The sequence below is a fragment of the Corvus hawaiiensis genome, chromosome 2 (genome assembly GCF_020740725.1).
Source record: "Corvus hawaiiensis isolate bCorHaw1 chromosome 2, bCorHaw1.pri.cur, whole genome shotgun sequence".
Classification (NCBI taxonomy): domain Eukaryota; kingdom Metazoa; phylum Chordata; class Aves; order Passeriformes; family Corvidae; genus Corvus; species Corvus hawaiiensis.
In genome coordinates this window covers 105,792,757-105,864,100 of record NC_063214.1, presented here as the reverse complement: position 1 = coordinate 105,864,100, position 71,344 = coordinate 105,792,757, and the positions used below count along the sequence as shown (strand labels likewise).

The 71,344-nt window shown below is 41.6% G+C and overlaps 3 protein-coding genes across 3 annotated transcripts in view; all 3 read left to right on the top strand.

Moving 5' to 3' along the window:
- Positions 1-28,568, top strand: part of VEGFD (vascular endothelial growth factor D) — a 29,606-nt gene extending 1,038 nt beyond the window's left edge. Inside the window, exons 2-7 of the mRNA XM_048286776.1 lie at positions 14,986-15,196; positions 19,180-19,370; positions 21,789-21,937; positions 23,716-23,813; positions 26,194-26,389; positions 27,902-28,568. Coding sequence (XP_048142733.1) covers positions 14,986-15,196; positions 19,180-19,370; positions 21,789-21,937; positions 23,716-23,813; positions 26,194-26,389; positions 27,902-28,028 — 972 coding nt within the window. The 3' untranslated portion in view covers positions 28,029-28,568. The remainder of the gene's footprint in view (positions 1-14,985; positions 15,197-19,179; positions 19,371-21,788; positions 21,938-23,715; positions 23,814-26,193; positions 26,390-27,901) is intronic.
- An 11,742-nt stretch (positions 28,569-40,310) lies between these two features.
- PIGA (phosphatidylinositol glycan anchor biosynthesis class A) lies at positions 40,311-48,569 on the top strand. The gene is made up of 6 exons (XM_048286764.1): positions 40,311-40,440; positions 40,664-41,322; positions 41,889-42,021; positions 43,080-43,212; positions 44,415-44,621; positions 46,245-48,569. The coding sequence occupies exons 1-6, from the start codon at positions 40,400-40,402 to the stop codon at positions 46,506-46,508; spliced, it is 1,437 nt and encodes a 478-aa protein (XP_048142721.1). The 5' UTR covers positions 40,311-40,399; the 3' UTR covers positions 46,509-48,569.
- A 4,603-nt stretch (positions 48,570-53,172) lies between these two features.
- Positions 53,173-65,819, top strand: ASB11 (ankyrin repeat and SOCS box containing 11). Its single transcript, XM_048294599.1, has 7 exons — positions 53,173-53,373; positions 56,383-56,462; positions 59,403-59,510; positions 60,998-61,148; positions 61,344-61,478; positions 62,407-62,598; positions 65,448-65,819. The coding sequence occupies exons 1-7, from the start codon at positions 53,196-53,198 to the stop codon at positions 65,570-65,572; spliced, it is 969 nt and encodes a 322-aa protein (XP_048150556.1). The 5' UTR covers positions 53,173-53,195; the 3' UTR covers positions 65,573-65,819.
- The last annotated feature ends 5,525 nt before the right edge of the window (positions 65,820-71,344 follow it).

The window sequence follows — 71,344 nt, the reverse complement described above, 5'->3', positions numbered from 1 at the left end:
TTTTTATTTCAGGTATTTATAATTGCAGGAATTAGTATGCTAGTATTGAAATTTTCCCTGTAAGAACATGTGTTCATCAGCTGTTCACTTGTTTGCCAGATATGAGAGAAACGTTTTTCTTTTGCTTCATTAGAAAAAGTTATATAGGAATTTAAAATAAACAGCAGCTAGTAATAATAAAGCACATTGCCTGGACATTAACTTTCCTTCTGAATATAATACATGAAACAAAATTTAAGCTGAAGCCTCACCGTGAGAGTAGGATCTTTCAGATCTGACTTTAAGTCAATGCGAGAATATCCAGGACAATCACTGCGAAAAATCAGAACAAAAACTGGAACAAGCTTCTACATGTGAAGTCTGTTCAAAAATGATTAATTCAGTGTGTGGTCCACGACAAATTATTTGTTTTTCACTAGCAGAGCAAAACAAGATAATATTTTTGTTTTCACTTCAGAAAACCTCCTGCTTGCAAGCAATGATCACACACTAGTCTGTGAGCGTGCTGCATGCTGACCTGTGCTTTAGAAAAGAATGCTAAGTTGTGTGCCTAATTGCAGATTGCTGCTGCCAGCCCAGTAAGTCAGCAGTGGTAAGCAATGTGTGCCTCAGGATGATTGATGCCTGCTGACTGTTCACAAGCTTTTAATTTACAACCTCAGCAATCAATTCTTTGAAGGCATTAGGACCAGAGTAATCAGCCGTGTTTAATGCATTAACTTTGTGCACTCCATGACAAATCACCAGTTTCGTACTTGTAGGAATCACTGCATTTAAACCAGAACGTGCTTTCTAATACAGAATAGTAACCATTTTAGAATTGGCAGGGATGATAATTCTGTCGTTGTGTGGGACACAAGTTTATTCAGCACAATAGTAAAACCACTGGAAGGTCCTTTAATTAAAAACTTTGAATCCATATCCACTTTGCCAAGAGTAAATGCAAGAGCTCTTCTTGCTAGCTTACACTGGCTTACAGTTTATTCACTGTGATAGGACTGTCCATCCAACATAGGTACAATTGTGATTCTTTTCACTGAAATTTGGCTACCACTGTCAAGCAGCCAGCTTAGCCACAGGCTACTGTTGTTGAAACAATTCACTGACAGTTTCCAATCCTATCCTAAAGGAATCTAATAGATCACACTCAAAAAGGTATCACACTCAAATGCTGTATTTCACTTGCATTGGCTGCTGATTGCCAAAAGGAAAAGACTGGCTTTCTGCTTGTTCTGGCTCTTTTGGTATAGACAGAGGTTTTTGGCTAAACTGTTTGTTTTTCTTTTAATGTTTTACATAGGATGTTAGCTTTCTGGGTTGTTTTCTCCTGTATGAGAGAACTGTGTGTGTACATATGTGGAAATACACCACAAAAAGTCCTTCATGTTACAGTGTTGGATGGTACACAGGGTTATGACTATTTTTACCATTTGCACCTCACACTGAGTTTGCAGTATGCAGAAATGATGTATTGCATTCACCTACCCTACCTTATTTTTGTAAAGTTCTTTAAGATCAACAGCAGTATTGCCTGGATAAAACCCATAAGGTCAGGATTCACGTAATACACAGCTAATGAGACCTAGGAAGGGTTAGGCACCAGCAACCTGCTCTATCCCCCATGGTATGAATCCAAGTTAGGTGAGCTCTGCCCAAGACACCTGAAATTTTAAACCTGTTTATGGTTTAAACCATCAGGTGGTATCAGTGTGGTATTATGTGATAGAGTTTTGGGGCACTAAGGATTTAAACATTCTCTTATTCCCCTTCAAATACCCTGATTAAAGGTATGAATGTTAAAAAGCTTATGTACAAGCTGCCATGATCCAGCAAGTATCTCCATGGCAGCTGGCTTTTCCTAACCCTTCAAAAACTTCATCCTCTTCTAGGCACAGGAATCCCATGTACATGTATTCCTTGCCTGTCAGAGCTCCTCCTTCCTTTCTTCATTCCTGACCTGTTCTATTCCTAGCATTTGACCTGTATTTCCTCACTTCCAGGACTCAGGGACTCAGTTTTCTCACTGGTCTCTTTGTGCTATCCAAGTGCCACCCTCTTTCCCACTTGCTTCCTTCTGGATAGGGATCTCCTTCTTCTCTCTCAGACCCTCAGGAGTTCTGTCCAAGCACCTCAGAGACAGCCCTAATGGACACTTTTGTTTTCCAGTCATATCTGACCATGGTTCCCCCTTCCCTTCTCCATCCATAGCTTCTTGCTTTGTCCCTGTGGTTTTAACTTACCCAGCTTTCCTTTTCCTGACCTGTTTCTAGTTCTGATCTCCAAAGATGATGTCAGCCTCTTTGGCCAGGTCTTGCCCTCTTCCATCAGTATTCATCTCCTTCCCCTCCTACAGGCAAATCCAGCAGGTTCTTATCCCTGGATGCCACAGCCCTGTGGCCTGAGGAGGAAGAAAGACAGATCCTGTGCTCTTGGCCCCATAGGCTGGACCTGGACCCATTGGTGGCCTGCACCCATGTCCTGCTCTACTCCTGAATGGACTGGAATCAGCACAGAACCTGACTGCTGCAAAGCCCTGGGAGATCTCTGCTGCTGCTCTTGGAGGCTTTTACATCTGGGTGGTTTTTTTTCAAAGATAGCAGTAGACACATCTGGACCAAAAAAGGTTCCTCAGGTGTCAAAAATTCACATCTGTGATTCACTGTAGGGAAACAGAAAAATTGTTTGCATGGATAAAAGAGGAGCTTCATCCTCCACTGCAGTCAAACCATTGTGACAGAGAAAGCAAAAAAAATTATTAAAATAATTTTGAGGCAGACATCTAGTATGGAAAGCTTCAGCCTGAACATCGAGTGTCTGGCGGTCTGAGGCACAACTGGAGCACAGGCTTATGGTGGGAAGCAGTGGGCAGCTGCAGACAGGGGCAGCACAGCCACACAGGTGTGCCACAGGGCTCGGCTCCAGACCTGAACTGATGTCAAGGCTGGCCCTTGTGCATCAGTGGCTTGGTTCAGGATGCCAACCTGAAGTCCTCATGGAAGAGTTAGATTTCCACACACATTTTCTGAAGACTGAGAATTATTTTTTAAAGTTTTTTTCATCAGGAAATGCTTTAAACATTCCTTATTGAAGTTTTTGTCCCGACAGTCTCTTACGTTTTGGAACCTCTCAGCTAGAGAACCGCAAATTTCTTTCTGTCTCTCCCCCTCAAATTTTTCCTCTCCTAGAGCAGCAACAGACATAAACTACTTTTTCCAAAATTTTAAAATTAGATGTGAAGAGCTATGTCCTATATTCATCAGAGCCGAGGCAAATTTTTTGCCAAGAAAAGCCAACGATCCATCAGAGCTGCTTCTGCCTTCCAACACTAAAACCGCCTCTCTAATGAGGCTGCAAGTCTTGATCTCTGAGAATTTAAGTCTCATTGCTCCCTGCTCTATTCTGCAGCTTCACATTATTAATAAAGTGTTGGGGACAGGCAAGAGAAAGGGACAACTGCTCGGTACCAAGTTAAACAGAGTCACAACCTTTTCCTTTTGCAGAGGTGTTCTCCACGTGTTGAACCCTCCTTTGGTTTTGTTAAAGAGAAACCTGCAGTGGATAGGCCTGAGGAGTGTCCCTGGACTATAAAGCTGCCTTCTGATCAAAAGAATGAGGGGTTAGATGGGCTTAGCTGGGAGGTAAACATGGCTGCTCTCTGTTACATGCACTCATTTCCACAGCTAAATCTTTTTTACTTCTGCACTAAACACAGTTAAAGCCTCAAGTGGTCGCTCTTGCTCAAAAAGATCTTCTTAATCTCCTGTCACTGTGAACTCAACAGAGGGGGAAGCCATTTTCCAAACACAGCTGGTACATAGCCCTTGTCCACTGGTGAGAGTGAAGCAGCACTTCCCCATCATCCTGAGGCCCTGGACCACCTAAGTGGAGAATGCCTTGCCCTTGGGAAGGCATGGAAATATTGGAGAGCCATCAGACCATGGGCAGAAGAAATCAGGGAGTTCTTTACATCTCCTTTCTGAGAGCCAGCTGCAGTCTGTCTGTCTGTACAACTGAAACAGAGCTCTGAGAGGAAACCTGAGCAGCAGAGCTGGCTGTAAGCTTTTGTCTCTGTAATTATAACTGACACTGGTTTTCAGATAGATCTACACAGCTCCCTAAAACCTGCTTGCAAATGTTGCTCAGTTTCTAGAAAAGTTAGATTCTAACAAATCATCCATGTCATGGGATTTCTTCCTCAAAGGCAACCCCTGAAATTCCAGCAAAATGCTCAACTGCTAGAAAAAGCAACTTGAATTGTCATTGGAAATAATTTCTCTGTTTAAATGAGGTTTTTGATCCTCAAATCCAGCTTCCTTTCAAAGTTAGGAAACTCTTCTAAACAAATATTATGAAATCGCAGTTTTCAGAAATATTTCATTCTCCCACTTTTGTCTGCTGCTTTTGATTCTTTGTGATTACCATCTCTGATAGGCATGATGAGCCAAAAATGTGTGAAAATATACTTACAGCACTCCTGCAGAAATGATTGTTTGTGTTTTTCCTTCAGAAGTGAGAAGCTATTAAGGAAGTTGTGAGGAAAGCCAATTTGTTTTGACTTATCTGCTACTGTCTTGACAAGGTACACTGAAGGAAAACAGAACAATCTTGTATTGTTGTCCTGCTGCACAGCATCCGTCCTTGGCTCTTATCAATTTGGAAAGGCAACTACTAACACACTGCCACTTTATCAAGAACAGTTCTCACTCATGAGAAATAGCAAAAAAATCCCTCCCAGCTGCTGATCCAATCCAGTCCATCTCAGCTAGGATTGTAATGTCTGAGGATAGAGCAGAGCTTGGAAAAGTACACCAGGCTGCGTAGATTAATCAGATGCAGCATTCAAGAAATCCAATAATCAGCAGTTTGAAATTAAGACAGCACTAATTAAACTTTACCATCAGTTGTAGCTCACATCTGAAGGTCTGTGAAAGCAAGGGGAAGCAAGAAGGCAGGTTCAGAGGGCAGTGGGCCATCTGTTTGTTAATTAGTGGTCTTAAGGCAACCAAAACAAGCCATCAGCTCAGGCTTAGCAAATGTTGCTTGTGTCTGTTTTCTGCAGCCTACTAGTGCTTTCTCCCCACAGGCATTTGTGGTTTTTCTAACCACTGGTGTGGTGGTATCAGTGCAGACTCCCACAGGAGGCAAACAAAGCAAAAGTCTGCCTGAAAACAGGAAAACAAACTGGCTGGTGAGACCTCTGCCATGGTGCCTGCAGATTTTGTTCTGATCAACACTGTCCCTATTCCATACAAGGTTTACTTGTGTCTTATCTCCTGTGGATGCCATATTGGCATTTGGGAAAATAAATAAGGTACAGTTGTTGTAGGTGATAACTCATTTATGCTTATTCCCATGAAAAAACTTGTACAATACTTTTTATAGTTATCAAACAGTGGGATCTGTGTTTCTTTTAGGCCTTCTTCTCAGGGCAAGTAAGTCCAGTTAAAAAACTGGCCTTTGCTCTTGGGCTTTGCTTTGTGATGTAGTCCCAAAAATGACTGTATTGCTGAGGGGATGCAGTGAAGTAAATATGACACAGTAACTTTCCTACAGAAACCCTTACTCCTGAGAAATTTCTTGTTCCTCTCACTATGTGCCATTCCCTAATCTATATCTCCACCTGCTTCCTACCTCCCCAGCATGCTTTTCAAATCTTCACACATCTTGTTGGGATTTGAGGAGTGGAAACAAAATGCTGAGTGCCCCCACTACAGCTGCACAGACCCCCTTTGCCCATGGGAAGACCAAGCAGAATTTTTTTTAACATCCCCGCGAAGGAGATGGGCTTCTGCATCAATGAACAGCAAAACAATTGCACAGGCTATTTTAGTCTCCTTGCATTAAGAAAAGTCCAGCTTCCTTCCTTTGTGAAGGACAGCTGTGTATCTTTTATATTTTCCCCCCGGTGATTTAACGTGTGCCGCCACTCAGCTGGTGGTAGGACGCCATCTAGGGTCGTCCTGCTTCCACAGAGCCGTCCTGAGCACAAACAACGTGCAGTTGGACTCGTGGGATTTGGCAATCCAATGTGGGCACCACATGAATGGGTCTGGAAAGGGGTGACTGCCTTCCTCACTCCCGGGATGTCAGAATGGGTTTGTCTGAGCCATGCTTTCATGGGAAGCATGCTGTGTTGGGTTGGAGAATTCACGGTCACTGGCCGCAGTGTGGTCACTGTTCGAGTGCAGCTGGGGAGGGAATTCTATTTGAGTCATGTTGAATTGCAAAAAAGTTGCATCATGTTACTGTATCATATGTCACTTTGCACATAGAGAATGTGCCATAAAGACAGGCAAAACCTTTCACTTTAATTAGCAGTGTGACTCAGAAACCATGTTAGGATACTTTTCTGAATTGCTAGGGAAATATTACTCAAGAAAAACTACAATTCCAGGAAAATGTGTGCATGTGACTGGGGTAACATAAGTTCATTCATTGTTGGCAATGGCTTTGCTTTGTGAAGTGACATTTTGAAACCCAGCTGTCCAATTGGCTAGTCACACATCCAAAACATTTATTAAAGTGTCTTGAGGCAAACCCAAAACCTGGTGAAAGCGCTAACTGAAGGACCCTTCATCACATTGAAAAAATATTTTCAAATATTAAAAGAATACATAGTCATCTGATTTCATCCAGGTCTCTGTTACTGAGCCATTCCAAACTCACTCTCCAAACCCTGGTGACTTCCAAGGAATGGACAAATATCAAGAGACAGTGACCACAGCCTGGACATGCTCTTTGTAAACACATTTAATATGCTATTTTTGATGTGTGCACCCTGTCATAGTGTTAGGCCAGCACCCAACCTTGTGTACAGTGAAGTGATACTGTTCTAGCTGTGCTCTGTATTGAGCAGCACATCTGCCTCAACACATCGCAGCAATGCAAGACCATATGAACAAGCATACAAGCAGAGGTTCAGAAAATGTACTGCAAGACTCCCCAGGCTGTCAGTAGAATTTAGGACATATCAGTGAGTCACCACACTGGACATTTATGACAAATCGCCTGTGTTTTTTTACTTACCAAGTGAATATACTTTGCGTGGTCACCGTGGGAGGGACCTAAAGGTAAACTTTCAATGTAGATGACTCGGCTTGAACAGGAAGAAAATCTGTATCTTAGCAGACCAACTTTTTTCTTTCATCTACCACTCGAGCTTTTCCATTACTGCCAGCAAACTGATGCACAGTGGATGCCGTTACCTTCAAGATCACAACTGGGGGGTGTTTCCCATGAGAGCCAAAAGACCTGGCTGTGGGAAGAAGCATCTGTTTGATGAGAGTTGTAGCTGATACTCAAAATATTTGCTGGCTGGAAAAAAAGTGCTCCATTTTGGTATAAAGACCTAATTGGCTAAAAGTATATTGTTATGAGAGGTATTTTGATAAAATTTTATCAGTCTCTGCTTTGGACATGAAAAATTATATGAAACATTCTGAGATTCATGCTTCTACAAAAACATGTCCAATTCTGATGTTTTCAGTTATTTGCTTTGAATATTTTGGTTTATTGAAGAGAGAATACAGCAATCAAAATGTCTCATCTCCAAGGATTTTTATAATGTAAGCATGCTACCAAAGTGCAAGAAGTCTGATTTGTTTGCTGTAGCATCACAAAAGATCTATTCTAGTTCAAAAGGCCACTCAAAATATAAAACAGCTGTTCTCTTGAAGCCACAGAGTAGTTAATACGATTTACTCGTGGAAACATACCATCTTCAGCTAAAGTTTTATCACCACGTTGACCACCAAGTTTAGAAAATGGGTAATTACGTCTCCTTCTTCAGTGGAAGTTAAACTGGAGCCCAAGAGACAGACTCTCAAGAGGGCGTGTCTGGAGGAAGCTTTTTACCACACTGAACATGTGGAGGAGCTCTCTAGAACTTCCTCCTCCTCTGGCTTTGTGTCTCAGTCAGAAAATGTACTGACAAGGTTTTAGCAAAAGAGGCCCTCAAACATCACAAATGTATCAGTGAGAAATGTGACAGCCTCAGATCAATGTCCCCCTGTCAGCCCCCTGCCACCTCATACAGCACCTGGCCAGACTATGAGTTTGACCAATTTATGTTCCTCCCAAACCCACAAATAACATATCTGCCAGTCCTTCTTTCTGTGCTCTGGCAACTCTTCACTGCTCTTCTTGCAGGGCAGGGCTCTGTACAGTTTCTCTTCCAGCAGCCATGGCTCACAGGACTTCAGGATGAAGTGCTGTGATCCCACAGTCACCCTTTCCTGAGAGGATGCACGGCCAAGGCCAACACTCTCTAACTCTCAAGGCAGACTGCAGAGAGGTTTTGCATGGATTGTGGGTGAGGGAAGCAAAATTTTCCTGTGCCTGTTCTTCAGTCCTTGAGCTTTTTCAGGGGAGAAATTTCGTCCCCTTGCATATTTTTTTGCTATATACTTGGACAATAGAGCTGTATGCTTTCAATACAGCTCTCAGTGGAGAAATCACCCTTTTTAAAAAGCGACAGCTGGAAATTTTCCTCACAGAGCCTAAACTTGTCCCCACTATAAACAGAATGCTCCTTCAGGTTATTAATGCTGTACCTGTGATGATCAAATGAATGTTCAGTCTGGACAAGGCACTGCACTGAGAGAGATGAAACATTTTTAGAAGACATTTGAGTATTAGTTTACAACATTTGAAGGCAGAGTGAAGTACTGGATGTTCCTGAAATTTCATCCATGCTTCTGAGATGACAAAGACTGTAACAGCCACTTAAAAATCCCATGACAAGCCCATCATGTTTCAGAGAACAATTTTAGTAGGAGGTCAAAATATCTAATTGTTTTGTCTCTCTGTGGTCATATTCACTATAATTAAAAATAGCTTATTTGTGCACTAATAACGTACAATCATGCTTCCAGAGGGAATACAGTCAGGGATGCAACTTCATACATCAGAATTTCATAGCTGACAGAGAATCAAAATCATTATTTTACTGGAGCTGTTGAAAAGTAAATGCTCTTTCTCTCCTCAGAAATGAAATACAATGTGATGATAAAATTACTGCATGCTAATATGTGTCAGAGTTAGATGCCTCATGGTAGATATTTATGGAGTGATGCAGTTGTTTGTTAATACTGCTGTAAGTCACTCCTCCAAGCCTCATGTTTTCGAGCTGCAGAAGATTCACTCTTTTATTACCCGTTATGCAACACCCCAAGGATACAAGATGCTGTATTATAGACAATATTTGTTATGATGAAATTTGGCAATGGTTGAGCCCCTGCTACCTCAAAGTCATGGCCTGTCACTCTGAGCAATATCTTCTGTGCTTCCTTGGTACTTCCTTTGGATGAATGGCTTCCTCTCTTTTCTCTTGCCTTTTGCTTTGGTTACAGACACCATGTTAGGTATCATCTCTTTATTTTGTGTTTGCACCTGACTCCAAACTCATAGGAGACACAATAATGCTAAAAATACTACTACTAATGATGAAAACCCCCAAAATAGTTCTTCTCACTGCAAAAACTCCACACAAGCTTGTTATTCTTACCAGGAAAATGTAGTTCTTTGTGTTGCCTTCACAATTTTTCATGCCTTCATTTGCCTGCCAAGAGAGAACAAAACTTTTCCACGGGAACTCCCTTGCAGTTCCCTGGCCACATCAGCTCACAGTCTGTGTGCTGTGAGCCCACAGCATGGCTGGGCAGCTACACCGTGGCTTTGAGGCAGGGAATGGAGTGCTTTCCCTTGCCAGTGCTGGCCTTCAGCCAGTCCCAGCTCCTTCTAACCCTGGTAGAGTTGCACTTCCTGGATGGTTATATTTGTGTACCTAGTAAATTGCTTGTACTTTGGATTAGGAGAGGTTATTTAATCTCATTTGACTACTCTCAGGTGAGTGGGATTCAGGTCTCCTCCCTACAGCTAAGATGGTGATCTACCAATTCATCCTTCAGCATCAGAGGAGAGGAACAGGCAGTTTGGGTGCACAGTTCATTCAACAGGCTTTAGAATGAGATGAATGTTCACCCAGTGCAGCTATTTTTCTTCATTATCTATAGGAGGAGTCTCAGATAAATAGTTCATATTCATTTGGGTGAATAGAATCATAAAATTAGATTATTTTTTATTTTTGATAATTGTGGGGTGGCAGGGAACTGTAGGCACTCTACCTCCACAAGATAAGCCTGCAACTATAATCAGCTTATAGACTGTGGTAAAAACACCTTGGGGAATGCATCATGGAAGAAAAGGAGGTTGTTTTCAGGTGTAGCATACATAGAAGCAAAATTCCTTGGTATTTTCATGTGGTGATGACTCATCTACCTAGTATTTAAACTGGCTTGAATATAGTTCTGAGATTAGCCTTCAGGCAGCACTGGAATAGGGGGAATTCACCGTCTGGTTGCATCAAGTCTTTGTCTTCTACATGGCTTCTCTTGAACTGAATGCAGCTGCTACAGCTGCGTAAAGCACACAATGCTGGCATAAAGGTTCAAAATGTCCTCACATGCTGCCAGTACTCTTTGTGCTCAGGTGCCCTCACTTTGAGACAAAACTTCCACCCCACAGATTGGTTAATTTTGAAAGTTTTAGTCTGACCTTATCTTAAGCCTGTTTGGCCAAGTTTGTGACACAATGGCATTAAGAGAATCATCGTTGTGCTATGCAGCTACAATCTGCTTTTGCTGGCAAGATAAATCTGTTACCTTCTTTCTATTGCTTAGTTGCTGAGAGGATGGATCATAAAACAGTGCAAGGTTATCGAGAGGTTCCTTAATCATTTGTCCTGGCCCCAGACACAGTGGTAATGTTGAAAATTTCCATTGGTATTTATGCAGCACTTGCCACGATAGTATCTGTGACCCTAACTCAGAAAAACATTCCTTATCAGAAGAGTTCTTACACATTTAGCTTTAAGCAGAGGTTTACGTTCTACTGTGGAGAAAGACTGTGAGGCTGGGGCTTAAGGAAAGTAGTCATATATGTAAAGCTTTCAGGGTGTATTTCCTGGATTGTGAGCGTGCTTGAGTACAGGGTGAAATGCAGGCAGATTGAGCAAAATATGGATTTCAATCAGTTTTTATTTTTACCTTCTCATGCACACAAAATATTATTCATCAGCATCAATGCAGATCAGTCATGCATCTGTTTTCTTAAATACGACCTCACATGTATTTATGCTATAGGTCCTCAAATAAATTTAGGACCTTAGAAGGCCTTTTTTTTTAATGTTGTACTCCACATCTTTCCTCTGTTGTTCAAAATATGTCCAGGAGGTCTAGAAACACAGCATTAATGCAAAGACCACCTGTGTCAGGCTGAAAAGAGCAGCACATGCAGAAAAAAAAGGAGTTCTGCAAAGGTGGATTCATCTGTCTTTCTTAGACATGATTTTGATGTATTTTTCCTAAGCAGGAAATCTAGGAGCTACTCAAGGATGGAAAAAAGGTGCAAACCGCAGAGCTGCAGCCCTGATAGGATATGGTCAATACTAATAGTCAAGAAAGAGCCCAGTTTGAACAGTGCAGGCTGTCTGTGGGATTGTGCATCTGTATGACATGATGCATAAGCTAAACATTGGACTAGCATAAATCAGTGGGGAAATGAACTCAGTGTCTGATCTTAGTCCGTGTCCAAGGCGGGAAAGGCCACTGAATGTATCACTGCTTTTTCTCTTGTTCCTTTCCAACGCTGACTACTTTTAGGGTTTTCCTGGAGTCTAAGATTGCTAGGAAGAAGATAGATAGTCCATTATGGTTTCTTTTGGAAGGACAAGAGTTGTAATTATCCAAAAATCACAATGCTAACTTGCGTTATCATTTCCTGATGATTGTTCATAGCCAAAATAGAGGAAAACAGATATTCCTCTTTGAATTGAAGAATAATTTTGGAACATATGAGAGATCAGTGTTTTGAAAAACATGCAATTTCATTTAATTATGAGTCTGGTTTTTATCTTGGGGAATGGGATCCATTTTTAGATAAGATACTTACAAAAATGACATTAAGAGCAGCAGCAAGCTGAGGAGGTAAGAGTAAACTACTTAAACCTAGTACTTTGATATTTGTTACCATCACCATCTTGCCTAGTGTTAGCAATGCTCAGTGGCAAAGACCGTACTTCATCTCAGTGCTGTTGTTATGGGAAAGGGCATCAGGAAATTCCGTACTGGACAGGGAACCTTGTGAAGAAGTTAAAAATTCAGCTTCAAAATCTGTTCCCTCCAGGAAGAACTCAAATATAAGAAGAAGGAATACAATTATACTTTTGTTATCATGGTAGGCAACAAGCAATCCGATCAAACTGCAGAACTTGGGCAGGTGTTAGGAAACATTATGAGAGAAGGGGAAACAGGTTCACTTCAGGGTTGAATAGCTCAGGCAAAGTTGAGCAGACCTGGATCTGACAGAGAAGTGGTAACTCTGTGTGAGTTTTGGATGATCATGGTTAGGTTAATTAGGATACATTTCTCATGCAATACTGCAATGAGCACTGCTCCTTGCATTGCCTTTGACCATACCCTCCAATTTCCAAAATATGAAAAGCAGTAAGAGAAGAAACCACCTGAATACACAGGCTGGCTTTGCCAGTACCACTATTACGCATCAATATCAGAGGTGGTTGTTTTTAATTGCCAGAATTAAAATCCTATTGCAGATGCATTTTTTTGGTAAAGACCTCTACTCATGACCCTTCTACACAATAGTACTTGTGAAGGCATAAAGTTTGTTAATTTCATTGTATTCTTTCCACATTATGGAATTTGTAGAGCTTTAAAAATTAAAAAGTCCTTAAAACAGTACAAATTCTTGCTTTAGATAAAATCAATGATCTTTGCTTAACATGAGGAGGCATTGCTACTTTTTCTGTACTCTTTTATCTTAGGTTTAAATCTTATTTTGCTCATATAATAATCAGGGCTTGGTTTAGTGGTGAACACAGTGGTGGTGCTGGGTTGGTGGTTGGACTTGATGATCTTAGAGGTCTTTTCCAACCTTAAAAATTCTATGATTCTATGACTAATAAAACCTCTTGATATATAAGTAAAAGAAATTGACAAGCTGAGTCGTCCCAGACTGCTGACTCTTACAAGAAGTTCTGGGATATATTTCTAAGTTCCAGAGTGCTGTCATCTCATTTTACAGGTTGTCTGTAAATTCAGTCCAGTTCAGAAGTCTTGGATGCTGATTCAGCTAGAATGTTTTTTTTACCGCAGAGAAAAGGGAAAAAAATTAATGCTTAATAGAGTTCAGTTTTGCTATCTTTGGTCCCATTACCATGCCAGTGCTGGTCCTACACTTGCATGTTTTGCAAGAACAAGGAGACAGCTAGTGAATTAGTTAGCAGCATAGGCTGCGGTTCTTGGAACAAATAAGTCTTGACGCATTGACCTCAAGCTGAATTTCAGCTTTCCTGGATCAGCAAATTTCTGGGTATCTTGTTTGCAAATCTGTCTTGAAATTCAGTTACTGGTGCTAAGTATTCACATTCCTTCTGAGCTATTTGTCTGTAAGTATTGAGATGGGGTTTCCAGTTTTTACCACATATGAAATGCGTGAGAAATCGTTCACCTATGAAGCAGCCATCTCTGTAATGAAACATGGCAACTTGCTAGAGCACAATATAATATTCTGTATGGGCATAAAAGGAGAGCAAACAACTTTTTCTGAGTTAACTACTTAGGGAATTTTAGGTCAGTGCAAGGTATATACCCAAAAACTAACTTGGCCCATGTGTACAGGCTAACATCTGTATTGTTGCAAAATAAATGCCACAGATGTTTTTATAACAAGTAACAGATGCACTCAGTGCTTGGATTTCAGATCTCATCTAAAAATCTTCCTGTTATAGGTGGGCCTTTCCTTCACCCCCTCCCCAGTCCTATACAGAGCATTCTCTCTAATGGTTCAGACTGCTGTCTGCTACACACCTCATCGACAGCCTCTTTTACTTTGCTTTAAAGAGCTGGAATTTTATTTATGGCAGCTGGCACTGCAGCCCTTTATTTGCAAGTCAAAAAATACAATTCACTGTATGACCAGAGAGTACAGCTGAGAGAGCACCAGCCCAGTGCAACACAGAAATTTACAAAGATAACCTCTTACTTGTGTTGGAGACAATGTTTTCAGCAGATCTGGTGAGTCAGTGGAAATAAATACTCAGTGTCTTGATAAAGGCACAAACACAGATGTCAGAAAGCAGCAGCCAAAGAAAGCAGTATTATTATGGGATTCTGTGCAATATTAAGTGTTACACAGCTATTTTAAAAGTGAATATTAACTTCAAACTGATGGTGTAGGGAGTTTTCTCCAATGGGAGCAGAGTGGTCATGAACATCACACAGGTGGAAAATGCAGTGACTGTGCCAATGCTGCTGCACAGCTGCAGCCCTGAGGCTGGACATGAGGCCATGGCTGACTTGGGCATGACCCAAGTGTAGTCAGAATGGGAGATGGCAGATGCATCTTGCACTTTGCAACATGTTGAATGTTGCATTTGCCTGCCATGTGGATGGGCCCTCGTTCTTAGTGCAGCTTCCAGCTGTATCACCTGACCCTGCAGTGGTGTCTCACGTCTGGAACCAGAGTTTTGGCACCCAAGGTGGCTTGTTGTAGAGGCACATGGGCTGGGCTCACTGCCTGAATTGATTCAGATTGCCTGTAGGGTGGCCTGGGATTCACTCTGGCATGACTGGCCACCTCAGGCACACCAGTGATGTGATTGGTGTCTACCAGGTTCCCTGGAGATCAGGGACACAGTAAAGTCTGCATTTGTCAAATAGTTCTGACGGCTGTGATGAAGAGGGTGAAGAAGTGGGTATCTCCTCTTCCCAATTTATCTGGGCACAAATCCTGCAGATCAGTCTGGTGCTGGGCACTGTCAAAGAACAGGACATCTCTGTGTGCTGTTTTCCCAGGTATCCTCAGATGTCCTCAGTAACATGCTGCCTTTTGGTACATGTGCTCCACGTGCTGCACTGGGGACAAGCTGTGAAGTACTGGCTTTCTGACTTCCCTCTTTCCTTCCAGAGGACATCTCTGTCAGCACTGGAGCGGTCAGAGCAGCAGATTAGGAGAGCATCCAGCCTGGAAGAGCTGCTTCACATCACTCACTCTGAGGACTGGAAGCTGTGGAAATGCAGGCTAAAACTCAAGAGCCTGGCCAACTTAGACTCCCGCTCTGCTTCACATCGCTCTACCAGATTTGCTGCTGCTTTCTATGATATTGACACACTGAAAGGTAGGTGCAGGTTTGTGGCCAAGTCTGACCGCTTAGCTTCAAGACCTCTCCCTGATTTGTGTGCAGGAAACTCTTAAGTAAGTAGGGGGGTTCCTAGAATACACCCATACTGGAAACAACAGGGCATTACTGGAAAGTGACTTTGTATGAAAAAATGTCAGATGACAGCCTGAGTATACCTCCCTGTTTTTTGGCCAAATCAGGCTTATTGTTCTCTGCATACTCTCCAGAGGGAAGATGTACTATGCAAGGATTTGTCAGTCCACAAAAGGAAGATAAGTCAATGTACAAAAAACAGGTCAGAATGACTGGCTGAGGGGATGGACAGCAGCATTGTGCTACATCTCAGAACTTGCTTGCAGGCAGAAATGAATGAACTTTAGTGCAGGCATAGAAATCCTTTTTTTATTAGGTGTGCTCTGATATAAGGCACTGCCCCAGCAGCAGTGTCTGTGTGGGAACTGAGAGAAAGAAGGTGGTGTCCTAACCTCGATCTGTTTGAGGAAGTTTCTCCAGAGAAAAGTAGATCTTGAAGCAACCAACCAGCAACTGAAAGTGGAGAATCACAACCTACTCCCTCATCTGGAGCAAGAATGAATACTTTTCCTTGTAGCTGTGATGCTCAAGGCATTACATATTCATGGCTGTAAAACAAAGAATCAGTTACTATATTTTGGTCTAGCAAATGGACATCCTACAGCAAATCTAAACTGCAGCCTAATGAAGGACAGGCTGAGATAATCTTTTTGTTGTCTTTACCCTAATGTGATATTATCATATCACTTTCCTTTTGGGAAATCAGATATTGCTGATTTTGTTCCAATACTACTTTTACAACAATCCCAGCCACATTCACACACCATTACTCAGCTAAATTATGTCTGAGCAAAGGCCTTAAATTGCTTCTCTGAGCCACAACACAGAAATGTGTATACAAGTGCCTATCTGAAGAGGGTTTTCATATCACAGGCATAGCTTTACAGTTTTCACAGAAATTCTGTACAGAAAAAAAGTTAAAACAAATACACACATGAAAAACAATTAAGATGGCTTTTAATAGTGATAAGTATTTTGCTTACATACTTTTATAATTCTACTCAGTGACATTAAAAATCCATAGAATTATTAGAAGGAGTACCCAGAGTCAAGTGCTGTAATCCTCAACTCCTATTGCTTATTTAGTGAACACCAACATTTCTGCAAAATTAAAATATCCCTTTGTCCAAACAGCATGATGACAGGGGACCTTATTAAATGTTACTGAGACAGGGCATATTGAAATTCAAAGGCAGAATAATGTAGCTTAATATTTATAATGTAAATAATGTTCAGGTAATAAGGTCACTATGCCACTTAGTGTGCTGTGGCTAATTTGAGATGGTCACAGGGCTGGAGCACCTCTCCTATGAAGTCAGGCTAAGAGAGTTGGGGCTGTTCAGCCTGGAGAAGAGACAGCTCCATGGAGATCCAATTGCAGCCTTCCAGTACCTAAGAGGGAGCTGCAAGAGAGCTGGAGAGGGACTTTTCCCAAGGGCACGCAGTGATGGGAATGGCTTTAAGCTGAAAGAGAGTAAATTTAGATTAGGTATTAGGAAGACACTGGAAGAGGCTGCCCAGAGAAGCTGTGGATGACCCATCCCTGGAAGTGTTCAAGGCCAGGCTGGATGGAACACTACACATCCTGGTCTAGAGGAAGGTGTTCCTGCCCTCGGCAGTGGGGTTGGAAATAGATGATCTTTAAGGTCCCTTCCAAACAAAACTGTTCTGTGGTTGTATTTTACTATGGTCATATAGATAGAGTTTTCTGTTTGGAACAGCTATTAGGTTGCTTCTTATTTTCCCTTCGAAAGTCTGACTCTAGACACAGAATTGTCAGCTTCCTCATTAAAGTCAAGTTGCTGAAATTCAAGTTAAAAGAAGCCCATTGGGCCATCTTCTCCATTCTTCCATTCAAAGTGGAATTATCCCAGGACAGAAACTACTTTTGTTTTAATATATTAATATGTTCAAGGTACTCAAACTCCTTTTAAAAAAAACAAGCCCATAAACATGTATTTCTTTCCCACACCCTTTCCAGTCATTAAGCAGTGACCTTTTTGCCAAGGGCATCTGTTTTGTTTTAATAAAATGTTTTAATGAGAAGGCTGGGTCAAGACTCATCATTGTTTTACTTGAGTATCTTCCACAGCACTCCGAACTCCATCTGGGAAAATTCAGGACTTTGTTCCTCCTTTCTAAAGCTTTAACAATAAATTCACTGAAAGTTTGTGTCACTTCATCTAACCACAGTCTCCCCTGAGCTGCTCAGTCACTAAGGACTGCAGCACTTTCAAGCTGGAGACTGTATCACAGCCAAATTTTTCAGCAACTGCCCTGTGCTTGGTCACAGAAAAGATCAGGGTGACCATGGGGCTTCTGAAAAAGATGTGACACCCACTTCCTTGGAGGCCAGTTCCTGTAACAGCCTTTCTGCTAAAGAAGTGGTCAATGAAGTGAGGATGTGTGTAGCTGGAAAGGTCATTGATGCTTATGTTCATTGAAGTGACATCTGAAGTGATTACATGCACATACCTTAATGAGTTTGGCAAATACTTTATTTTCTATTTTAATGTTAGGATTAGATTTCTATTTTGATAGACTAACATTACTCTAGAAAATTCTATTAATTTTAATGATTATTCTTCTCTTAATTTATGCCTCTTCTTCACAATTCAGACATCAAACTCTTATTTCCTATACTCCTTGCATGACTGACAAATGGAGCAAATCAACCCTGTGGAAGCACTATGCAGGAATAAACAAAATAATTTAAATATACAAAGTCAGTTAAGAAAAAGTTAAAAATAACAAAAGGAAAGTCAGGAATGAGAAAAATCAATGTTCATCTGAAGGCAAGGTATAGCATGTAGGTTAAAAGTATTCCAGAATTTTTCCTTTTTCAGAACTTCACTGTAAATGTAGGTACTGCTTTTACAATAGTAGGGAGGTGGACTGCAATGGGAGAGCATTTTTTTAATAGTATAAGAGTTGCTTTTCATATTTCAGAAGCCTGACATAGGGGATAGAGAGGAAAAATTTTTTTCATCGTTTTACGAAGAACTTAGAGCATAAAGCATTGATGACTCATGAGGAATTCCATAACTTGAATCAAGTAAGCAAAAGGCAAAAAAAGGAGGGCCACCTCTTGACAAAACTCAAGACAGTATTATGTAAATGTCCCTATTTTCTCTGTCTGGTTCAGGCAGTTAATATGTTATTCCTTCTCATGGTCAGAATCTGACAATCAGTCAAGCCTGGTCTACTAGTCTACAACAATTCAGTATTTGAAAGATGCCCTAGTGTTTTGAATAGACGACTCACACTTGAATTCATATTCCTGTTATTCAGCCTTGAACGCCCTGATGCTACTGAGGTGTGAGACTGTTTGTCTTGGGTTCTATTGGGCAATTTGGAAATGGTGCTCTCTGGCTGACATCCACCAGGAGTACTAATACCCTCTGACCAGAATCTGTTAATCATTAATGTGCTTTTGCTCTCAGGCCCAGGCTGTACTGAGTCCACGGTGGGGCACACTCAGAGAGAGGATAAAATGACAACAAGGAAGGCTACCCTGGAGCAAAGGGGAACAGGGCGTGGGGCAGCTTTGTCAAATAGACACTGTGTAGCTGGGGACTCTCAGCTAAGGGAAATCAATGCAGCTCTATGAAATCTGCTGGAATTAACAGATTTTGGTCATTTGCATTGAAAGCTAAAGGCAGAAAAATGCAACAACCTCTCTGCCAGTGCAGCTGGTGTAAGTTACTGGGATAACTTTGCACTCAGACTCTCTCTGGTCCTTAGATTGATCCAAATAAGCACAAATTGATCCAAGTAAGTGCAAATGGCCTGCCAGAACTTCATTTTTATTTATATAATGCTTCTGCTTCCCCAATCAAGAGGTTTAACTTTGCCATGATTGTTCATAAAAGTGGTGTTTTCTCCAGTCATAGATGAAGAATGGCAAAAGACACAGTGTGTGCCAAGGGAAACCTGTGTGGAAGTTGCCAAAGAGCTGGGTACAACAACCAACAAATTTTTCAAGCCTCCTTGTGTGAACGTGTTCAGATGTGGAGGCTGCTGCAACGAGGAGAGTCTCAGCTGCATGAATACAAGTACAACTTACGTGTCGAAAACGGTAAATGAGGCTATTCATCTGTTTTCTTTTTACCCTGGCTCACCAAAAAGGGAGGGGAAGGAGGATGTTTGGTTTCTGAGATCCTGTTATGAAAGATCTGTCTGCACTATCATAACAAACAGAAGAATTAATTTTTTATCCATGCGGAGTGAATGCAGGAGTGTGCAATAGCATTTTACATCCATGTTGCATTATTAAAATATTGTTTATATATGTGTAGAGATGGAAAATCAGGTCCTGAAAAAGGGACTGCAGGCTCCTGTGATGATCAGAAGTTTAATCTTTCTGTAATATATTGTTACTTGGACCGGGGACCCCTTGAGAGCATTATCCCCTAGGAATCCTCTGTATCCAAGGTTTAACCCCACGAAGTTTTGTTGTGTTGGGCCACTGCCTTTCAACATTATTGTCCTTGGCAAGAAGGCTGGCTAATAATTTTGGATCTGCAATTTTTCAAGCCAGAAAAGGAGATATATTCATCAAGAGAGACCAGATGCTCCTAATTAGCATGCCTCAGGATCTGAATGTCCCAAACCACACGTCTCTCAGGGAAAGAAAGGCTTAAACCAGTAGTCAATTACTAAATAAGTGCAACAGGGCATACCCAAGTTTTAATGACCAGTGCCAAAAACTGAGCATAGAGTAGCCAGACAGCCTCTTTCTTGTAGAGTCCCACTAGAGGCTATGTACAGAGATATCCTGCTCCAGTGGGTGACTGAGCAGAGCTCCAAGTTTAGCACTTTCAATCCGCTCTGTGGAAGAAACCATCCATTGTTCATCAGTAGTCTGGTCTAGTGGGTGGCACCCCTGCCCATGGGAGGGGGTAAGGAGTTGGAACTGATCTTTAAGGTCCCTTCCAACCAAGCCTTTCTATGATTCTATGATTCATACCCACAGATGAAGCACAGGAGACTGGTCCTCTTTGATGAACCTTCACCTTGTGCATTCCTAGGTCACTTGGCATAATAAATGAAATTCTACTCATGAGAAAGGCTTTTCTTTAAATCAGAACAAAGATCAAGTGCAGTTGTTTCAAAAAGAAAATTGAAGCCCTCGTGGGGAGCAGGTCCAATTCACTTCTGTATTTATTTTGTGTTTGTTGGAATGTAATTCCACTGTGTCTGATTGTACTGGAATATAGCTGGAGTAAAATAAAGCAGGGCCTGTCCTTCTTGCGTCAATGCTCCTTAATTGCTTTCATTCCACACCAGAAGGAGAAAGCTGTTATGAGCTGTTGGCCACACACAAAAGATATCTAATCAGCTCAGGGAGCTAGGTCAGGCTAAAAAGTATTTATTTATTTATGTGTTTTCTGAGCAGCAGTTCACAAGTTTGTGGAAAAACTGCAATTTTGCAGAGTGTAACATTCCTTTAGCATCCTTCAAAATAAGCATTCCCTCAAAAGTCCCCAGCTAAGTTCCACTTATAGATACACCACCATCAGTCCAGATTTATTCATCTAATGGAGTTATTCCCTTATTCCCATATTAGTGAGAGGATTTTTTTTCCCCTTGGTATAAAATATCCACTGCAGGATATTAATGCCACCTAAAGTCAGACACTGCAACACCTAGGTTTTCATGTCTAAGCAGTCTGCTTAGGAATACTCAGTCCCTGCAGGTGGATGCAGCTTTAAGCCAAGACATGCTGGCACACCAAGACATGCCCAGTGCTTTGGTTTCCATGGGAAGGAAGATGGTTTGAGGGGCAGAGGGAGTGTGGATCACTTCTACATCTCCTACACATAGCTGCCCAAGGAATCAGAGCCTCCACAGGCCTTCTCAAAGATCACTCTTAACAATTTGGATGCACTGAAGGCAAGGTGCTTTGTTCCTTAAGCTCCTGCTATATACATCAGAGAGAGGTTTCCAGGATGATTCCCTGCCTAAACCCAGCTAAAGCAGAATGAACTTTCCTCTGTTTACTTCTGTTTCTTCCCTCTCTGAGGAGGCTGTGGGGGTTAAGTTAGATCCCTAAAGACGCATACTGTGATTATACCCAGGGACAGTTAAGTAGCTGTCTCTGTAAGTGGTAGAGATTCAACTGATGATATAACCAAGAACAAAGTTCTCAACACCTACCTCTTTCCCAATTGTCCCTAGCATCCAAGAGTTTTTTTTGTTTGCTTGCAATAATTCTATAAATAAATTGTCTCACCCAAGACATAATAGTCTTGGGTGTTAAATAGCTGTAATACAGTGCTAGGATACCCATTTTGTCAAGTTCCTACTTTGGTGAGCATTGTTTACTCTTCAAAACCCTCAGTACACTTCTGCTCATTTATATTTATGGTAACTATCTCTAGAAAAGAGCAAGGGTGGGAAAAATGGTGGAAAAGAATACAAGATTTTTATTTAAACCTCCAAATATTAACTGTATAATGGAAACTGAAAAATGAATGTTATTTGTCCCACCTAGCTGTTTGAGATCTCAGTTCCCTTGACAAGTGTTCCCGAGCCTGTGCCCATCAAAATTGCCAATCACACAGCCTGTAAGTGTACATCAAATACCCAGCGCCACCAGTACACCATCATACGAAGATCTGTCCAGTACCCCGAAGAAGATGGGTAAGTTCCCTCATTTGCAAACTTCTGCACATGTTGAAATTATTTTGCTCTGATTTGCACGTTATAATGGTCCATTCCATTTCTGTTATCCCAGCAGTTTTTCTGAATAACCTGATTATCACTCAGGGTTAGAAAGTTCACCTAAACCATGTGAATTTTAAATGAATGGACATCAGAATCCAATAAACTGCAGGCCAGTTCATCAGCATCAGGAGTCACTAAGACATTTAGGTTCTTGAGCAGGGACCCCGAGTGCTCATATTGGCACTGTGTTACACTGGAGCTTTTTGGGTCTGTGTGCATAGACGTTTTCAGCCTGACACAGCAACTCTGCTAGTGCATTATTCAGCCAGGGCACACTGAGTTCTGTGCTCAAGCTAAAGCCCTCTGCCATACCTTATGGCACGTCAGGTCAGAATCAATATGAATCGTGGCTTTTCACTTTTGACCCAGTCTTGGTTTGCATCTGTTGGGCTCATGAACTGGAGAAAAGCGACCTCACATCTCACTCCAAAATATGGCATAAAATACTAGTACTCTATGAAAGGAGGCTTTGGTGAATCGATGCCATGTTTCTCCCACAGGGTCCCTCATGCACCGCTTAGGCAGCGCTCTGCCAGGACCCACGCGTGCACACAGTCTCACCTTCCCAGGTGGTTGTGAACAGTCGCTCACACACCCACAGTCTGTGCACCAACTGGAGACAGAGAGGCGAGAGGGGCTCTCTGCATGCAATTCCGAGGTGTTTAATGAAACCAACACACCCAAAGGAAGCAGGGACAAAGAACCAAGAACGAAAGGCACGCGCGGTTTTATCCCAAAGAGTCCCAGGGGTGGGCAGAGCATCAGAAACCAATAGTCTGAGGGCTAGGGGGCAGAGGCAAGGGTGAGTGACATAACAGGGGGCAATGGGAGAAGGGATGGAGAGAGTCACTGACCAGTGGAATCTTGGTAAAGGGAGAACTTTCCAGCACAGAGGTTTACCAAGAGACCACTTTCAAAGCAATGTGGGGGTGTAAAGTGGACTTTGCCACTGCAACAGTACTCCCAGTGAGAAAAGGCTACATAAACAAACACTCTAGAAACTCAAACAGCTTGGGTGACTCACTGGAAGGCAGCTCAAAAGTCTCTGTCAAGCCCTGCATTCGGCTTGTCCCCATCACTGCCCTTCAGCAGACATCTGGGTGGGGAGAGGTATCATTTCAGCAAAGCCACTCCAGCCCTCCCTCAGCCTGCTGGCCACTCCAAATCCTCTTTCTTGACAAATACAGAAGAACCTCAGTCTTTTTTCAGTTTGTGAGTTCCCCTCCCAGAGCAAAGGGCCTGGAAGTCAGTCTGTCCTTCTGACACTGAAATAGCCCCCTGTGCATCCATGAGCATGGGCAAATTTAAACTGTAGCTGGACCTTTTGGAAGCAAGGCAAAATTGAATAAAGTTACATGGGATGAATACTGCAGGACAAAGACCACCCTGCTTGGGGTAAAACTATTTTACGGAAAAGTGAAGCTGCAAAACTGTAGCTGCTTCCTACGGCTGTTATCTGATATAGGTGCTGAACTCGCTTCTTGTAGTTGCTGGGATCTAGAGAGCTCCTCCCTATCAGCAGAACCGCCTGGACCCAATTCTTTCTGTTTGCAGCAGTAATGCACACAGGTGCCAGGCCTTCACGTGGTACAGGTGGCAGACCCAGCACACCAGCAGGCTCATTTTGCCAAATGACTACTCTGATGCCCCTAATCATTTTTTTAAATTCCTATCTCAACTTCTTTTTCTTCTAGATGCCCCTTTACCAACAAGTTTTGCCATAATGGATGGATCTGGGATAGTGACAAATGTGAATGTGTTATAGACACACAGCACTCCAACAGACGAGAAGGTAAAGATGAAATGACAAAGAGACACTTTTGCATACTATTTCCAAGCTCTTTGTGTCTCATTCTGGTCTTCTCTTTTTTTTTTTTTTTCATTGAGGGAGTTACAGTTTCTATTCCATATCCCTAGATAGACTTGGATTGTGGTGTGGAAACTCACCTGAAAATAAACACATATATGTGCTTCTCCCCATCTCATTTTCTTTTGCTTGGAAGTTTTATTGTCTCTATATTAGCAACCTGAGTAGGACATAGGAAAGTATTTATAAGATTTTGTGAAGTAGGCAGCCTGTACAAATTCTTATTTCACGTGCGCATTTCACATTTTATGCTGGGCATTAGGGAAACTTCTTAACTGTAGAAAAAAAAATGCCCTAGAATACATTGCATGGGGAAAGTACTCATTTTATTTTTTTTTTAGTTCTTAAGGAAAGAATTAATAAGGAATAAGATAGGCAAGACCAGTCCTGCATGTTAGCTGTAGTCAGTGAAAAAAATTATATAACCTTTCAAAGTATGTGAGTACTTTTAATGATAATCTTAAATTATTTAGGAATCTTTCAAACTGATACACCCTACATACTCAGGAGTATGTATGTATACTTCTTCAGGCCTGTGGAAGGAAATGGAAGAGGGTAAAATTTGTAGAAAAGTAGTTACTGGCCTTCTTCCTCTGCTTCTCCTGTAAAATTTTAATTTGTCAAAGAAATTTGCAGGAAATATTCTGAGTGGCAACTGTGTAAGTCTAAAAAAACTTACTAGCAATAAATATTAAGAGAAATTAAATTTTCTCCAAGTCATGTGTAAGGTTTTTAAGAATTGTTTTTCTCAGGAAATTGTATTGGTCAAAAATAACATGATCATAGCACTAGAGGACACAGACAGAGAAGGAAACCTTGCCTTTGTGCTTTAAGCTACATTCAGCAAGAAAAAGAATAATCCATCCAAGGCAACAATAAATCAATCATGCAAGCAAATCCTAGACTAGCAAACTAAAATAAAGCTAAATAACCTCATAAACTGGTCTACTGATTACAATCTCCTAATGTTAATAAGCAAGAAATAATTTGCATAGTGGTTTCTGTTGGATCTTTTCTCACTCTGGATAAGATCCTCTGACCATCAGGTTAGACTTTTCACTCAAGAAAGGATTAGTAATTTGTATTTCAGGGTGAGTCTGAAGACTGAGAATAGCCCGAGACCTCATAACTCAGAGTCTTCTGTAAAGTCAGTTTAGAGTATTGAAATCTGTGGCTTGTTGAATTATGGCCTTTGTTGACATAGACTCAATACTTCCTCAGAAAAAATATCATTCTCTGAAGTACATTGTGTTTGGCAAGTGGCTGGGACAAAATAACTTAAAATCTGTCTTTGAGGTTGAAACAAAGTGAGATTGAAACACTCTACACCACTTCACACATGCCAGGCTTCATCACCCCAAGGAAAGGGTTTGTCTTCCAAGAATTTTGGGCAGACTCCCTCTTCCCTTTCAATAGGCCTTAGGTTTTATTCCGTTGAAATACTGTTTTTTCAGCAGTATTTTCAGTAAATAATAATTAAAATTTCTTTCAAGTAATGTGCAAGCCTTTTCTGGCCACTGAGATCAGGGATCAGATAGCAGAGGTGCAGGTTACATTTCACATTCCATAGGTTATATCCAAAAGCTAATTGTAAAGCTACAGGAAATTACCTTCCCAATGACACCTTATATGCCATGACCTTTCACTGGGGATGTGCTGCTTGCATTTTAATAAAGTTTTCACAAAATGTATTCCCTTTTGAGAGGATTAGCTTCATGTTGTACTCCAGATGTGCATTTTCAGGGAAGATATTAGATAGTGAGTTCCCTTGGCTGTTCTGACTTTTCTTCTGAAACAAAGTACTTTCTTTCATCTTTGACAAATATGAATGTGCTCCTTGTTGAAGTGCTAGGCCAGCTTGCCCCCTAGTAGACATAGCATTACTCCTTAAAAGTTTCTGCAGTGACTGTGTAGTGAAGTACACATGTGGTGGGTGTGGTAGTTTGCATGGATGTGCCTTTTTGTCATGGGTGTAGACTAAATCCTTTTTGAGATTATCTTTTTAAAACTTGCTGTCCAGTAAAGATTTGTGCATTTCAAAATGTAACACTAGCCTCTTGCAGTATACATCCCCCAAAATTTTTTGTGCTGGGTCAACCCACAAGAAACAGCAGTATTAGAATAGAGTGAAATAATTGGCTCAATCCTCTCGGTCCTTTTCTGCACGGGAAGTTACAACAGAAATTGTGAAGTCTAGAAACTATCAGAAAGTACATGTGTGAGTCCTAATGAACAGAGAACAGAAAGAGTCTCTTCAATTTAGTTATGTAAACTTTACAGCTAAAATATGTATGTGCTATTGCAGAACTCCCTCCTCTTGCTGAGCTGGCTATGTGTGGACAACATATGGAATTTGATGAAGAAAATTGTGAATGCATCTGTAGACATAAGTGTCCCACAGATTTCTTTCAAAGTAAAGAGAACTGCAGCTGCTATTTGTGTAGGGAGAGCCAGGAGAGCTGTGCTCTAAAACACAAGATATTTCATGCTGAAACCTGCAGGTAAGTGATCCTTGCCATTCACTGTCTACACTGCAAGACCTGAATTAGCTTGCCTAGATGTCAGAGGTGCGACTGCTGAATTGGCTAGGAGGTCCACTTGAGATGAATACCTTGCTGAAGTTAGGGAGATAATAATAATAATGGATATTATATTTATAATACTTACCTTATAAAAGGAATTTAAGGTTTATTTGTATTTTAAAGAAATCTGGACAAGGCTGCTATTCAGCTGTCAATACTTGCTACTTTTTTTTTTTTTTTTGTAATCTTTAGGGAATGATGATTAAAACTGTACTACAACTGACATTAGTTTTTGCAGTGAGATATCGAGTCTTGTACTTGTAGGTAAGCAGAACCCATCCCATGACAGCTGTTCTCTGCGACAGCTGAAGGCAATCTCATGGATGATTAGGGACAAAGGCTCCCTAAATTTGCACACAGAGCACAAAGCACATTCCTTATCCAGTTTGTCCTCAGAGCTAGTAATTTTCTAAACCTAATGCAATTTTGTACACATATAAATCCACTCAACTAGCTCTGACTCTACTGAGAAGCAGAAAAATTGTTCTGGGGCTACTATACTCCATGAATTTCCCTAATCTTTTTGTATTATTAGTGTTGAGGTTTCTGTGTCAAATCAAAGATAGAAAATGCCCTCTAAAGCACCTGTTTTCATGCATTAGTTAATTTTTTTAATTTTTCAGAAAGCCTTGGTCCCATGTAGAGACCCAGGAGCATGCAGTAGCTTAGTCTCAAAGTTTATATAAGGATAGTCAGCATCCAGTTTCCCTGGGTACCTTGGCAGAGCTGCAGTTCACTGAGTGGTCACCCACAGGATCCACTCTCAGTGGCTTCATAGGTTCATTCACAGGGAAGATGCTGTGGAAGAAGTAACCTTCACATCTTCAGGTTCAGCTTTGAAAACAAGGACAAACACAAAATAGTTGGCAAGTATAAAAATAGCTAAAACAACCAGTAGAGCTAAAAATGAGCATGAAAGAATTGGTTATTTATGTGTTTCAGACAGGTGGGAGGGGAGGAATGTAATCATTTGTTTACATGAATTTGGCTTCTAAAAATTACTGTAATCTGGACACAGGACCTTAGTGGCAGACTTCCATCTGTAGTATTTCTGGAGGAGAAAAGTTGAATCATGAAGTGAGATAAGCTACTTTGCAGAGTTTGAGGGCAGCACTATCCAGTGCTGACCCTTGGGACTTCACTGCTCTCAAGAAATGAAAGCATCACTTAAGTCATGACTCTGGACAAATGGACCACTGCAAGACATGTTGCTGTAGACAAAAATAGTCAGGCATTTTCAGGGAGTCAGGCAATAGTCAGGGAGACAGCAAATTCTTGTCTCTCTGTGTTGTAGGATGTCAACATTTTCCCAAACTGTGTGTAGGGAGCATTGCAGTGTTCAATGATGAAAAAGTTGAAGAATACGACAGTGAAGAATTATCATATTAAAATGCTTTTTCTCTTTTGCCTTCTTTATCCTTTACCAAACAGTTGTGAAGACAGATGTCCATCCCAACCCAGAACATGCCCAACTGCCAAACCAGTGTGTTCCAGGCATTGTCGTTGTCCAAAGGAGAAGAGAGGTTCTCATGGGTCCCAAAGCAGAGAAACTCCTTGACTGAGCTTCCCCTATTCTTTGACAATCCACTGCTTCGCAAAGTAGCTGTCACTGACTTTCAAACAATAGTAAACATGAACATCTTCCACATTAATAGCAGAAGAATTAATCCAGTCTGCATTTATTTATTAGAGTAATCACTAACTGCAAGTGAATCCTCTGGGACATGGGTATTTGTTCTCTAAGAGGTAACAACAGCTGATGAATTTCTGACTGCATGGAAGAAAGATTGGAAAGTACCAGTTCCATGTTACGTTATGGAAGATGAAGCTCTGTATCGGAAATAAAGTCCCAGTCTCCAGCCAATCGCTCAGAAATTGAGACTTGATAATCTTAGCCTCTGAATCCTTAGCTAATGCAGCTCCTGGGTAAAACTTTCTTCAGAAATTCAGTGTACAGGATTCGGCTTCTAATAGGTTCAGCACTGAGTTATTTGATCTACTGTCTGGCTTTGATCATCATTTTGTGTTTATTGTACAACTACTGTCAGATGTGCCATATTTAAGTGTATATAGGAAAATAAATACATCAGTTATTCGAGTGGATTTGATTTTTTTCTGTTATTTTAAAACTCTGCCCCACAAAAAGAAAATAAGCAAAACCCCAAAGCCATTTCAAGTACAGTTTTCTTACATTTGTTCCACAGGGACTGGCTTCTGCCCAAACCCAGGTCAAAACAAGGTCACTTGACCCAATAGTTTCAGTAAAAAAGAAGCATTTTTTCCCACATCTGCTGACAGCATGTGTGATTTATTTATTTGTTCCTGGTGTAGTGCATTAATCTTCCTAGGGGGATAACAGCACACTAGTGCTAACTCTTCAGCACATTTTGGAAAAGCACTGTTCACTAAGAAGATGGTTTTCCTTTTAGCCTACCACGCAATGAAAATATCTCCTTTGCACTGAAATTCCTCTCCCCAGTGTGAGGCCTGAGTAACAGTGCTTTAACCAGATCAGGTATAAGGGCAGTATTATTTTCTGAGCCACTGAAGTCTGGTGTGAGCTAGTCCAGAGAAAATATTATGAACAATAATCCTGAACTAGAAGTGATATTCTTGACATCTGTATGATTTTTTCCCAGTTGCTGAATTCTCCAATTCTACACTGCACTGTGAACAAAGGGAATAGAGTATATGAAATAAATGGTATAGAGATGGAACGTTTGACACAACACAGGGAACAGGAAATGGATTTCTGATGTGCAACTAAGATTTTTTTTTTATTATTCATACAGAAAAAATAGATTGATTTAAAATAAAATTGGAGCCAAATCCGGTAAGATTGATTGAATGGCTGAACGAAGCACCAAACAATTTAACATGCCTTTAGTCTCAGTAAGGCATTTAGGATTTGATCCTGAGTGCTGTGAGTGCCTCCTAAGCTACCTGGGACCTAGGTCTGGGCAAACAAACCTGCAGGCTGTTTGTGCTACCTGTTCTGTGAACTGGCCTGGGATCCTCTGACTGAGCAGCAAAGTCTGACATGTGAGCACACTGGGTGGAGCCCCTGCAGCAGGGTTTCCTCCTGGGCTGCACAGGGCTTGCCTGATGTGGGTGTTCCTCCAGAGTCAAGGACACGTGCCACCAGCATAAACTCTGCATGGACAGCAAGGGGAAGGTGATCCAAGTGTAACACAGGTGAAGCAGCCTAGCAGCACAAGCACACCCTTATATGTCTCCTGCTCCTCCAAGAGGCTCTAAATTCAAACATATGTGTGTGGTGGGGTGGTCCCTGAGCTGCACAGGGGTCCGTAAAAGGAATGAACTGCCCCATCACTTCTGTCTCATCTGGGGGCACCCTGACCCAATGGCTGTGTTGCCAATAAGCTACACCAGCAGCACACTCCTCAGAAAGCCAGGGAGCTACACAGGAAAACCTGACATTTAACTGGTAGCACCAGAGGTATATGGAATAAAAATACACCTTTATGCAAAACCACACAAAAGTATCTGTAAAGCTAAATTCTGTGGGAAAAAATCAAGTGTTTACATTTCCTAGCATAACCTGGAGTTTAGCAACTGGAATGCTGTATTAATTACATTTGTGTTGATCTGTCAGTGTTGATCTGTAGAGGCTTCCTTGGTTTTCTGTCCTGACCAGTGAATATATTAACTTCATTTTTCAAAACTGAACTGCTTTTACCTGAGAGACAATTAAGTCTGCTTCAACCCCAGAAGGTTCATAGATAAAGCAGTCACTGAGGGGCTGAAAACCATGTTCCAAAGCTTCTCTCAGAGAGACAGAGAGGGATTTGAACATGAACCACCTAACCTCCAGGAGATTACAATGGCCATTAGGATACCTAGGGTGGAAAGGCACCATCACTGACCACCACTGTGAACCCTGCTCTGAGGTTTTCCACACTTCCCCATTCCACTGAAAAACGGACCTGTGCCTGGACGTGCAATGCAGGACTGAAGATCCCAGTGGGATGGAGTGAGATGAGATCGTGCTATAATCCATAGGCTTCTTTCAGTCTAAGCCTCTGGGTGAATTTAACCTTTAACCTCAAAATTTTGCTCTTAAATCTTGTGGATCACTTTGTTAGCCACTTAGGCAAATATTTTTTTGGTATCGTTGTGGTTTAACCCCACCTGGTAACTAAGTACCACACAACTCATGCACCCTACCACCACCCTAGTGGGGAGATTTGGAAAGAAAAGGTAAACCTCATGGGTTGAGGTAAGAACAGTTTGATAATTGAAAAAAAATACAATATAACAGCTACCACAACAACTGTAATAATAATGCTACTACTAGTAGTAGTTGTAATGGAAAAGAAAGAGAGACAGAGGAATAAAACCCAAGAATCATAAATGATGTACAGCACAATTGCTCACCACTCACTGACCGACGCCCAGTCCATCCCAGTGGTGATCAGCACTCCCCTTCCCTAACTCCCCCAGTTTATATACTGGGCATGACATTCTATGGAATGGGATATCCCTTTGACCCGTTGACTCAGCCATCCTGGCTATGCTTCTTCACAGCTTCTTGTGCCTCTGCTCTCTGTCAAAGCATGGGAAATCGAAAAGTCCTTGATTTAGAGTAAGCACTACTACTTAGCAATAGTCAAAACAGCAGTATTATTCTCATACTAATAACAAAGCACTGTACCAGCTACTAAGAAGAAAGTTAACTCTATCCCAGCTGAAACCAGGACAGAGACAAACATGCTCAAGCAACAGAGAATGTGTGATCATCAAAAACAAACCTGGAGGTCAATGTAAAATTCAGTGTTATTTTCACTGAATTTAACCCCCTACAGGTTCTTCTACCTGTGAGGGATTTCTACTTTGCAGGAGCAATGTGCCCAAAATCTTGTGGACTAAGAGCAGTTCTTAGGCTTACTGTGAAGATGGAAAAAGAAACTGCTTGTGGTGGCATTCACGAACAAGAGCGGCCTAAGAAGCCAACACACATGTTTTTATCTAGTTTATAACTTCAATTCTCCTTAGAGGTTCTCAGCCCTAATTTCCAGAAGACTTATGAACGTACTTCTTCATGCTTCAAGGATTGTCAGCTCTGGTGCAACCTACAGGCATCTTACAGTGTATTTCTTCTACAATAAATTCCTACCCCAGCAGAGCATCTGCTCCTAGGGGCTTGTGCCAATCTCTGTATCACAGGATGCTGCTCTTTTCCACCCTACTCTCCTAGTCATTAGAAAATTACCAAAGCAAGAGCATATATGCGTATTTGTAACAGTCACTGAAATACTACGTGGAAAAGCTCAAGAATTTAAGCCCAGAGCTGTGAATGACAGTGCTGTGTGATGGTCTTCACTGCCACAGCCCCAAGAAGATTTGGTTGTCACTAACTCTGTGACATAGCCATATATCCTTTATATGGAAGACCAGACCTAAAAGGAGGGTCTAGCTGAAGATGCAAACACATGCAGATAATTAGATTTTGGTGGGGATTTATAAAAGATCAATGTTATTTTGTTGGCAAAATTCTGGATTTTTCATTTAAAAATATTCAACAAACTTTAAAATAGAAATGCTTTATGTTGTCTTTCATATTGATACATCAGATTGACTTTAAACTAGGATATTTAATATAAAAATTCAGAAGAATTAAATGAGATATATAAAATTCCTAGCAGATCTGCTTTTTGACTGATGTCATTAGCTCTTAACCTATGACTAAAGGACCTTCTTAGAGAGAAGGTTATTGAGAGTGGAATGTTCTCTTTGAAGTTTGAAAGGCCTTTTATTACTGTGTTCAGCATGACTTGCTTTTTAGGCATATGGACATGATTTACCGATTTCATAGCCAGAATAATAATGCTAAAAATTCCTGTTGCGCTGTGTCTTAATTTTTATATAGTGAGGGTTGTCTTTAATGTGATATTTGTATTACATGCATAATAGGAATGAGAGTACTTTAATAATAATTGTTAATTCTAAATAAGCACACATGAAGTTTTTCAAACCATCAGTTTTTATGAGTACCTAGCTTCCACTTATATGTGCTTTTTTGGAGGAAGGGACAAGGAAGATTATGAATCACAATAATAGCTAATATGCACACTGCATTGAAAGAGTCAGGAAATATTTATCTACTTGCAAAAACCATGCTCGACTTCCAGAAGGACAGAGGTAAGTGTGATCTTACCAAATGCTGGTGACATGGAAGAAATTCAAGCACATCTTGAAAGTACTGCTCTCATTTACTTCAAAAGCCATCACAGGCCATATGCTGTGGCATTGCTTATAGCAAGAATTATTCATGGGAGGGTTGACAGAGCACATATAAATCCTGTCATACACAAATACACTGCAAACATATAAATCTATATGTATCCTTTGGGCATCAACTCCAGCTGAGTCGTAAGGTCCCTTCCTGTATTCCAGTGAAAACAAATGTGAATCTGGTTGGGTTTATTTTTTGTTTTCTTGTACCACTGTAAGTCAGGATTTATGCTACTAAAATTATTTTGCTTTACAGTAGTGTAAAAAAAAGGAAAGGAAAATCTTGAGAACCCAAAACTGAATCTGAGGAAACTCCTTCAGCTGCCTGTTTCCTTTGTATTTTCTAAATAACTGGTAAATGCATTTCAACTTTAAAATATCAAAGAGGTTGTCATCTTCTAATTCTGGAGTTGTGGAGTGAATTGTTCTTTTTGGAACTACAGTGGATACCAGGCCAAGTAAATCTATGTTCTCATTTATTAAAGTCTACATTTAAAAAAACCAAACAAGCAGGGGTTACAAGTGATGTACTGCCATTCATTTCGTTTATCAAACTCCTACAACAGCAGTTGCTTAAAAACCTCACTCACTAAAAACTTTTAACTCAGGGGTAAAAAACCTGTTTTAAATTAAGATAAAAGGAAAGTGCTCTGTTGGCCAATAAAACAAAATGAATACACAAAATGATGTGTCAGGGCTTGGTCTGCATTTTGACTTTTATGCCATTAACACCCTTCTTTGTTTCCACTTTTATCATACTTTACAATACTATTTAATGTGAAACGTCCTTCCAGGCTGAGAGCACTGAGGTGAGGATCCATAATTTAGCGTGAACTGTTTCCTTTCTTAAACATCTAAAGGTGATTTTAATCAATGGAATTGATTAAATGGAATAATCAATGATTTAATTCGTCTGCATTAGTATGCTAATAATGCTATTTATTAGCATAAATATCTGCTATATATTTAAAACTACAACAGTAGTTATACAAAAAATGCCTAGTTATGGAGTGTGATTACAAGTTAAGTGACAAAAAAGATAATGTAACAAAGTAGGAAGCATTTCACTTCGTATTTTGCCCCACTTTTTTATGCTAAGTGGTATTTTTAATTGATGAAGACTATCCTTGATATATGGCTTAGGATCACAGGTCCAGCTCAAATGGTAATGCAAGATACCCAGACTAACCCATCAGTTTCTGCTAGGTGACCCATTGGCAAGGCATTTATCCAAAACTTTTCCTTGACCCCAGATCCCACTGTCTATGCACACCCGTGTGCCTCCCTTGCTCTTTTTTCTTGAGAAAGTGTATCTTGATCCCTATTTATGGACTAGCTGTTCAGAGTTGTGTTTAAACATTCAAATACAGTTGCATAGCAGTTATTTTGATTCAGTCCTCAGAATAAAATCACCAATACAAGTGATCAAACACAAGGAAAAACTTAACACATCCAAAAGAACTATGCAATGCTTCTTATCAATATTGTCTTTGCAATAAACATCAATATTTTTCTGTAGCTCAGTTATGAAGGTATATCATGAAAATCCCTTGAAAGTCATCTGGTCTCCCTGTTTCTCCATTTCCCTGTGCATCCCATTTTAGACCTACCCACAGATCATTCCTAAAAGTTTTCAGAACTAAGAATGCCTACACTTCTCCACCTGTCCTCTGGAGTACAATCACCTTTTACCTTGCCCTGTTCCACATCAATTAAGTTAACCTCAGAGCAGTATTTTCCAGCCTGCACAAAGCTTGAAATCTGTGGCTTCCATTTCACATCTCAAGAACAGTTTGCATGCCTCTCTGAGTCTTCTCAATTCTAACAATCAAATAAAAATTACTTCTTCCTCCATAGACCTTGTTTTTACCTCTAGATATTCAAGGCTACAGTGACAGTATCAATTTAAAGAAACCCTTGTCTCATTTAATGAGTTTTAAAGTATAACTAAAATTAATTATTCTTTCTTTACAGTTCAAATTTTGATGCAAACAATCAATGTATAGGAAACTTTACTAAAAAAAGCTTACTTTTTATTGGAAACTCAGTTTTCTTTAAATTCAAACTGTAGAATGCAGGCAGGTACTACTCTATATGGTATAATGACTACAAAGAACAGTACTAACAATGTCCTGGAGCATTTGTGTGGTAGGAGCATTAGTAGTAGGAAATAAAACATACCAGGTGCAGGTTCTTCAGCTTTGCACCGAGACATTTTGCATTGCCACCAGGACGAACACATTTTAAGTTTCCAATAGCACCATCTACTGTTGTCACTGCACCTTTTCTTCTCCTCCACCAATAAGTCCTCACACTTATTCAGCTTTCAGTTAAACCCATTTTGTTAGCATTTTAAAGCTGAAACCCACCTGACAGTTCTGCCACTCCAGCTTGTGCCGACTCATAGAATCATACAAGGTCAAACTCCACAACATAAATTTCCAGGAGTTTTTAAAAGAGTTTGTCAAGTACAGTCTTAAAGATAGAAACAGAAGACCTCTAGGACAGGCCTTCTCTTCTAGCACAGCTGATACATGAGTGGTAAAGTACTTTGATGTGGTCTCAAAGCTGCAAAACAGAAACATATCTGCAACTAAATAGACAGTAAGAGAAAACAGAACCAAGTTTAGTGTGGTCAGCATGCTGTGGCTTCATAACTGACACCAGATCTCTGTGTTACTGTAAATTATTTGATTTGTAAATCAGACACAGGCAAAATTCTATTTCTGTCAAATTAGTCAGATGGCTTGTTAGAGAGTTGATAGTGATTGTATGCTGGCTGCAGGACAGATGTCCCCCAGGTCTGCCAGTACAAAAGCAACCAGTTCTTCTGACAGACTTAAAATGTCAGGATAACCACAGACACCACTATGCACTGTGTGCCCAGGAATTTTTTCTGCCCCATTTGAGGAGTACTTAAGCTGGACCACTGCCTTGGCTGAGAAGGTAGAAGACAGGCACCATCCAGGCTTTGTTTGCCATGACTGCTCCTGCTAGGGACCAGAAAAGACCAGAGACCAAGTATTCAGGTACTGGAATGGATCCTGCATGGGAGTGGTGAATGATTCACTCACAGGTGGTGTAAAAGAGGATTATTCTCAGTAATGGCCAATGCACTGTGAGCAACTGCCCTGTCCTGTGTCCTGCTAAGAGATGTAACCTGTTCATAAGCCCAGAGGACTAGAAGCTATTTCTGGTATATACCCTTTGACTGCTCCCAAGCCCCCACGCTCTTCTTCACCTTCACTGACCTGATTTGGCAGGGAAGGGAATGCTCTGGGCTGTGGGATGGAAGAGCATTGTAGTATGCAGAGGATGACCAAGTGATTGAAACCTTGGGGCATGCATGAGAGGCACAGGTTACAAACACGTGAGAGCTAACACGCACAGCCTTCAGCCTTGCCAATCAACTTCTCCCTTCTGCGAGCAAATTCCTCTCCCACAGATGAATTCCAAACTGCTTGGAAGGGAGAAGTGTCTGTAAAATGGAAAACCAACTTGTTTTCTGGCATCTAAGAGAGAAATTTGGCTTCAAGAAAAGAAGCCCTTTCTCCAGTCTGTGTTTAATGGTAATTTCCTTCACAGACTGCACTGCGGTTTGTTAAGCCTTCAACTTGAAACCTGTAGTTTAGAAGTACATTAACATGTAATTTCAGCCAGCTTCTATGGGATTCCATGAATAGGAAAACCCAGGTGCTTGAATGAGAAAACCATGATTTTTCCTGGCTGCTTTATGGGAGGTATTGCAGCCAGGTAATGAGATTGCCTGTATGCAGTAGAAACCAGGCAAAACCAACCTTTCTAAGGTATTACAGAAATCTATTAGATCCTGTTGCTATTTCCTAGCATCAAAAACCAGCTGCTGAGGTAGACACTTGGACACTCACTCCCTCTATGCAAGAATCTTAGAAATGACAGGCTCTCCAGCCTTACCCTGTGAAAGTAAACTAAATGGAAGGACAATTTGTCCTCTTTCTTCAGAGGAATGATTCCAAATACTACTTTCCTCCTTGTTTTGGAGCCTATTTAATTCCAGCAGGATCAAAAAATGCAAACACTGCCATTTTTCAAACAGGGTGTGTGGCTGTCTCTGGCTCTCTCCTGCTTGGTTTCACTAATCAGTCTCAGTTTATGCAGCATCTATAGGCAATATTGTCCATTCAGCAGTACTATTTTTCACTGATGTTCTTCAATGGTGGCTTCCAACAGTTTCTGCTTTCCTGAATCATGAAAAGAAAATGTCCTTTACCGCAAGCCAGTTGTGCAGTCTCACACCACTGTTCCATGTCCCAAGATTTCTCTTCCAGGAGCACTAGGGCTCCCTTGTCACGGCATCAGGCTCTAGAACAGCACTGCTTCACAGCTCTGTTGTGAAGCACTCTGTGAACAACTGATGCTTGTTGCTGTCCATTACTATTGTTTTGTAATAATAAATGTGCATGCTTTAGGCTTATTAAATGTAAATAAATGAATTAATTTAATACACCAGCTTATAACACACAGCAAAGTCACTTCACCAAAGAGTGACAATCTTTGCTCCATACAGGCATGGAATAAAAGCACTGTCATCCACCAGGCTGGGGAATAGAGTGGCAAATTCAGCCTGAGAGGAGGCTGAGTGGGAGACGAAAGCGCAGAGTACTTAGCAGAAAGTTTTCCTATATTTTCAAGAGGTCTCCTTGAGGCACGATGGCATCTGCTACCTGAACAAAGACACAGGAGTCTCTTCAAGTGTCCTCCCTCTTCTCTCTCCATTAACTCAATTTATGAGATGCTTTAGAGAGCATTCAAGGACCAGGCTTGGAAGTGGCAATTACTCTGCTGTCACAGGTTTTACATCTTTACTCTCTACTCTATTTATCCTACAATCTCACTCTGACCTTGTATGTGCTTTAAGTGAGGGAGTGAATATATTGAGTGCAGGCAATTAGAAAGTAAGAAGATCTGATTCTTTCTTCAGCTGTTGGTTACTTCAATATCAGCTTCACCTCAGATCAGGGCAGGATAGACTCTGGATGCAACCAGGATCTGTGACAATTTTATGAACAAACAACAAAACACCACAGCCAGTGAAAAGTGTGTGTTATCCCATCCATGTGAACCAGCTGTGGAGAGAAAATTTAGCAGCACCTTTTTCAACTTGGCAGTGGCAAAGATTCCTTTCCTTTCCATTGAGGCTTTTCCTAGGCTCCTCTGTAGACAAATTATTCAAGGTCCCTTGGACATGGCAACAGGAGAAGGGTGCTGATCCAGGGGGATTGACTGGACCACTGACAGGTGTGACATTAAGCTCAACCAGACACATTTAATGAAGAACACAGATGTCACACCACCAAAGCCAACATGCTGGGCCAAAGGCATGAAGGCTTGGCCACCATCCCTGACCTCCTTCAGAAAGACATCCAGAGCCTATGACCAACTGCCGGGAAAGTAAAGAAATGGGCTGCTATGTCATACACCAGTTAGGATTTCTCTTTGAATTTTTTAAGCTTGCATACCAAGAATTACAACTTTAGACTCTAGAGAACACACATGAAGAACTAATCTAAAAAAATAATTTTCCAAATAGTTAAAATCATAGGCATTGTTTTCTTGACAGCTAAAATTGGAGTGACTTGACAGCTTGATTCTTCAGGACAGTGTGACAGCAAGGGAGGTCACCATCATCATTTACCAGAGCCCACATCATGGGGTGCTGCAGTGGGGAACCTCCAAGTGTGTTGCTCCTTCTCTTGGCACTACTTTGGTGGCTTTTTCCTAGATGCAATTAAAAGCCACAGCTTTACACTCAGATTACAGTTTCTTCTGAGAACTAGGATCCTTACAAACTCCTGCTCCTCAAACTCTTGTTTCACACCCTGCTGTTGCTGGTGAGACGTTTCCCCTCTTCTGGCCTCACACGCAGCTTCCCATCCTGAAATTCAGGTTCTTGCCATGCCAGAGAAGCATCTGATGATGAAATCAGATTTCCCAGTCCTGGTCCTGCCTTTCTGAACACATAAGAAAAAGTCAATCAATAAGCAATGCTTTTCTTACTCAACACAGTAGGGTCTTGCACATCTTTCAGTCCCCAGAATGAAGTGCCCGATTTTCTCCTTAGTCCTTCTTGGGATCAGTGCCTCCAAACCACATCTGTCCAAGCTTCAGTCTGACAGGAATCCAGCCAGCCCTCTAGCCTAGGTCAGCTTGTACTGTCACTCACAATAAACACATTTGCATAGGCGTGATGACAGAATCAAATCTGACAAAATTCGTATCAGAAATCTTGGCAAGAAGAAGGACCTGCCAAACATAATTTTGGGAACATATAGGAAAGGCATGAACACCCTTTCTTGGCAGCCAGCAGCAGTCAGGATAGTGTTGGAGCTGCAAAAAAGGCTGATGGTAATTCTCCTTGAGAAGACCAGGAATACGTAGCCAAGTGATGCCAACCCAGCTCCTTTCCCAGTGTTCAAGCTCCTGGACCGTCTGTAAAAATCATGTTTTATTTATTTTCATTTAGAGACAGCAAGCTTTCAGCACTTGTAGCAGAAGAGTCTAGTGTTTCGGGAGCTCCAGCTGTCACTGAGCCAAACACACCAGAAGAGCTTCTCCACTGAGGGCAGAGCAAAGCCTTTGGAATTGTGAGGCAATCCCCTCCCCATACGGCATTCAGGGCACTTTTTTTGAATAGCTCCGGACTACGCTTTATTGACAACAACCGTCCGGGACGGGCTTCCCATCACAGCAAGGACATCGCTGCTGCATTAGCGCCGTCCCCTCGGTGCCTGGTGCCGGGATCGAGGCGGGATCCCGGGATGCGGAACTGGGGCTGGGCCGGGAGCGGGGCGGCATCCCGCTATGAGGGATGGGACTGGACCGGGAACGGCGCAGGATCATGGGATGAAGGATGGGGCGGGGCGAGATCCAGGGATGAGGGACGGGGCGGGGCCGGGATCCCGGGATGAGGGATGGGGCGGGGCCGGGAACGGGGCGGGATCCCGGGATGAGGGATGGGGCGGGGCTGGGAGCAGGAGGGATCCCGGGATGAGGGATAGGGCGGGGCCGGGAGTGGGGCGGGATCCCGGGCTGAGGGATGGGGCGGGGCCGGGATCCCGGGATGAGGGATGGGGCCGGGATCCCGGGATGACGGATGAGGCGGGGCGGGATCCCGGGATGAGGGATGGGGCGGGGCGGGATCCCGGGATGAGGAATGGGGCGGGGCCGGGAGCGGGGAGGGATCCCGGGATGAGGGATTGGCGCTCCTTTTCCCGGGATGAGGGATGGGGCGGGGCCGGGAGCGGGGCGGGATCGCGGGATGAGGCGGGATCCCGGGATGAGGGATGGGGCGGGGCCGGGAGCGGGGAGGGATCCCGGGATGAGGGATGGGGCGGGGCCGGGAGCGGGGCGGGATCCCGGAATGAGGGATGGGGCGGGATCGCGGGATGAGGGATGGGGCGGGATCGCGGGATGAGGGATGGGGCGGGATCGCGGGATGAGGGATGGGGCGGGATCGCGGGATGAGGGATGGGGCGGGGCCGGGAGCGGGGCGGGGCTGGGGCGGGGCTCTCTCGCGCCGCCCGTCCCGCGCGGCGATTGGCGCTCCTTTTCCCGCGTGACGCAGCGCCGGGCGGTGATTGGCTGCGTTGCCGCCCCGGGCGGGCGCGGCCGCGGCGGTGACCGGGAAATGGGGACATGGCGCCGGGCAGCGCGCAGGGAGCGCCGGCCGCCGGCAGGTACGTGCACGGTCCCCCCGCCCTCACCGCCACCCCCGGCCTCCCGGGGCCGCCGCCGCGGTGACCGGACTCTTCAAGGGGCCGCGGCGCCGCCCCTCCCTGCGTGCGGCCTGCGCGGGATGCCTGGCCGGGCCCTGCGGCGCCGCCGACACTGAGGGGGCCGGGGGTCGTCGTGGGCGGCCGCCGGCGAGTGATGGCGCCTTGTGGTTCCTTCCCCCGGCAGGAGCGGGCCCGGGATGGCGGGCGGAGGCCCGGCGGCGCACAGCGTGTGCATGGTGTCGGACTTCTTCTACCCCAACATGGGGGGCGTGGAGAGCCACGTGTACCAGCTGTCACAGTGCCTCATCGAGCGCGGCCACAAGGTCCTGGTGGTCACCCACGCCTACGGTCACCGCAAGGGCGTCCGCTACCTCACCAGCGGGCTGAAAGTCTACTACCTGCCCCTGAAGGTGATGTACAACCAGTCCACGGCCACGACGCTCTTCCACAGCCTGCCTTTGCTCAGGTACATCTTCGTGCGGGAGCGGGTGACCATCGTGCACGCCCATAGCTCCTTCTCCGCCATGGCCCACGACGCCCTGTTCCACGCCAAGACCATGGGGCTGCGGACGGTGTTCACTGACCACTCCCTCTTTGGGTTCGCGGATGTCAGCTCGGTGCTGACCAACAAGCTGCTGACCGTGTCCTTGTGCGACACCAACCACATCATCTGCGTCTCCTACACGAGTAAGGAGAACACGGTGTTGCGAGCAGCCTTGGACCCTCGGATAGTCTCTGTCATCCCCAACGCTGTCGATCCCACCGACTTCACTCCAGACCCGTCGAGGAGGGATGACAGTACAATAACAATTGTTGTTGTCAGCAGACTTGTTTACAGAAAAGGTAATGGGGGATCAAATGTAAGCTTGTTTTGGTTGTTTTGTTTCTTTAGAAAGGTCTTGGTCAGGTATCACTTAGGCTGTATCTGTGGTATGGATGGAATTTTCACTAGGAGTGGTGAGGTGGCTGTTCTGAGCTGTTGTGTATGTGTGCTCAAGAAGAAGAAATGTACATTTCTTTTCACACATGTTGGGTTCAGAGGTGTGTTTCCTTTGTAATACTGAAGATACTGAAAACTGCAGTTTGTAACATGGAAGGTTTGGCTTATGTTGGACATAAGATTTAGGGCCTAATCTATATATTCTGTTAGAAATGTTTTAATTGTTTTTTATTTAATCAAGTGATAGCAACTTAAGTGGTTTTTGTTTTTTTGGTTTTTTTTTTTACATATTTGTCTCCTGAGAGGTCACAAGTTGTCTTTTTTCATAATATTGTGTACAGGAGTTTAACTGTCTTCAGGAGACTTTTTTTCATTTCTTCTGCTCTTAAATAGAGTTGTAGCAGTGGGCTAGATCATAAGTTCTGAAATGAAATACAATAATGCCTTACCCTAAATTTTCTACTCTTAGGTATTGATTTGCTTAGTGGTATAATTCCTGAGCTCTGTCAGAAATACCCAGAGTTACATTTCTTAGTTGGAGGAGAAGGACCAAAACGAATCATACTGGAAGAAGTCCGGGAAAGATACCAGCTACATGACAGGTTTGTTCTGTGGATGGCTATGACCCTTCAAGGTACTTCAGGGGTGGAAAACTGTCTGCCTCCCTCCTCCATAAACCCCAAAACCTGAGGCTGGAGGCCTAAAGGCAAAGCAGATAAACCGGACACTGAAGACTTTGAGAGTTGGTCTGTGATCCTGCAAGTTAATTCATACTTCTATGAATAGGCCCTGAATGAGCCTTCACTCAAATCGGAGAAAATCGGACTTAGATATAAATCATACTCCTCTCTGCAACCTTGATGCTTGGGTCACGTATAGCATCAGGTGTTAGCAGCTCGTTGGTGCCATTGCATGTGACGATGACTGCTAGTAATTTATTATTTCATCATGAAACTCTTGAGAGTAGTGCTTATCTCATATGTGTCCTTGTGGTACTACAAACGTGTTCCTGGTGCTACCATGTTATCAGGATGTTGCCATCATACATATGCATTTATATATTTCTCTGGGGTTTTCTTGATCAAGAACAGTTTCATGTTCTTAATTTTTCGTTTTCTTTTCTAGGTTTTTTGTTGCCTGTTTTGTACTTTAGTCAGTGATTGCCCCAATTTTATCATTTAAGTATCATTCTCATTTTACCCTTTATTGTTTTTCAGTATCTCTTCAAAAGGATAGGTCCTGATCACTGTATCTTAAAATCTTTTTCTCTTGTCAGACTCAGATTGATCAGACCTCACATTGAAAATTCAGCTAATGCATTTGATAAATCTTAATTATTAACTGAATGAAGCCATTTTTTCTTGCAGAACTAGAAGGCTCAGTAGCAATGTTCTGGAGACAATTGTCATTAAAACAGCAACTTCTCCCACCAACTTTATTTTCAGAAGTTTCTTTCAGTGTGACAATAAAAAAGCAGAATCTTCTATTTCTCCATTGTTAGAAAAATTCAGAGAAAACTAAACCAAGGGGCCTGTGTTTTTTCTCTCACTATATAAGTGTGAACCATTGGTACCTTTTTCAGAATGTTTGTAACACTATACAGCATTATTATGGTCCAAATATAGTGTTTATCTCTGTTTTTTTTTCTTCTTGTATGCAGGGTGCGTCTTCTTGGAGGCTTGGAGCACCAGGATGTTAGAAATGTCCTGGTCCAGGGGCACATTTTTCTCAACACTTCCCTCACTGAGGCCTTTTGTATGGCTATTGTGGAAGCAGCAAGCTGTGGTTTACAGGTGAAAAAAAAAATCTCAGTATCTAGAGAGCATGTATCCATTTTAAGCAAATTTCACAAAGAAATTATATGTGCTTGTAACATTTGATTTCCTCTGAGGCTCTGTCTTTACAGAGGTAAGCAAATATTATCCCCATTTACAGATCACCTGAAAGCTGAGGCAGAAGGGTTAGCTGAAACTGCTTAAGCTCCAAGAAGAATTTTGTGCAGAATTGGGAATAACATGTAGGTCTGCTCTCAGTTCTCTGAACTAGCCAGACTGTCTCTCCAAAATACTATTTTGTATGTACTCCTTTACAGAGTTTTGGGGTAGTTGATGTTCGTGAAGGTTTACTTTGACCGTACTTTGAAAGGAGCTGCAGAAAAATTGTCTTACTATGTAGGGATTCAAGATAAGAGTTGGAGAGAGAGAAAACAGTAAAAGCCCTTTCTGACTAATTTACAGCCCAGACTGACAGCTCAAAAAGAAGTTGAATCAATAGCCATAAAGAACTTAAGAGTTTCACATTCAAATATAAAGAAAACTGATTAAAAAGACAGACTGATAAGTACCTCATATATAGTAAGTATAGAAAATGTGACTTCAGTACCCTTTGACAGCAGTTGCTACCTAGTTGTAGTTATTCCCTTATCACCTCTTTTCTTCTCTAGAGGTGAGGAAGTTCTGCAGTTTCTTATTCCCCAGTGTTTAGAGATGATTGCGCAATGTGACTCTAAGTAATTTCTGATTTCCCTTTAAAAATTATAGTTCAGATTAAAATTACTGAACTGATAAATACATTTTTGCCAGTGTTCAGTAGCCTAGAAAACTGAAATTTTAAGTATGTGGTAAAATTATCCTCTCCAAATAGAGGTAACAGTTTTTTTATGATAACTGTGGAGGAAAAGTCCAAAATCTGGTTACACAGGTTTAGTTACTGTGGCAAACACCTTCAGGAAAGGTGTCTCATAACCAATCATTAGACCAAGTCTTCTGTTTTGTCGTGGGACCAAAGAATCATTCTGGACAGTGTTGAAGGTAATCTGCTATGCTCTGTCTTCTCTGGGGCTTACGTCTTTAGTTCCACATACAGGTCAAGTTCCCAAACCATGATGTTTTCCTATTCTTTTAAAGTACTGAATCTAAACAATGTAATAGCATTCTCATCACACAATTTCATTTGTTATGTTGCATATGTGCTGTTTCTTTTGTTTGTTTCAAAGGTGGTGAGTACAAGAGTAGGTGGGATTCCGGAGGTACTTCCAGAAAATCTCATCACTTTGTGTGAGCCCTCTGTGAAATCTTTGTGTGATGGACTAGAAAAAGCTATTGCCCAGCTCAGATCAGGAACTCTTCCACCTCCAGAAACTGTTCATAATGAAGTAAAGACATTTTATACATGGAGGAATGTAGCAGAGAGAACTGAGAAAGTATGTATAATCACTTCTTTAAAATTCTCTGAAAGTACATTTCTGAGACAATTCTTGCTTTGAAGTACTACTATGCACATTCACTGTGTAACATTCCAGTGTTATTTTTCAGCATGTTTTCTGTCAAGCATACATGGTTTTAAAAGGTTCAGAAAATGCTTTTTGTTTTCCCCAAATAAATCTCTAGATACGTGCATTTTTTCTATTTTTATTTTCCAGTGTGCCATGACTGCAGGTAAATATGGTCTAGAACAGCCTAGATGTTTGATTAGATTTCTACTCATGTATTTATTCAAGTCTTCACACAAAGTAACTTTTCTGGTGTAACTGGGAAGTGTGCTGCATAAGGTGTACGAAGAGGTAAAGACAGTTCATGACAAAGCTATGCCACCTGCTAACAAGTGGTTTAAAATTGTGAGAGGTAGTTTAATGCTGGAAGGCTGAGCACAGCTGAGTTTACATAAGCTGTGGTTGTAGTGAAAATTAATTTTCATAGTTTTTAAATAGTTTTTCAGAATTAGAACTGCACTTCAGTGTAAAAACCTGCCTGTAGTGAAGAATGCTGGCTGCAGTGATGTTACAAACACCTGTAGAGATGTGTCACTTCTGCCTTCACCTCCGGGGTTTTAGGAAGGAGAGAATAGCTGAACCCCATGCCCCTTACTTAGATTGTAGTGCACTCAGCTATACATCTCTTGTAAGCCTCCTTGAGGTGCCATGTACAACCAGTTTATTTTATTATTTTCAAGTGCCATCAGTACCGTTCATTTTATGATTTTGTAACTGCAAGCAACATTTGAATTGCAAAGTTTTTGGAGATGTTAGCATAGATTTGAGTTTGCTTTTTATAGCCCTTTCTTAAAAAAACCAGCAGTACTCCATGAAGGAAAATGTTCATAGAATTGGTAGAAGTATGCATACATCTTATATTGTAGGACAGAAGGCAGTTGTTTGTTAGCATATTGTTAAGTTACGTTTAGGATGAAGTTTGTAACATTCTTAAGGAAAAAACTGTGTCCTTCAAGCCTTTTTGGAGTGGTTTGTAGTGGGTTTGTAGTTGGCTGTGGTTGACATATATAAGTCACTAGTAGCATGCATTTACTTTGTGCAGTAGTTGAGCTAGTGTTTCTTTAAACAAAAATCAGGAGCCTATTATGATTTGTTTCATTGTTCAAATACAGAGATTTGCAGTATTGCCAAACTCACCTATGAGTTCATCCAGCTTTGTGTTGAAAATTTAGTAATTGCATGTTCAGGCTCTTCCTATGACTGATGTGAATATGAGATTAGAACCCATTCAATTACTTAAAACCCCCAACTCTTTCTATATAATATTACATGAGAGACAAATTATGCAGCCTTCCTAGTTAATGAAATACTTCTGAAGTGTGTAAAAAAAGAGAATGTTTCATATTTCTCCTTAAATAAATGAATGAAATATCTAGAACAGGACTCATAAATCAGCACTTATAATCTGCAAAGATTTTTGGGGGTAATATTTGTCCCATCTGGTAGCTAAGAATAGTTAATTTATTTTGTGCAGTGACAGCAAAGTACTGCCTGATTTTTGAGGTAGAAGCAACGTGTTTTTATGATCTTACTTTTTGTCTTCTCTTTGTTTAGGTGTATGACAGAGTTGCAGATGAAGTGGTTTTACCAATGAATGAGCGACTTGACAGACTGATGACTCACTGTGGCCCAGTGACTGGGTGTATTTTTGCTTTTTTAGCTGTTCTGAACTTCATTCTCTTGGCATTTTTGAGGTGGATGACTCCAGATTCCATTATTGATGTTGCAATAGATGCTACAGGACCTAAGGGTGCATGGACTAAACAATATTTTTTTGGGAAAAAAAGAAGAGTTAAAGAAGAACTCCCAAACTCCTAAATTACTCAAGTGGAGAGGGAAGAATGCATCAGTCACTAAAGGTTTTAATGCTTGCTGACAGAGACATTATTCTTAAAATTCCTTAATTTCTTTCTGAAGTTCTTGGAAAGAAACTTAGTTCAATGTGCTACCTCAATTTAGGATGATGTTTTAAGTTCAGTTTTGGATTCATGCAAATTTATAGGCATCTCTTTTGCACTTAAATCTGGGAGGAGAACATGGGTTTTTGTATGTGTCAGAAGCCTTGGAAACAGGAATACAAGATTTTTCTTGAAAACTTGAGCATTGCAGAAAGGGACTTACGGTGTTTGGGAAAGCAAAACACAAAAATGATTAGCTTACTGTAGTTCCTGCTAATCCCCGATATTTACTGTGATTTTTATTTTAAGACTTCTTTCAAAAGAATTAAAAACCCAACAGAATATACTTTTTTTCTCCTAAGATGAAAATGGCACTTGAAATAAGTCATTTAGTCCATTACCATGTCAATTTCAGAGACTTAGTTCTAGCAATTGTGTCCCAGCGACAGTGTTTTGCTTCCATAGCATTATTATTTTGAAGTTCTTCCCTAGTTAGAGTGGCTCATCCTGTTGCTAAATCAAAATTCCATAATAGTTTTCTGATGTTTTCAGAGGTGCTAAATTTGTCCTGTTCACTTAGGTGTGTGAAAGTGATGTAAAGCTTGTAGTGGTTTTTGTTTTTCATTACATAGGTGAAGAAGTAGTAGTATTTAGAGATAATACAGCCTTCAGAAACATCTCAGGCCTGAAAACTTCCAGCAGACTGTGCCAAAGTGTGAAATAACACGTGTGTGTGAGAGAGCAAAATCTGTGAAGGGCTTAACAAGCACACTTGTGCTTACTTGCTCTCTCCCACCTCCCACCCACCCATCCCTTTTCCCCCCCCGCTTCTCTTTCTCCTTCCCCTTACTTATGACCAAAGTGGCATTTCAGTCCATCTCTGGGAGGGACAGTGTTCAGGGTGAATGATTTCACCTCATCCACATCAGAGACACTGTCTGGCAGGTTCTGCAAGTGAGATCTTGGGAAGGTATCCCTTAAGTGGAAATAACCAATGGCTGTGCTTTTCATGGAGAGACAGAAAGAAGGGGCATCTGTGAGGAGTCCTGAGCGATGTGTACATGGGGCAAGGGGCAGCAGAGCATTGTGCCAGTGTGTGTGAGAGGAGGCATTTCTTCCATTTGTGTCAACCACCTCTAATATTGCCCCTTGTCTGATGCACTGGGTTAATTTTTCAAGCATCACTAATGATGATAAGCTTACTATTTTATGACTGAAGTATTGTGTGCTGTCGGACACTGTATTAGTATTAAAACTGTGCAATATGAAAATACGGTTTCCAAACCTTTGAAAGGTAGTATTTAACACACTACTTCTGCCAAATTCACCTTGTTTGGGTAGAGATGTAATTACACAAGCATTTTATAATTTCATTGAACATATTTTCATGAAAGACAGAAAGATAATGTAAATAATTGCCACATATAAAGTCTATTTTCTTTTACTAGAATTTTTAGCCTTTGATATGTAACATAGAGCGTGTAATATTACAATTTGAGTTTTTCAAACTCTGCATTAAAAGTGGAGGTCATCTAAAACAGTGCCACAAGCGTTAAGGATAAGTGGGTGGAATTAAGCTAATACTTTACTTTTCTAAGTTATTTTTTTTTAATTCAAGCATTCAAATTTCTAACAACTTTTTGAAAATACTGATTGACACTCCAGGGAAATGTTATATATATATATGTATATATATGTGTATTTTTAATAGTATGTTGTTTGTTGTCTTTTATTTCTGTTAGGTTTCCTGCAACATCTGCAAACACAAATGTAAAGGATTTGTGTGTATCTATTCAAAATACTTTTTTCTTTTTTGGAACATTGTGTACTTATGAATAACTTAATAAAACCTTGTTATAGTCTTGTTTACAAGATCAATGTAAAGTTTATATAGAGGTTTATTTACCTTTCCACAAAGAATGGATACATTTCATTAATATGTGGGAACATACAATTAGAAAATACAGAAATACACAGCATAGTGCTGCTCTCCGTCACTGCTTATTGGAGTTCTTGTGAGAAAGGTGATTACTAAAAAACATTCTGTACAAGCTGCCATGCAAACTTAACCCATAGCTGGTTTCTCAAATAACACCACTTGTATTATGCAGAACTCTGTGGGAGTGATTTCCTCACTGGCCTTGTGCAGTGGAGTAAAGGGTGATGTCACAGAAACATTTACAGTTTTACAAAACATCAGTGGGTAACGTGAAAAAGGTTAAATAAAATGATCAGAATACTAAAAACAAATTGCTGAGATAATGAGTGTGGTTAGAAGTTAATAAAAATAACTAGTTAAAAAATTAAAATGTTTCAGTTGTGCTTGTAGGTAACATTTGATCATTGTGAAATAGCAGGGAAATGTTAGCAAATAGAGTGATGCTAATTAAGCACTGTCTTGCACAGAGCAGAGCCTCTGGTGTGAAGGAGGAGGAGGAAGACACATATAGAAGGTCCCCCACAAAACTGCAATGAAATATCATCCCCAGGCACAAGGAGAAATGTTGTTTCCAATGCATTATGTGTAGACACTGTGAATTAAGGTGTTGATAATTGAAAATTGTACGTTAAACCATACACTACACCAAGCATCAATTAAAGTATGGATGTAAGATTAGTCTTTCAGACTGTGTTTTAGTGGGTAGGGATGGATATGTAAGAAGGTAAATACACTGTAATTTACTTTTTTTGTGGTCAAGTTTTTCTGCATCTCTTTATATTTTTCCCTTTTTGATATTTATTTCTCTTCACTAGTCCATTTTTTTTTATCTGTGCTTAGGCTTTTAAAAATTAATTGTAAAAGTCTTTCTGGTGCTTTCTGCATCAGTAAAATACAGACTTTATATAAATAGATAAAAGAATAATCAATCTCAAAATGGTTTAATATTTTGGGTGTTTTTAATTAAAAATATTTCAATATTTTTAGTGTTTAATTGCTGTCATTAAACTACTCTCATGGTATATGCTGTGCATCATGATACTCGGTCGTGTGTTGACTTCCACAGTTTTCCCTAATGACTTGAGCACTGGCATAGATAAAAGGTGGATACTTTTTAAGGGAATAAAGCTAAGGGCAGGATGTGGTTATGCATCTGAGTGCATTATTTTACCAAAATTATACCTTTTTCTTGTAAACCTAGGAGGTTTACAAGGTAGATTAGGTTGCTTCCAGATCCTGACATGCTTCAACATTGTCATAACTGGAGATGCTACTTGTGCAGGATTCATCAGACTTCAACTGTCCATGCTGGTTCTTCAAGCTGGTTGTTTTAGCAGGAGGGACTGGTGCATTCCCTGGGAACACTGGCTGCAGACGGGGAAAATAAAGTGCTTGCTGCAATTTGCTGTCTTCCTGCCCAGGCAGTAGCAGGAGTGCTGATAACCAGACCCTACCCGCTGTGATGGGTGGCAGATAGGTGAGATGAATTCCACATTGGCTTGAGAGCAACCTGTGAGTCACTCTCTACATTGCTTTTTGAAAGCAGGAGTGTTGTAAGTGTGCTGACCTAAGGATGCAAATGAGACAAGGCTTGTATGGGAAGTAGTGTCATTTATTAGATCACACTGTAGAAAAGAAGTAGCTGAGCTCTGTATGGACATCTTTGTTCTAATCTCTTCTGTTAGAGTGTTTCTGACTCTTTGTTTGAATACATTTGATATTCTACTCCCAACTATATGCACTGGAAATATACTGCTATCATTCAGAGTGTGTGTAGTGTAAGAGTAGACCAATACCTCTGAATTTCTTTGAGATGAGAATCCCTCTAATTTTTATTTCCTTGCCAAATTCTTCAGGTCACATCTGGCATTTCTCCCTAAAAGTTGGATAAAGTTAAGGTGAACCTTATTGAAAATGAGTTGTTTTCTAAACTGGGTTGCCTTTTTTTTTCTGCTTATTCCTTGCATGTTTGTAAACTAAGCATATATAAACATTACCTTTCCAGTTCTTTGGAGGATCCAGCTGAACTACTTCTATTAATTCACCATCTCATGACAATTTTTTGGACGGATTAATATATTTTTTGGATGTTTTGATTTAACAATTTAGTAACTATCCTAGAGGTAAGGAAGAGTGGTTCATAGAGTAGTTTGGGCACCTTGCAGAAGTTCTCTATGAGATGTTTTTTTTTCTGCGGGGGGTTGACTTGTTCGCTCAAGTCTATCAATGGAGTTGCATAATCCACCTCATTCAGCTCACAGCAATGGTGCTCAAAAGAGGGAGGGAAGAACAATGAGAATCCTGTTTCTGCTCTGTCATTGCTCTCTTGTTGTGTTTTGCCTGTTCTCACGCCTACACTATGTTGCTCATCTCTCCAGTTTCAAAAATACCGGAGATTTCCAAGTGATCACACCCAATCTTGCTGTGGTTTACCCGACTATCACCTTCACCAGCGTTCATACTTTCCACCATGCTGTTCAGCTGTTTTCCCACTGATGATTTTCTTTTACATCCAGTGCAGTAATTTTCCTAGTGCTCTTGTACACTAAGAGCAGATTAAGAGATTAATCAAGTTTTTCTCAAATGACTCACTCCATAATTTAACTGAAAATCTTTATTTGTTCTGTTCTGAAGCCAGGAGGGTGATTTTGCTGCTACACAAATAGAGTTTGTCCTTCTGGAAGAGTCACGTTCCTGTGACTGCTTCCAAGCAGTCAAACTTTCTCATGGTTTTTTAGAGCACTTGGAGAGCTCTTTGGTATTATTCCATTTGGGATAAGACAATTTCAGTGGAAACCTGATCTCCAGTCTCTTGTATTGTACTGAGTTTTGTGGACATGTACAATTCTACATACCATCTAGCAGGTTGATTATGAAAGAAATCAGTGAATCTCCTTTGCAACTAAAAGCCAGTTTTCTGGTTTTTTCTCTTAAAAGGTGCTCTCCCTTCTTGCTTATGTCCTGTTGAGAGCCAGTTTTGTAAACCCTACATGAGAAAGAATTTTCCATCATTTAGTCTGACTTTACTTTGTAATGGTCTTAATAATTTTTTATGTGTTCTTTTTCTCTGCGTCCTACATTTTATTCTTTACAGCTTTTACTATTCCTCTGGCTTTGGGGGGAATGTTTTCATTATCTCAGATTTTTCTGGGCTGACTGATCATCCCTTTTTTTGGTCCACCTTTGCTTGCTAATTTCTCCTCTTTGTTTCCCAGCTGAGTAGAATTAAATGTTTTTCTGTGATTCCTTAACTGAACTTCACTTGTAACGCAATCCGTATCTTCAGCTGCCTTGTCCTGTATTAAAGTGACTAAAAAGGGGAAATTTTCCTCTTTTGGATTAATGAGTACTATAGTTTCTACAGGTATAATATCACTGTGTAAGGAAAGGTAGATGTAAGACTTTTGTAAGGAGTTAAGTTATTGGTAAGAACGTAATAACTTGGTTTAATTCAGGATTTTAGAAAAATTGGTTCACTTGAGAAAATTGCTTGGGGTGTTTTATCTCAGCCTCTGCACATATTTTATGTAGCATTTTAGTGCTCCTGGAAGGGATGAGCACTGAAGACAGAAAGGTACTAAGCCAGCTGTATTTCTATAAACCAAAAGAAATTACATCTAAAATGCCCAGAGAAATAATTTGCTGTGTAATTTCCTTGTGCATACCCACCATCTCTTTGGAATCTCTAAGAGAGGAGTTATCCTGCTCTTTTCCTTGAGAAGATGTATGAATTGAAGGCTAAGAGAAGCTGGGCAAAGAGGGGAATTAAGTAAGAAATAAATCCTCCTTCTGTGGTGCATATAGGAAAATAGGCATAAATAAAAGTTTAAGATACAAAGAGAGGGGGTGTTCTACACAGATTCAATTAAATGCATGCAGAAAAAGCCTTTGTCCTCTATGGAAGCCATGTGCCTTCAGAAAGTAAAAAGGGCAGTTAAAGAAAGGGTGCATCTTGTTCAATTTCAAATATTACACCTTTGAATCAGTGGAGGATAATGTAAAAATATTTCTATTCTTTCAAAAGAGAGAATGCGGTTTGCAAGAGATATCAATGGACACCATTCTTTATCTCTGAGTAATGGAAAAAAAGGTATGTTATCTTGTGTTTCTTATTGTGAAATTTCAGTGTATTTTTCTCCTCCTAGAATAACTTTAACTTCTTAGCCCTGGCTTTGGACATGTGGGTTTATTTCAAATTCTTTCATGATAATGCTTTTCTTTGACATGTTTGCCTTTGTTCTGTATCTGAGTACCAGAAAGGCCTGTTATCAAGATGGAAAAGACAGAAAAGAGTTCTTGTTGCAGCACTTCTGAACAATGTCTGCAACTTTGTCTATGCGGTCTTTGTGCTGCCTTGAAGAAAAAATCTAATGTGGATGTATAGGCTTTCAGGTGGTGTGGAGAGCATCTGTCTGAAAATTTGTTCTCATTTATGTAGGTTTGGAAAGGATTTTCTGATTTGTTTCGTGTATGCAGAGATGTTCAAAATACCTTATCCTTGATACTGTTATGTAGTATCAAATACCTCATGCCAAATAAAACCAGGATGTATTTTTGGTAACTGAGGAACAGCAGGTTCTGAAGGGTTTAAAATAGATGACATATGATACCAAGAATAGCCCAGTGCAACTTAGCCAACCTGAGAAAGTATTCAAAGAGCACACCAAAATGGAGGGCAGTTCTATACTCCATTCTTTCACTAACATTTATTTTGCCATTTTTGCTTTGTTTTGCTTCAAGCTTTTAATTAAGATTTCCTTGGCTTTGCTGACCCATTTCTATATTGTTAAAGGCAACAGAAAAGAAGCTGCCAGGATAGCAGAAGAGATCTATGGAATAGTCCCAGGTAAAGTAAAAATATGGACTCTCTGACATTTAAATGTTTACTTGCCACATTTTTGTAACTTGAGGATTTAAATCAGTGAGTTGCCACGAAATAAGGGATTTTTTGCTAAATGCATGGGTAAATGTTTTAACCTGAAAACATTTACCTGAAAACAGCCTCCCATTTCTGGGGTCTTTGCAGTGTCAGTGTGTGTTGGCATGATTTAGGTGTGCAAAATATGAGACTCCAACAGTTACCCAGCTAGAATGAGGACAACATTTGCTCAAGGCACTATGGTAAACAAAAACGTTGTTCTCAGATGCAAGGTATTCTTTATCAGTGGTTACAGATGGCTTTACTAAACACCCAGTTTTACTGCCAGAGAATATTTAGGGAAAAGTTTTAGCACATTGATTTTCTGAAAGGAGATGCTAGGAGGATATAACTAATGACTTTATGAATCCAAGCCAAGAATCCTTGTTTTGTTAAATCAGATGATAAAAATGAATGCAGCTAAAATTTTTCTGAAAAATACACAGCACAAGAATATATTGTATTTCATAGGTTGCTTCGTGGGTCATGGTTTTGTTTTTTTTCAAGTGATTTTAGTCCTTCACATGACTGCCATAATAATGAATAGGCATGTGTTTGCGTGCCTGTTAATTCCACTAATTAAAATGACACAGTGTTTTAAATTTACTGCTAACAAGGGGTTATTTTCCTAGCTGAAGATTCTTATCAGCATTGTGACATCACACATTTTTATGTGACTCATTTGTTGGGCACTGCTTCATTATGGATTGTGCCATCATGAACAGGCACATGAACAGCAGCAGAACACAGATGGTGTGAGATGGCCACCCAAAGCAGGGAGATTAAGATCTGGCCAAGAGAAATACCGCAGCCAAGCATTTTTGACAAAGCTTTTATGAAGCCTGTATATCTAAAGACATGTCTTTGTTATTAATTTATTTTTTATTCCCAAGAGTATAATTCCAATCATTTATTACTGTCATTTTTTTCCAAGCACCTTTATGCAATCATAGTCTGACATGTGGTGAAGAGCAGCTTTTCCTTCATTTAGGTTCCTATTGAGGTACCTTGAAATTCAGCAGGCCATAACATATTTTTATCTGCAAGTTGCCATTTGCAGAAAGCCATTAAGGATAATCTTACAAAATGTAAGATCATGTGATATTGTTGCTGGGGCACTATATCATATTACAGTCAGAGTTCCACAACCTTTTCTCTTTGCAGTGAAGCAGCACAGCAGCAGCAAGGCTGCTTCATTTATCAGTAGGCATTTAAAAAGAGCACCTTCAGTCATGTCACTCCCAGCTGAGACAGGGAGATGTGCCCCATATGGGAACTATATTTGCCACACGTTTCAGGGAGGTAGGTTGTGTGGCTGGTGTGGAAGTGTGCAGAGGTGTGTGTTATCCTGAGGTTGTGGTTGCATGCACATGCATTGGAAATGCCCTGGAAATGCATGTGAGAACACGCACTGCACGTGTGACACTCTGCTTAAAAGGTTAAATAAGGCCCTGTAGCTCTGTTGTCTGAGTAACTCCTGAATCTTCCTGCTGTATAAGGGCTCTGGACTTTGTCACTTGCAATGTGTTCTGACTTTCTGAACTGAGCTTGCCTATTTCAGTCACCAGCATGATGAGAGGTGTGGGGTATTTTGGATGTTTTTAGGAAGATGTTTCTTGGTTCCTGTTTCCATCATTTTGACTGATGTGTCATTCAGAGCCTTGCCATATATTGTGCCAGCTGGCCTTTCCATGCCAGGTACCTGCCTTAGGAGCCAAGGAAGTGCTCCTTAAAGAAATGGAAACAAAAGTAATAACTATGGTTAGAACTGTAAATCCAATAGCTGAAGTGCATCCTGGTCCTTGGGTAACAAAAGGAGACTCCTTTGGCCACGGGTGAAACTTCTGCTGTGTCCTTGGCCTCAAGTCTCCATGGATGTGTCTGTGCTTCCCATTGATTTCTCCCTGCCTTGGGTAACATTTGAAATGGAGATAAAGCACCCTTTCCATTCCCTCTGGTGTGTGGCATAGCTGAAAAAACTAAACAGGACAAGGGTTTCAAACACAGTGCCCATGGGGTTGCTGTACAACAGAGCGTGAATGCAAACACTGGTATTGCTTCTGTCCTGTGGCACTGGAAATGCAGCTGGCCTTTGGAGAAATACTTACTATACACATTGTGTCACAGTATGGGTATAAATTTTAATATAGGACAAGTAAATTTGCTCTCTACTTGAGTGGCAGGGATTTAACCTGAGCTGAATGTCTATGCTTGTAAGTAGTAGCTAGGCTAAAGAATTATTTTTCTTGGCACATAAATAGATTAAGGTAAGAAAAAGGGAAAGCAAGCCTACGTGAAGGAGTCTGAAGAGTTCAACATCTCAAAATTATTAAAGAAGAAAAGTAAAACCTTCAGGCAGGATTTGTTTTTCCATGTATTTTCTAAAATCTTTCGGTGAAGAGGATGATTAAACCTGTTACATGGTAGTCTGAGAGGGAGGATGTTATTTATGAAATTGTCAGTTCAGGAAATAAAACTGCCAAGGACATGCCAGAATTCATTTGATGGACAAGTCATCTCTGCTATGAGGCTCTTAACAAAGTGTCAGAGAAGCTGGGATGCAATTTGTGACAAGAGCTCCCTAGGAAAGGTGGAGGCTGATATGGTTTTGAGTAGGGGAATTTCAGGGTTCTGAAGTCTCCGTATGAGACCCATCAGCACTAAACTCATGATCTTTGATGAAACATTTTTTTAGCTGTTCTTTTAAAAGTTCTGCTGAGAAGCTTTTGCTTAGGTCCCTTAGCAAGCAGCCAGCTTTCTCAGGATTGCTGACTCCTCAGCTGCTCTGCTGAAATCAATTCATCATACAGTTTCACTGCTGAGCCCACACTGATTTCAGCCCTGATCTGCATTTACACGTGGCTGTGCTTCCCCTGTCCTCCCAGGCTCTACTTTTGCCGCATACCTGAATTAGCTTCCATGCATTTGCTGTTTCAGGCAGCTGGGCAGACCGATCCCCTCTTCATGATGCTGCCTTCCAGGGACGCCTTCTCTCTCTGAAAACCTTGATTGCACAGGTAAAAGCCCACAAGTAAAGAAAAGGTTGGGAAGAGGGGTGGTTTCACATGAATTGCATTTATGGGCTGGTGAGCTGGTAATAGAGTGCAAGAGGGCATAAGAAATATTGCTGTATGAATAATATATCAGCACAAACACCTCTGGGCATGTATTAGTTTGCTTAGTGAAGAAGCTGGGGACAAGCCTGGGACAAAGACTATCACAGCTTGTAGCTTGCTATATAATAGACAGTGATCCTTGTGCTCTTTCTCAATGATGAATCATGCAACTAGGCTTGAGAATAGGGACAATAAATACGTATATGTAGGCTATTGAAAAAGAAAACAAAAACAAACAGTAAAAAGCTGTAAAAGTGCATCTTGCTTTTTAGAAAGTCAGCCTGAAACCCTCTGCTCCAAAAGGAACTGAGAGTTGAGGCAAAAAAAAGAGAGGAGAGAATACATGAGAAAGGACAAGAAACTGCTTATGAAAAGGTTTAGGTTATGGTTCCTTGTGCTCTGCCAACCATCTTCCTCACCACCTTTGCTTAAACTCAGTGTCCTCATGTGGCATGAATAGGCAACTGTCCCACTCTCCCTCTTGTCCCCATGGCAACTGCAGGGAAATTAATTCCCTGAGTGTAAAGCTTTTTGACTTGGCTATCAGACTTTTTAGAGTCAAGGTAAATAATTTTTACTAGAGGCCACAGCTCAAATGGACAACATCCTCAAGGAGTGGAGCTGCTAGTGTGAAAGTCTCCACTCCAGACATCTCTTGAGGCACAGTTGCAGCTAAAAAAAGATGCTGTTTACAGACAGTATTCGCCCTCCCATTTTCTGATCCCTCTTTTCTTCACCTGCTGACATAAAATGATTTTTATGGAAAAGGAAGTGATGGAGGTTAGAGATAAAAAGAAAGAGGCTTTATTTATTCAGGGATTTGATGGTTTTCTGACTCCTCTAATCTTCATTTATGCTGGCCTTACACCACCTGCTTCGTGGAGCACCCGGTGTTGTGGTTATTCACCAGATGCCCTGGTTATACGCTGTTCATGGTTGTACTCCAAAGAAGCACCCGGTGGTGTGGTTATATCATTTAGTTAATTCATCTTTTCTCCTTATCCTGAAGACATTTAATTTTGGGAGTAAAGGATGAAGGTCCTTGCTGATGAAAAGAGATCAAGGCAGCAATGTCTGTAGAGCCTGAATTGGAGCTGAGTCACCACAGATTGATAAATGTAGGGATGCAGCTATTCAAGGAGCAGCATAATCGTTGCTCATTGACTGCAATATAGTTACACTACTAGCCTGAAATTAGGTATGGGACTGTACTTGAGTATCTGTGGGATGCTCAGAAGTCTCTACTGCAGCACCATAGCTTTCCAGAAAGCCAGTGAGGCTCTGGCTCCACAGGGAATGCCTGGACATAGGGAGGCGATGTAGTGCTGAGGTTTAAAACAGCTCAAGAACTCACCAATGCCTGTTTCAATGCCTGAAAAAAGAGTTTACTTTTTCATGTACATCAAAAACAAGGTTTAACATGAGTGATGTTTGGCAAACAGCCATTGTAAGATCTATAACTTATTCTCCATTTTGTAGTGAAAGGAATTGTTCTTTTTCCCAAGATACCAATGCTTATTCTTTCACTTGGAATGACTGAGTTTTATTTGTTAAATATATATATACATGTATATATGAGTAATTATTGAGAATAGGTCTCCTTATTAGGAGTCTCTAGAAGACATTAATCTTGAATGAATATGCTGATCACTAAGTATGAAACAACCATACAATTAGAAAATGGAATAATCTATTTTTTCAAGGTTTTATCTATTCCCCTAGCACCATTGTAACGCATGAGAAATTTTAACAACAATTTTTACATTAATAATATTTTCACATGACTGAAAAAGATTGTTTTTCTATCATATAATGCTTAGCCTGAAGTGATTACAGTGGTTGCTTTTAATACAGCATCAGGACTGCTTTTTTGCCGTGTGAGGTTGCTCCCAGGTGCTCCTTTCTGCCCATTGCGCTGGGTATTGTGTACCAAAAAGTGCATTGCTGCCATCTCGTGAGCTGCCCTGTCTATAGCACATCAGGCAGACACCAACTGAGCTTCACAATATGACATCAAGTGGAAAATGGAGCTGCTTCCAGGCCTGTTCTCACACGTGGTTGTAAAAGCTTAATTACCAGGAGATTTCGTTTCATTCAGAGGAAAACGCATATGACAACTGCTTTCTCCTTTGTGAATATGTCTGGTTTGTCTTTGTGCAGGAATAGATATGGCAACTGTCAATTAGGAAAATACCTGTAATAAGGCATTTATAAATCACTGGGGTTTTTTCCAGTGTAAAACATTTCCTGGATGGTCAGATAAGAGGAACTGATTTGTGGGTGGGATTTGACTCATCTCTCTTACAGGTTTACCAGGTACTTACTACCTCTGAGTGAAACACACTTGGGTACCCCACATAGTCAATGAAAGGACTTTTAGGACACTATTCATCTGCCCTACTAGAAACAGCTGCTTTAGCACAGGATGAATCATATTCTAGGGAAGCCTGTTTCTCCCCACTGAAGGAGTGGCCAGCTCCAGCCGAGCTGCAGATACCTGTGCCAGAAGCATCCTCATCCAGGAAGGTTAATACCTCCAGCTGTAGGTCCTGGTGCAGGACTTAGTAGGGAAGGGAGTGCCACCCTTATAAGTTAAAGAAATGTGATGTCTTTCCTGCTATTGACTAAAGAACTAGAAACGGAAGGCATAGTTTGTAGCTGCTCCCTCTTTAACCCCATCACCAGTTATGGTTTGTGGGGGCAAGAACTGAATCACTGACAGCACCCATCCAACCTGAGTACTTTCCCTAGACATGCACCCACTGCATGGGCACCTGCACCAGCCTGGCAGAGCTGTGGTTTGGGCAGCTCTCCCCTCAAACCCCTGGTCCCACGTTGTAGGGTTTCAACGTGAACCTGGTGACAACAGACCGTGTGTCAGCTCTCCACGAGGCCTGCCTGGGTGGCCACGTCGCCTGCGCCAAGGTGCTGCTGGAAAATGGTGCCCAGGTAAGTCCTGGGGATGCCAGTGGGGACATGGGCACCTGGAGAATGGATGCTCCCTGCATCAATGGGGATGTTGGACAGGCTGTCCGTGTGGCAGGGCCAAGATGCAGGTGGACATCTCTGACAGAAATGTGGAAAAATATAAGTGTGCTGTTTCCCTGGGTTATAGATTTGTCTCCCCCTTGTATCATCCCATTATTCTCTTCTGTTTTCCCTTTGTGTGTGAAACATAGTCACAGTTGACGGAAAAAGAATGAAAGATGCTAAGTGAAATAACCTTGAAGAAAGTAGCTTACGCCTTTACCCTCCCCCTACCCCCTCAGCAATGATCACTGGAATTACATCTGGTTTTCTATGGGATGGTTTGGGAGTCTCATGTAAGTAAAAATGGATGTGCTTGAAGCAATGAATCATTTTATCTGCTAATAAAATAACAATTCCCACAGCTGAACCTAAGGCAGAATACCTATTCACAGTGGAGATTAAGGAATGGATGAAATATATAAGAATATTTTTATGTCAGCTGGGTTTTCAAGTAAAATTTATATGGCAAGAAACCAAGCTGCACCAAAACAGTCAACAGACCTCCAGTGCCTCCAGCAGCTCCAGCCACACCTGCCTGATGAGACTGGGAGGAGGTGAGGGCAGTGGAAATTGTACAAATTGGCACTTGCTTGCATAATCCATTACTCTTCTCCAGTGTACCACAGAGTTAGAGACATGCAGATTTGCTTCATAAAGTGCCCCTGAGGGCTTGCTATGTAGTTAAACATAGCATAAACAGGGATATGGTGTGATTCTCAGGGTGTCCTGCTCAGGGCCAGGAGCTGGACTCCATGATCTCGATGGGTCCCTTCCAACTCAGGATATTTCTGATTCTGTGGTTCTGTGATCTACAGCTCTGCTGTCCCAATGGAGAATGGCAATAGTGGTTCTTGCCAGATCTTTACATCAGAAGTTAGGGAAGAAAATTTTCTGTCTTGCACAGACACGCCCGCATATCAACTTCTTCAAGCTCCTTTTCTGTTTGGGATTATAATTCTATGAAAATTTCTTTTGCTGGAAATGCGTTTTCAGGTGAAAATATTAAACATAAAGTAAATGTTTCCATTTAAAAAGCAAAGCCATTTTCATTTGAGGGTGTTCCACCTTGAGGCTTATGCAAACTAAACAATCTTGAAGATACTCAACTTCTTCACATTAAAAAAAAAGAAAGAATAAAATATTGCATTTTTTAGCAGCTCCAGGAGGAGCATTCATAGCAGGCGGTGTCTCTGCCTTATGGCACTAACTATCTGGGAAAGAGGGCAGACATCAGAGGAGAATGTTATATATGTTATGTCACAACATATAACTCAGAAAGTTGTGAATAAAATAATTCCTGAGATTACACAAGACAGGAGTCTTGCTCTGGTGCGCTTCTGGTGGAGGCATGTTGCAGGGGCGTTCCTCTTATATCGGGTTATCCTGAGTGTGTCTTGCTGTTGCAGGTCAATGCAGTCACTATTGATGGGATCACTCCTCTGTTCAATGCCTGCTGCAGTGGCAGTGCAGCCTGTGTCAACATGCTGCTGGAATTCGGAGCCAAGGCGCAGCTGGGGAACCACCTGCCTTCGCCCATCCACGAAGCGGTCAAGAGAGGTAACGTTCAGGGTGTGAGCGGAGCCAGAATAGCTACGTGACAAATGTGCCTTTTGTTGTTGACAAAGCATTAACAAAAAAATCCGTATCAGTACAGATAAATGGGCTTGGCTTTCTCACAGCTCTTGTGCCCTCACAGGTGTATCTGGGTGTGTTCTGCTCTGCAGCAATTCAGTGACAGCTCTGCCTCCACAGGTCACAGGGAGTGCATGGAAACCCTTCTGGCCCACGAGGTGGACATTGACCAAGAAGACCAGCAGCATGGGACCCCTCTCTACGTGGCCTGCACGTACCAGAGGACAGACTGCGTCAAGAAGCTTTTGGAGCTAGGTACACCTGGAAGAGGGGCCAGGGGAGAGCTATGGTGGTGTGAGTCAATGCCACTGCTCTCTCTGAGCTGCCTCTCCACTTAAAACACTGTGGGTTATTTCCATAAGAGTCGTTTGGGCAGTGAGTCTGTGAGACTCATTTGAGGCCATTAAAAATTTCCCCTGTGTTGATGAAGACATTATGATTTCCTAAGTAAAAAGCCCTCTATTACAGACAGCTCCCTGAGGCTATCTGAATGTGAAAACAGAATTATTTTTGTTTTCTAGCATAGTAACAGGAAGCACAGAAAATGCTGGCTAATATTACTGATCAAAATCAACTCTTGCTTAACATAGCAGTTTATACGAACCATTAACTCCACCTACTCCTCAGTGGATGATGAGGGCAGCAGTAAAACTGCTTGGAAAAATAATCACTGCAGGTCCAGGCACAGGTTATGAACTAGCATAAATTTTTGCTGTCAGTATGCATTAGCTGACTTACACCTGCTCAAAGTGTGGCCCTGCTGTGCCCAGCCAGCCTGGGGCAAGCATTTTGCTTGCTGTGCTTCCAGAGTTATTATGATGAGATATCTAAAGGTTTGGGGTTTTTTTCCCCTGGCAATTAAATTAACATAATCCATGTTAGATTTTATGCTATTAACAATTTTAAAGAGCATATGGTAGGTAGGCTTTGAACATGTATTGGGGCTGAAGGTTGAGCTGCTTAGTTCTGAGCATTGCAGACAGGGTTTGGTGGCCCAGAGGACTCTTACAGAGCAGGTATTTGACCTGATGAGCTTTGCACAGCTTCTACTGAGATATGGGGGGAGTCCTGTGTGCCATCCATCCCCTTCATTTATTGTAGCTATGGTGGAAGCCTGTGTGATGCAGGTTTGGACAGTCCCAGCTGCCTTTCAGATCTAACCATGTGCTCTTGTTCACCCAAGGAGCCAATGTGAACATGGGGAAGCGATTAGACACCCCCTTGCACGTGGCAGTGAGGAAATCCAGTGTGGAGATAGTTGTCTTGCTGACAGACTATGGTGCTAACCCAAAATGCAGAAATGCTGACCTCAAATGTGCCCTGGATCTTGCCACGCCCAACAGTAAAGTGGAGCAGGCCCTTCTGCTTCGGGAAGGTAATGGTTTCCTTTTTTCTTCTCATTTTTAAAGTAAAGCTGTATTTATATCCTTTACCTAAGTAGATTTTCTTAAATGCTTTTACAAGTAATGCTCTATATAAGTTCTCTTACCTTCTCTGCTGCCTTCAAACCTGCAACACGACACAGAAATCTGTTTTGTTGCTAGATTTGCCACCTGGTGCTACCGTTTTAGTGGTAAATCAGTCAGTTATTCTGTGCTATCTTTTCCTGTCTACTGAAGGAAAATCATACATATTTACCTGGTGGGACTCCTAGGGTTAAAAACTACCAGGAAAGATTCTTAATAGATAATATTTTAATACCACCATCCAGTGTTCAGCCTTGCACCATGGCTCAACAAGTCAGTGTGTCCTTGGTTGCCAGGAGAAAGCAGAGCTCTTTGCCAGGTGACTCTTCAGCTTCACAGCTCTTCCATGTGGTTTATGGGGCTGCAATCCCAGGACAGACCAGCACTTTGCTGTTTACCTCCAGGCTTCCTGCAATTAATTATCTTTCCTGTTTACTGGAAGAAACCCCTGAGCAGAAATGAATCAGGATCCTCTTGTGCCATTTTCACCTGCACAACATTTGGCCAGAACTTGATGCATCCAATAGCAATATCCCCGTGCTCTGGGCTTGCTGAATTAGTTCTCCCCTCCTCTACTCTCCGTGCTTCCCAGCTCACTCACTGGTACCCTGTGAGCCACTCTGTGCCTCCCTGAGGCTTTGAGAAGGTGGAGGATGAATGTTGCTCCACCCTTGCAATACAGCCTCCCACCTTCCTGAGCCTGCTCACAACCCACCAAGGACCAAATGTGCAGCAGGAGCCCACTACCAAACAGCTCTGGCATGGCAAATTAATAAATATCCATGTTGCACATAGGCTTTGTGCCGACCCTCTGAACACAGGTGTGCTTTATGGAGAAAATGAAACATTGGCTTAATATCCTTCTGTCCTGTTCCCTTTCTCCATGACTTTTCATGCAGAGCTCTAATTTGTCATGTCTAAAACCTTCTGGGAGGACTTTGTTTGAATGCTTCTCACCTTGTGTGACTGCTGTCCCCATACCTAAGTTGCTCAGGGCTCAGTGGCAGACTGTGTGAGCAAAGGCAGGGCTGCCAAGTGTCCAGCTACCGTAGCCCTGTGTAAATCAGAGTTTGTGTAGATAAAGAAATATACTAGTATTAATAATTTTCTCTTCCTGAACTTTTCTTTTGATTTCCACTCTCATCTTGTCACTCTCTTCTCCCTTGCAGTCAGAGAGGCTCTAGAGGCATTTCAATTCCTGCTGACTCTCTGTTTTTCAGGCATGAAGTTTCCTCAGTTTCCTCACCTTCAGTTCCACTTTTAGATATTTTGCTGTGCTTAGCTACCCTTTTCCCCTACTTCTGTGTTTTCTGAGGTCCTTCTGTTTGAAATAAGTACCTCAGGCTAAAGAGTTTTTCTGCCCCCAACTTCTCCACTGTGGTAACTTAGGTGGGTCCCTTTAATTGCTCCTCTCACTAGCTATTAAATGGTGTGAAATATACAATTTGTCTGTTTTACTAAGTGCTTTAGGAGATGCTGGTTTCTGTCTTCACTTCCAGTGACAGTTGTACAAATGCTCTTTTTTATATATCCCATATTTTTCCATTAATTTCTTCTCAGATGGGATAGTATCAGCCTGTTTAAGCTCCTAAATTTTCCTGTAGTAAAAGCACAGGTTATGAAGCTTACCCAAAAGATCTAAGGACAGGCCTTTAGGCCCACATCTCTGCCCATTACTTGTCAAACTCTGCCATGATTGCTACTGTTTGGACAGAAACTGGAGTGGAAGGGCAAGAGAGGGTTAAAAACCTGAGCAGCTCTGGGCAGGTGTAAAGGTTCCACCTGGAGCAGCTCTGGCAAGAGGAAAGCAAAGGGGAGGCAGGGACACATTCCCTAGCAAGGTGCATTTGCACGTGCAGTTGCAGAACCAATGGAGCCTCATATCCAGTGGGTTTGTGCCTGGCATGCTCCTCACCTAACCCGTGGTGTGGTGGGGACAGCTCCGGGGAAAACACTGGGGCAGCACCACTGTGGGCAGTACTGTGCCAGCCACGGCCCAGGATGAGTCCTCTGACACCTTTTCTACCACTTGACTCCCTGATGTTTAACAAGAGTTTTCACATGCAGCAAGGGAAGAGCAAAAAGACTTGGAATTTTGTCCTTGTGTCTTCCTTTTTTTTTTTTTACCCTCAATGTCTTTTTGAACAAAACTTTTGAAGACTTTCTATCTTTGAGACCTTTCTTCAAAAGTTTTCCCTTCAGTCAGACTTAGTTAAAATTAGATGACACAGTAAGAAAATGTTTTCAGGAGCACTGATGGACTGCCTGACAAACACAAATATTCTGAGACTGGTCATGTAAAAAGGCTAAGTTACTACTTGTGCAGATACCTGCTGAGACACCAGTGGTTGGAAAAAGCACATTCTATATATATGAAGAATTAACTGTACTTATCCTTTATCCTCACAGAACTGCTGGGGGTTGTCTTATATCCTGAGCAAGGGTTATGCATCCTGGAGCTCTCTCTCCAGTGCAGACAATTTATGGTATTTTAAGTATTTGCTCAAGAAAAGATGCCAAACAGCCTAGCTGTGCATACAGAAAAAGGGGTTTAGTACTCACAGTTTTGAAATTGCTGAAGCAACTTTGACAACGCAAATTAAATATGAACAATAATGCATCTAACTCTCCCTGACTTCAGCAAGTCATTATGTAGTGCTTGATCTGACTTGCAAATCCTGCTGGTGTTTGTTGCTTTGACTCATACCAGTGGTGGGGCTGAGGGTGCTTATTCTTGCCTTTTATCCTTCCCCCCCAGGTCCTGCCAGCCTTGCCCAGCTGTGCCGCTTGTGTATCAGAAAGCGTCTGGGCCGGTCCTGCCTATACACCGTCCACAAGCTGCACCTGCCTGAGCCACTTGAGAACTTCCTCCTTTATCGATAAGCCTGTGACTGTCCTTAGACTGGAAAAGAAAGAGGAACAAATGCTGTTTGCTCCAAGATTATTATCTCAAAGGAAAAAAATCAAAGGCATCATTTACTGTCTTCTGTGATTACCAAACATAAGCTGCCATGTGACAGTGAAAATTGAAAACACCTTTTCAGGGGCAGTGAATGGTATTGATGCCTTTTCCTGGTCTTAAAATCAAGAGTCAAACACGGTTAGAAGGGAAAAAGGGATTTTACCTTGGTATTTATTTTAAGGATCCTTAGGTGCACTATGTCCAGGTCGAATGCACCTCAATGCACACTGCAATGCACACCCCCAAAAGATCTGGTATAACATTATAGGTCTTACTAATTAGCATATCTATCAAAAATTCCCCAATGAGAGGCTCGAATTAGCCCCCCTCCCCAGGGAACCTTCCCCTGGATGGTTCTATCTTAGTTTACAGAATGTGTTCTGGAGAGGACCTTGGGGTCTGGGGCACACTATCCTCTACCTACGAAGCTTCTAAAATGTTTAGTCTCTTAGCTTTACAAACAAGTCCAAGAATGTAGGCAAAAAGCACTAAGAATACAGAAGTTGTAAAAAGGTATAATAGGGGTATAAAAGAAAAGGCAAAAAATCATCATAGCATCAGTATTACAGATACAGTTCCCTCACAATCTATTGCCACATCGACTCACACCAGCCTGAGAAGTTCTAGTACATAAACAGCTCACTTGACACATTTGTAGATGCATACGCACACGTCCACCCACCCACATACACACAGAGATTTCCCCTGCATTTAGGACTGTATTTATTTGTGCAGTATCTGTGCAGCTTCTTCCCTTTGTCTATCCAATCTCAATGTCAAAATCCAGGTAGTAGATGTTATTCTTCCATTAGTACGTGAAAATGAAAGCTTTCAGTGATGAACATCAGATGTATACAATATACTGCACATCTTTTGTCAGCTTTGATTTTGCATCCTTTCAACTCCTTCCTATTGTCTTCTGGAGTCCTATCAATTTCCTGCAGGCTCTGGCTGTCCAGCCACTGTACATCCCTGAGCCCTGAGCACAGCTATCCCTAATGCTGACACATCTTGTCCTTGGAAGTACAAGTGACATTGTGAAAGCAAGTGCAGGGGTTTGGAGTAAACCCACAAAAATGTATGAACGTCTTAAAAAACCCTTTCATCTCTTCTAAAACAAAATCCTTCCAAAGCAGTATCACCTGAGAACTGGCTGTGTTTATTACATGAAGAATTTTTTTTTAGCTTAGTTCCAGGACAGAACTGCAAATTTTTTCATAGGAGGCACAGTAGGTGATATTTTGATGTCCATCCTTTGCAAGGTTTAAAGAAAAGCAAAGGGAAGAGTGCTGCTTTTTTTTGGCTTTGCATGCTTTGACATTTCTCAAGGTAAGTCCTTGGACTGTGGAGCTGGAGAGAAGCAGGGCCACTAAAGATGATTGTGCATCACCTAAATGTTCTCCTCTCTGGATTTTCCTCACCAGGAGAGGTTTGCAGGCTTGTCTGCTCCCTCACCCCTTATTCTAGAGGCTTTAATTACTCTCCTAGGAGAAAGGATTTTTAGAGTGTTATAACCTTGTCCATTGTGGCATTATTTTAAATAATGCAAGGATTAGTAGCTTGGAAACAGCAGGGCTGAAAGCATGCACCTCTTTTGAGTTGAGAAATGTGGGATCCAGTGACAGTTGCAGTGCCTGTTTGACTTCGTAAAGGTTTGTTTATTTTTCCTGGGGACGTTATTCCAGGGGATGCAACGTTTCTTCAGAGCCAAATTTTGGTAAACTTCTGACATGAGACAGGCAATGGTGTTTCACTAGCTGTAGTAAAATTGGAAGCAGAATTAAAAGGAGCCTGTCTCCATTTTGCTCAACTTCTCAGGTCCAAGAGGTTGCTGACACATTTTCAGGCTGTGAAATGTAGTGGTTTCTTTATGAGTTTGGCATACTGGTACCAATTTTCACTGCCCATATATTGTAAGTCAGAGGGAATTGGCCTGCTGGAGCCTGGATATGGGACTGGCTTCCAGCAGCATTTAAGCTCCTGTCCCTGCTCCAGCAGCAGCAGTCTCTGGTTCAATGCTAGTCCCTTAATGTCACTGTGACAGTTTCTCTGAGACAAAGGTCTAATGTTTCCCATACTTCTTTATGATTAATTCAGCAGAAGTAAGATAAATTGAGCTGTCAGCAGCTCATGAGACTGGACCTTTGACATTACAGTCAAAAATGGATGCAGTTTTCAGCCTGTGTTTGCACATACTGAATATTATCTGATGGCAAGAGCTATTGCCCATAAAGTTGTCAGTGACATCAATGACCTTGTATGGTATAATACATCATGAATTGCAGAGATTTGAACACTAAATTCTCAAGTGCCTTTGAAAATCAAATATTATCAAGAAAGAAGTGTCTATATTAATCTGATGTCAGCAGATCTCTCTGAATTCTATCTTTACTGCAAACTCACCTGCTCTGCTTATAAGGTGGCAATGAGAATACCATCTGCTCTCTAGACAGAGTCTCAGTTGTGTGAGTTGTCAGACTTGCACTGCAATCAAGGGACTAAGGCAATTTATGGGATCTATTTCAGAATGTGTGATGCTGAATTGATTTCCTGCTGCGATCATCAATGAAAGCAGTATTTCACTCTCACAGGATTTTAAATTGAAAAAATGTATCTCCATCAAGAAAATGCGAAGTCTATTCAGCCTCTCAGAAAGGTTTATCTCAAGAAGCAGGAGAAGGTGCCCTATATTTATCCCCAATATTAGCTTCCCATCAAAAAATCACCTTACCTTTCATTCTTCCTGGAGACATCCTTCTCTCTGAAATTCTGTATATCAGAGAGTCTGACAGGAACATAGCCTTAATAAATCAGAAGAGAAGCTCAGAAGTCCTGAGATTAAGAAATTTCATTAGAAACTTTACCTAGACTTTCTTGCTCTTATCTCAAAATATTAAGTTACCCATTTAATTCTCATTGACTGTACTTTGTGTTATGACAATGCATGGAAATACTGAGGAAACAGCTGGCGGAGGTGTTTAACTTTTTTTGCAAACATGCCATCTCATATGAGGATAGGGAAAGACTGGGACAATTTTCTGTGAGACTATTGAGTCTTGGTGATTTTTCAGAATGAGTTTGGAAAACATCTGTCAGTTGCTTATCTGCAAGTAGGAGAAGGGAAGCTAATCTCACAAGGTCTCTTTCCTTTAAAACAAGTGGTGTCTTCTCTGTCATTCTATGATCATTGACTAAAACCAGTTATTTGGGTAAGGTATGGTTTTCCTGGGGATGCAGACATTTTTATGTGCTGCAATCTCCACTGCTATACAGTGCTTTCTCAGTCTCTTGCCCAAAACCTGGCTCCACAGATTTCCCTGTAGCTTGAGATTAATTTTCCCCAGAGTTTTCTCTGCAAGCATTCTGGCCAATGAGCCACATCCTCGGGGACATACAACAGTGAATATAAATAGGCCAACATACTTTGGGAGGATTTAATAAACAAAATTTCTTAAGGTAGCTAGGAAGAGAAGTTTCATTCTGATTTGGCCCCAGAAAGATCTCTGTTTTGATCTCCTGACCAGCCTCTTGGGTTCAAGGTGACCTCTGTCTCCTACAGTGCAACTCTGCTGTTGACATTTAACAATCCTCCATCCTCTCTAGAACTCAACTTTTCACAGCAGATCTGCCAGTCCCTGAATTTCTGTCTATGCTAGACTGGTGAAACTTCTTGTTATACTGTAGGACCTGAAATTCCCCTCATCTGCCTTGAGGTGCCAACATCCCACCTTCCCAGGCAGATGCAGGCTGTGAGGGAGGCTGTCTGTCCATCCACCTGTGTGCTCTTTCCTCTCATGATGGGCCTCACCTGTGCTGCTTTGGATAGTGGGACAGGAGGATCATCTCCTCCTGACTCTGTCTTCCCCCAGGCAACTTGAGCCTGGCCAACATCCTCCTCAAGGCATTTAGATTTCTTCTCTCCGCACACTCTAGAGTTAAATGTGCTGCCCCCATGAAAACCCCTGCAAACGGGGCCAGTGTCCCCTCAGTGCTGCTCTCTGCCCTCCACTTGCTGCCTGCTCTGCGGGACAGGAGGCACAGGGGCTGCCCAGCACCCTTCTGTCCCAAACCTGACCTTCTCCTGCAGCACAACTCTAGTGTTGGCATTTAACCCCCCCCAGTCTCTACTGCATTGAAAATACTGGTGCTGTGTCCCAGCAGGGCATTAGGGCAAGTCAGATAAGAATGAAAATTAAATACATTCACTGGCTCTTAGTTGAAAAATCTGTCTGACCTGTATCCTGGGGTGATTGTTCCTGATGCCTTTGTGTAATTCTTTATTTCAGAAATTAGCATTTCCCACATTCCAATTGCTCCTCACTGTAATTTTTTTAAAGTTCTGCATAAGATGTATATTATTGTCAAATATAGATTATTCCACATAGACCTTCTACCTAATTTGATTTTTATTTCTTGAAAATTCCTTTATTCTTAAATTTCACACTATTTGTAGAAACTCACGATGCATGTTGCAAGGAAATGGAAAACTATGTCAGGTTTAGAATTGAAAAATCTTCAATAAAGGGTATCAGGAGTTGCAGAATAAAGCCTAATCTACATATTCAGTTGAGAACAGCATCTGGAAGGGGGGAGGCAGATGAATCAGCAGAACATGTTATTCAAGCATTTTGTTCAACAAGCCAGTCAAAGCAACAGTCAGCAAGCCTGCATTGCAACTAATATAGATATACTTTCTAGCAATGGGCAAAGTTTCTCACATGAAAGATTTTGAAGTTATTTTTCAGTGAATTAAACTTACATATTCAGAACTTTCATTCACAGCAATCACAGAATAGAGTAAATAGTACAAAATAGCTGTAAATGCCAAAAGCCAGGACATAGTCAATATACTGATTTTTGTTGTACTTACTCTGTGGTATTATCTTTTACACGTTTGAGTTACCAGAATCATGACTGCTAACTTGGCTTGCTTTCATTCAAGTGCAAAACTGAGGTCTGAAAAATATTATTATGTTCCAGCTATGTGTAAAAATAATGACTTTGGTATGACATATTTAATGTTTTTAACTACAAGATGGCACAAACTCTGTGTTGGCTAGGAACAGGGGAGAAGATGAGGCTCCCAAACCACTCTTGGCAGGGAAGGGAGGATTTGTGTTGAAACCCATGGGCTTTGTAGTTTTGGCCTTTCTTCCAGATGTAAAGATTCGGTGGAAAAGATCTGAAGAGGATCAGAAGAAATAGCTTGCCCTTAGCAGCCTTTCAGGCCTCGAGGCTATGGCTTTTTTTGTCTGATTTCCGACACAGCACAAGCCACAGGACCTCAACCAGGATCGGCACTAACCAGGATCAGGCACTGGACTACAGCATCTTTTAAAAAACATGGAAGTCATGCAGGCTGCCCTGCCCAGACAGCCTACATGGGAGCTGCTCTGCAGGTGTTTTCACCCCAGCCCTTGAGCAGTGATAGGATGAGGGTTTGTTTTCTTCTTTATGTACTCCTGCTCTTGCCCAGAGCCAGGAGCCACTGCCACTGCCAGCGAGATGGTTCACTGTGCCAGTGGTGCTGCCTGGGCAAAGCCTGCTGGATTAGTGCCTGGAATTCTGGTATCCCAAACTTGTAGAAAATAAGATGAAAATTAAAGTAATTAAGGACTAAAATTGATATATTGACTATGTGCTGGGTTTTCTGGCATTTGGCAGGTGAATTGCTAGGCACTGGTTACAGAGCC

What these genes read in the sequence shown, in the direction of transcription:
- PIGA (XM_048286764.1), top strand. Translation starts at nt 40,400, where the DNA reads ATGGCGCCGGGCAGCGCGCAGGGAGCGCCGGCCGCCGGCAG. An exon ending in AGATACCAGCTACATGACAG is followed by an intron (nt 42,022 to 43,079) that starts GTTTGTTCTGTG and finishes TCTTGTATGCAG; the next exon opens with GGTGCGTCTTCTTGGAGGCT. An exon ending in CAGCAAGCTGTGGTTTACAG is followed by an intron (nt 43,213 to 44,414) that starts GTGAAAAAAAAA and finishes TTTGTTTCAAAG; the next exon opens with GTGGTGAGTACAAGAGTAGG.
- ASB11 (XM_048294599.1), top strand. Translation starts at nt 53,196, where the DNA reads ATGGAGGGCAGTTCTATACTCCATTCTTTCACTAACATTTATTTTGCC. An exon ending in CCACGAAGCGGTCAAGAGAG is followed by an intron (nt 61,149 to 61,343) that starts GTAACGTTCAGG and finishes CTGCCTCCACAG; the next exon opens with GTCACAGGGAGTGCATGGAA. An exon ending in CAAGAAGCTTTTGGAGCTAG is followed by an intron (nt 61,479 to 62,406) that starts GTACACCTGGAA and finishes TGTTCACCCAAG; the next exon opens with GAGCCAATGTGAACATGGGG.